At 39.1% G+C, this 72,089-nt stretch overlaps 1 protein-coding gene and 3 long non-coding RNA genes across 4 annotated transcripts; 2 read left to right on the top strand and 2 right to left on the bottom strand.

Annotated features, from left to right (window-relative positions):
- Positions 1–19,815: 19,815 nt before the first annotated feature.
- LOC123599030 lies at positions 19,816–28,830 on the bottom strand. The gene is made up of 4 exons (XR_006712942.1): positions 28,245–28,830; positions 22,199–22,299; positions 21,683–21,792; positions 19,816–19,999 (listed from the first exon to the last, which is right to left on the bottom strand). It is a non-coding gene; the product is annotated as an uncharacterized LOC123599030 (long non-coding RNA).
- Positions 28,831–28,960: 130 nt separating this feature from the next.
- OBI1 (ORC ubiquitin ligase 1) lies at positions 28,961–70,036 on the top strand. The gene is made up of 6 exons (XM_045480081.1): positions 28,961–29,137; positions 41,284–41,419; positions 42,499–42,590; positions 45,125–45,373; positions 48,711–48,799; positions 67,283–70,036. Exons 1-6 carry the CDS (start codon positions 29,066–29,068, stop codon positions 68,796–68,798), a joined length of 2,154 nt encoding a protein of 717 aa, XP_045336037.1. The 5' UTR covers positions 28,961–29,065; the 3' UTR covers positions 68,799–70,036.
- LOC123599034 lies at positions 50,191–52,236 on the top strand. The gene is made up of 2 exons (XR_006712944.1): positions 50,191–50,873; positions 52,036–52,236. It is a non-coding gene; the product is annotated as an uncharacterized LOC123599034 (long non-coding RNA).
- A 769-nt stretch (positions 70,037–70,805) lies between the features above and the next one.
- On the bottom strand, positions 70,806–71,345 carry LOC123599025. The gene is made up of 2 exons (XR_006712939.1): positions 71,236–71,345; positions 70,806–70,997 (listed from the first exon to the last, which is right to left on the bottom strand). It is a non-coding gene; the product is annotated as an uncharacterized LOC123599025 (long non-coding RNA).
- Between the last annotated feature and the right edge of the window lie 744 nt (positions 71,346–72,089).

Here is a 72,089-nt window from a genome sequence, read left to right as displayed (position 1 = left end):
CCTGGATTCAAATCCAGATTTTCAGGATCCAGATCTTTGCCTTTACCCGTTCTATTCTAATGCAAACCCCTTTGTCTGAAAGAAGATTGGAAGATACCCCAATCACTCCTCCACCCTTCACCCCTTGCTCAGTAAAGCAGATTCTGTAATTTCCAGAATGCCGAGAGGTTCTCTCTCTAGGTACAAGGGATGCTTTTGGAGATGGTCAAATGGCTTACTTGCTTCTCCACCTCCAGTTTTTCTAACTCCCTTACAAAACTTCAGTTCCAAGCGGACAGGAATCAGAAAGCGTTCAATTGGCCACAGGATTCCTAAAAATAGTGGAACCAGCAGGTCTAGATAGACTGGGAGTGGGCAGAGGAGTGTCCCTTGTCCCTGAGAAGCAGAAGACAGGAATGGTTGCTCTGAGGGACTCCTAATCCAAGAGAAGAGAATAAAAAGAGGAATATTTGTTCCTCAGGAGTTCTGGCAAATGATGCAAATAGTAGAAGCATCTGATAACCGAGGGGCTTCGTTTTCTCTGGAGCCTCTGCTGAAAGTAGAGTTTTCAGCAGCTAAAGTCTGGATTGATTTTTTATGGTCTGGATATACTGTGGAAGAGTGCAAAATTACCACAGAGAGATGCCAAGTTAATGGCTGCTGCCAGAAAGAATTCCAAGACATGCTTAGGAAGCTAAACTGATGGTTCAAAGCCCCATCCTGGTATGCAGGCGCTGAGAATGTCAGAGTCAAAGATCCATAGTATCCCACGGAAATCAGGAATCAGTCATTGCTGGGAATAACTCGTTGTAACCTAGATAGAGAAAGCATCCTCACTGTTACAAGTTTATTTTAAGAGCTAGTGATAAAGATCATTCTAAATGGTAAAACACTAGACCCCCGATAATTAGAGACAAAAACAAGAGATGCTCACTATCACTGCTATCTTAACCAGTGTTCTGGAAATCTTAGCCAGTGCAAAAAGACAAGAATAAGAAACAACGTGTGCATACATATTATAAAAGTAAGGAATGGGAAAGAGAAAATTGTCTTTTTTTGAAGATAAGATGACCAGAAGGAATCTTTATACATCAATAGAATAACTATTAAACCTATTAAAGTATTTCAGTGAATTAATATATTTCAATATATAATAATTTAAACCTCTGTATGCTGCAAACTACAATAAAATGACAAACTGGGGGAAACACAGAAAAAGTATTACAAGCCTTATTGCATGGAAAGCTTTTATAAACAACATAAACAAGAGCATGTCGATAGCATAGGCAAAGTCAACAAACATAAACAGTTCAATTGAGTACTTAAGAATCTCCTAAAAAGAGGAGCGCCTGGTGACTCAGTCGATTAAGCAGCTGACTTCAGCTCAGGTCAAGATCTCAACATTCATGAGTTCAAGCCCTGTGTCAGGCTCTGGAGCATGCTTTAGATTCTGTGTCTCCCTCTTTCTCTGCCCCCCCCCCTTCGCTCGCTCTCTCTCTCTCTCTCAAAAATAAACACTTTAAAAAATTTTAAAAAATCTCCTAAAAAGAAATTAAAATTTTAAAATGGAAGACAGCAATACCAATTTGATAAAAGTATTTTAAAAGATAATAACATTTGCCAAAACCCATAGAACGTACAACACTAAGAATAAACCCTAATGTAACGGAATTAGGGTGATAATGTGTGTCAGTATACAGTCATCCAGTTTAACAGCTGTACCACTATGGTGCAGTCTGTTGATGGGGAGGAAATTGTGCATGTGTGAGGACAAGAGGTACTATATGGAAACTCTGCTTTCTGTTCAGTTTTGGTATGAATCCAAAACTGCTCTAAAAAACAGCTTATTAATTTCGAAAAAGAGAGAATGACCAAAACACTCTTGTACACGGCTATTTAAAAGTAATGTGGGGGGCACCTGGGTGGCTCAGTCAGTGAAGTGTGCAACTCTTGATTTTGGTTCAGGTCATGATCTCGCAGTTGGTGAGACTGAGCCCCCGTATCGGGCTCTGCACTGACAGCGGGCGCCTGCCTGGGATTCTCTCTCTCCTTCTCTCTCTCTGCCCCTCCCCTCCACTTGCTTTCATTCTCTCTCTCAAAATAAATAAATAAACATAAAAAAAATAAAAGTAATTTAGGGGCGCTTGGGTGGCTCAGTCAGTTGAGCGACCGACTCTTGATTTCAGCTCAGGTCATGATCTTGCTGTTTGTGGGATTGAGCCCACATCTGGCTCTGTGTTGACAGCTTGGAGCCTGCTTGGGATTCTGTCTCTCCCCGTCTCCCTCCCCCACCCCTACTCTCTCTGTTTCTCAAAATAAATAAATAAACATTTAAAAACATTATTTTAAAAAATTTGGCATTAAGAATGTTAAAGATATTGACACACAAAGAGTCTATAATTTTGCTTCTAGAAATGAATTTAATTTGTTTAGAATTAGCGAAGATTTATATATGCAGACGTTTGGTCCTACTTCATAAGGATAACAACAAACAGCAAACAAGCAAAACAGAACCTAAGTGTCAATAAGGATTCCAGATTAAAGGAAGCACACAGTTGCTGAGGCAAAGGAGGCCTGGAGCATTTAACAATTTTAAATGCTAAAGATAAAATGTCACATAAACAAAGGAAGATGTACATAGTATACTTACAAGGTTTTACTGTTAACTCTGTAAAAATACAAATACATAAATGCTTCTTCAAAGCTATATGGAAGCTTGATAATACATTAGCAATATTATCTGTGGGTGGTGAAATTTTGGGTAATTTTTATTTACCTTTTTCTTTTTCTATTTGCTGGATGTTCTTCAACAAGCATATCTTATATATAGAATTTAAATAAAATAAATATTATTTAAGAAAATAATTACTCAAGGCTAGCTCAATACTCAAAAACCAATCAATATAATTACAGTCTTTTAAAAAAGCACCTATGGGGGTGCCTGCGTGGCTCAGTCAAACATCCAACTCTTGATTTTGGCTCAGGTCAAGATCTCACAGTTCGTGAGTTCAAGCCCCACATCGGGCTCTGCGTTGACAGCGTGGAGCCTGCTTGGGATTCTCTCTCACCCTCTCTGTCTGCCCCTCCCCTGTTTGTTCTCTCTCTCTCTCTCTCTCCCTCAATAACTAAACATTAAAAAATAACTATGTGCTAGTATCATGCAGAAAATGTATCTGCAGAAATTCAGGATCTCTTCACGATAAAAACTCTCAGCAAACTATGTATAAAAGGGAACTTCCTCTTCTTGATAGGAGACATTTACAAAAAAACAAAAAAGCAAAACAAACAAATAAACAAACAAAAACTGCAACAAACATCACATTCAGGGTGAAAGACTGAATACTTTCCCCTCAATTCAGGAGGAAGGCAACTTAAGATTTCTACCGTATTTGTTAACAAGATGTAGTCTCATACCTCGCTCCTCCACCTGTGGTCCAGGGACAACTAGCATGGGCAGCAGCCGGGAGCATGGTAGGAGTGCAGAGTTTCAGGCCATGTCTGAGACCCCTGTGCCCGAGCCTGCCGTTTCACAAGGTCTTGGTGCATATGCACACCACAGGTGGAGAGCCCTTGCTTTGGAACTAGACAGCCTTGAGTTTCAGTCTCATCTCCCTTACTATGTGGCTGTGGGCAAGTCAGTAGCCTTTCAAGGGTCTCTGATTCCTCATCTACAAAATATAAAAAATGATGCCTCCTTTGCCAAGTGCTCATAAACATAAAGACAAGGGACTTGGTAAAACCATGCTCCAAAATGTGCTAATGCTAAGAACTATTCTTCTAAGAAGCCTGAGACATATCTGCCCTTTTCTTTATAATAATCATAGCTTGCTAGTGAGTAACAAAGTAAGTGCAAAGGCGTAAAGGTACAGAGAGAAAGCGAACATTCCCAAAAATTATAGAGGAAAAGCGAAAGCAAGACCTCAGGTCTCCTGCGTGCCAGACAATCACATACCGCGTTTCACTCTGCTGGGCCCGTATCACAAAGCTCGTATTCCTTCCTACCCTGAAACTGTTTCCTGAATTGCTGAGTTCTACATTCCTGGACACACTATCACAGCCATAGGTCACATTAGTCTATGCGTATGTAGACACAGTATTGCTGTCATTCCTAAAGGCCAAAGTGAGACCTAGGTAGGACATCTCCCTCCTCGATCTACTTTGTCTTTACAAACTTTAAAAAGGAGATTCTTTATTTCAGTCTCATAGATGGCTATTGGTTTGCAAATTGCTCCCTTTCTGGGCCCCCCTACACAGAGGGCAAGGAGAGACTGAAAAATGAGGCAGACCATTCTAGACTGGTAGGTGGTCGTTTACATGAGCAAGCGAACTTACCTTTGGGGCTTGTCTTGGGCGGCTGCAAGATGAGTAGATCTCCACAGCCTCCTGCCAGAATCTTAAAAGTTTACATAGAGGCCTGAATGGGTCAGTCCCATCCAGAATGGGGTCATGTCACGTAAACAGTTCAGAAAGTCTCAACAACACCTTACTCTCTCGAGGCTGTCCTCAAAACAGCTCCTGGTGTGGAAACAGTGGGCGGGACATATATTCTAAGGATGGGGAGGAGGTGAGGAGCCTCCGATTGCCCCCTGTCCACCTCCAGGTCAACCTGCGGTCATGTCCTCTCGGTAACCTCCTCCAACAATAGCTCTGAAAAGAAATGCACAAATATTTCATCACAATGAAAAAGGCAAAGTGGCAAATGGGAAAGACCTGTCCTAGAACTCATTTCAGCTGTAAATAGAAATGAGAGGATCAAAAAAAAAAAAAAAAAATGAATTCCATCGTTCATATTGATCAACAGCTAAGAATTAATGAGGCTAAGGAGTTGGAACAGGACTTCTTACTCTTAATTCCAGTATTTCAGGAACCTTGCAGTCATCATGTGCTCTGTATATCTGATTTATGACCTTCCTGCTGCTATTTTAGCCAATGTCCCTTTTTTGTCCTTAATGAGGACATAGGATATTTGGTCACCAGTCATCTCTGCACAAAGTTCTCACGTCCTTATTCAATAATACCTCACCTTTGTCCTCCACAGCTTTGCTAAATTTTTATCTCATGAATAAGCCATTTATCCTGTTGCCTTTCACTCAAATAAGACACTAAATGCATCCCTTTCTCTTTGTATTTGCCTTAAATCCCTTTCATCCTTTGTCGAGACTTTGCTCTGGGGTTTATGAAAATGGTGTTTCTAGAAAGAGCCATATAGCTCTCAGCTGCCACTCTGATCTCTTGTCGCTCTTCACAACATTGGGGGATGGCCTCCTGTAGGGCCTCCTACCAGATGCTGAGCACTGCCAACAGGTGCCAGGACCCTCGCCACCACTCAGTGCTCAGTGCTGCCCCACACCTATCCCCGACCCATGCCCTTCAGACACCATCTATAGTGACGGGGCACCACAGTGAGTTTTTATAGAACTGCATTTATTTCCATGGAAACAGTTGCTCTGTGTACTGAGATTACGTCTTTCTTACTTCCATTTTTTCAAATATTTTGTCTTTTTGTTGGAATAGTGTAATAACTTCTCCCCCACCTCCCTGCCACTAAACGGTCTTTGCAAAACTAAAATGCTGACAATTCTCAGTCAGTTTCTTTATCTTTGTTACTGTTTCCTTTTCACCGCTCTGTGAAATCTCAGCATCTAAGTGTAGCAGTTAAGAGCACACACCTTGACCTCGGTGGCCAGAGGTGGACAGGGTAAGATTCCCTACTCTGCTGTCAACTGAGGAAGTAACAAGAGACAGGTTGTCAAACCTCTCTAAGCTTTTGGTATATTCATATCACAGTGGAGATGACAGAACCTACTTTGCCAAAAAAGAAATAAATAAGATAATATATGCCAAGTGCATCACATAGTACTTGGCACAGAGTAATGAATCAATAAATAGTAATTCTGATTATTATTATACTTCCTTGAGAGTTATTTGGCCAAACATATAAGACAAGCTGCCATCTGTTGTCAAGGTCCCACTTTGTTTTCAGGAGAGGAAGGCCAGCATCCAGTCAATTTCAAGATTTCGTCTTTAGTTGCAGGTCAGTCCTACAAGACAGGCTTTTCAGATTGAAGGAGGGCCAGTGCATTCATCATGTTTTTAATTTTCTATATTTCCTAATTCTTCGGCATTTTGGGGGCCCTGTGGACCAGGGGAGGGACTGCTCCTCTAGGGGTGGCTAATTCCTAGAGATAGCAAAACAATTTGCCTGGGAGTTTGCTTTCGTAAGCAAAACAAAACCCATTACCCCAATTGCCTCCTTAAACAAACTCTCAAACGCCATGCCAGTATTTCCCCTATCCTGTATCACCTCAGGGCCAGGTATCAGGCAATTAGAAACCACCCATTTAATCCAGAGCTCACTGAAATTATTCAAACTATTCAGTCCTAAACTGTTTACCCTGTCCTGCCTCGCCTTTCTTGCAGAAACTCAGTAAAGGCTGGTGGCCATGTTTCCCCATTGTCCCTTGTGCCTCCTGACCTACCGGGTATGGATTACTTCCCATAGGGCCTTCCCATATGGCCCTACGGGCCATGCCTATTTCTAGGGACCTATGAGTTAGTTCCTTGATGGCGGTTGCCTCCTGATCTTTTGGCATCACCATCACCTGATTAAAACGAACCTAGGGTACATTTTAATGCAGCCAGCAAATCAAACCTGTCCCAGATGGGTTTTTGGGTTTTTTTTTGGCTGAATACCCCCTTAAGTTTCCATAAACCAAATGTCATCATCAGAAAACAAATGTATTCCTTAACGATAAACCCCTCCCCACTTCCACTCCAAATCTACTTGGTACGAGACACGAATGTCCAGAATTACTAGAGAATTGATTGGGCTTCCCAAAGATAACTTCCAGGATTGAATATCATCTACCTGGAGAGTTGGGCGAAGTTTACACCCACTTTTGAAGTGCTGTGAGAGGGTATCCACTTCAGAGAATTTTTGAAACCCTGGCCTCAATTATCTTACAATTATCCCTTTATTTTCCTGCAGTTAGTCAATAACAATGCAGAACAAACAGCATACAAAGAGTTAAGAGGAAGCCTGGCCAGTGCTTTAAATATAGGTCACAATGGAGCAAAAAATCATGTTTTGTTTTGTTTTTTTCCTGGGGGGAAACTCTTTTCTTATTAATTTATTTTGTGTGTTTTGGTGATGTTCAAGGTTCCTTTCAGTTTTTAAGTTATATGATTTGATGTCTATTACCATCATTTTATTTTCTCACTACTTATCATAGTTTGGTGAATTACCATTAGGAGGTATGAACTTACAGATGGCACTCAGCAAAATACGTGTATTTGTTATGGACAAGAAATAACTTTGTGAAGTTCAAAAACTTAGGGCTTCGTTTCTTCCTATATCACTGGCTCCCCTAGAAGAGGTCTTTCTGACCAAAATAAAATTTCGTTGCAACCACCTAAGAAATTGCTTACCCTCCAGAGTCTCCCCAATGCCCCACAGCCATCGAGGATGGTAAAATGGAGAACAGAACTCTAGTCACTCTGAATTCTTCTCTTTCTTGATTCATTCTGGACATTGACCAGAATAACCTGCTAGGAGACCCCAATAAAAAGACTGCCTTTACAAACACCTTGCCTTTCCCTTCATTTATAATTGAGGTTGCACTTGTCAATAAAGCTTTCCAAAGGCCATTCACCACAATACTCTCAGACAAGTATTTACATTCTTTCCTCCTCCCCTAGCAAAAGCAAGACGACTTTTGTTACCTTAAAAAATGAATAGGAGTGGAAGCAGACCTTAGCTTTTCGATCCTGCTATGGTTTTAAAAGATACCTGCTCTAACAGAAATACATCGTAGACAATGAGAACTTGTCCCATTTTTTTCCTCCTACTGTAGCTCTTGTGATGTGGTCTAAAAGAATTTCTAAATTGGGGTTCTGAAGTCCTTTTGCTCCTGGCTTCCCCTGCTGTGGCTATTCTGTTGAGCATTTCATGTTTTTGTTTGTTTGTTTGTTTGTTTGTTTGTAACAAAATGAGAAATTCCTGGACTTGGGCTCCCTCCCTGTCCCCCCCCGCCCCCCCCCCCCACATCCATTGTTCTTCTTGGATTCCTGAGCTGATGTTGGCATTTTATGAAAATGATCCTTTGTGGACTTCTGTTTTAGAAGGTAGTGTGAGGCAACTACACTAGCGAATGCGTTCCTGGTCCTCATCTTGGTGGTCACCATCACTGTTTCCCACCGCATGCACAATCGCCAAATACCGAAAGTAGCTCTTTTCCATACTTGCAATATTTACTTTATTTTTCCGCAGAACTTATGCAAATAAAGATTAATTGCACCCAGACTACGTAGATCATTTTTTAATTAGCAGAGTTCACTGTGCTTAGAGAATATGATGATTAAAGAGGACAGCAAAACGGCCAATCCGTCATAAAATTTATAAGTTCCTCACCCCCAAAATTTCAACTTCAGATGCCTTTATTCATTGGAACAATTCAGCCTTGCAGTAAAAGACAAGAAGGCAACTAATGTGAGCTAAAGCCCCCATATTTGCATTAGCATCAGTCAATGGAAGAAAACAACATAACCTATTTTTAATTACATTCAAGGTGTTCATCCTATTAATCTGAAAATTAAACATGCGAAAATGAATTCCACGGATGAAATATTACTTTCTAGCGTATTAGAAAAGGAAATAAAATCACTCTGGATATAAAGCAACGTGCGATGGGTGAACCTTCTTACAAACTTGCATGGTGGTTTCCCGGGAAACCAAAACTCTGCAGATGTACAAACTAAAATGCAGATGTGTGCATTTGAAAGAACTATATCCAGCTTTCATTCCTAATGAAGCCAATTCATTTTCAGAGTTATACATAGAATACCATGTCCCTCTTAATTGGAATGAAAATCTGATCTCCTAACCGTGAAGGTTGATGTTATTCGGAAATTAACATTTATTCAATCAAATTTGATTTTTAAACCCAAGTAATATATGATCTTCATAGACTGGCAACTAGTGAGCCACTAGGTAACCTTGTTCTCTGGTATCTCACCAGGGGCCCTGCTGAATCATCGCCTTACAGGTTGTGCGCCAACTCTGGAACAGACACAAATGTATATTTCCTTTCCAAATGCCCCACTTCTGCCAGGAAACTAACAGATGCACCAACAAATGTTGCAAGTCTGCCTATTAAACATGAAGCTCATTGAATTTCTATTGCATTTCTCCAGCACAAGTGCATTTGGAGCAAAGAAAGAAATTAAAATGAAGTCAGGTGTCATTCAAGAAAATTACAGTCCCACGGAGGATAGTTTTGAGTTGCAGCTTTGAGTTGCCATGCTGTGCCTTTCACAGCTGCCTACAGTTCTTGTCATTAATAATCAGTAAATAAGATCTGCAGGTGGGCCTGGAAGGCACCCCGAGCCAAGAAGATGGCAGTTAGGGCTTCTGTCTCTAAGATGGGTGGCCAGGCTCATTTGCACAACCCAGCTTATGTTTCCACACAAAAGTGCAACCCTACTTAGCATAGCTTCAGGGAAGCTGCCACAATATAGGGAATGCTAATTACTGTAACCAACTGGCAACGATGCATCCAAAATTAAATGGCCTGTGACTGAGCAGATGAACAATTTTTATGGCCCAAAGATCAGGGAACAGGGATAGTTTGTTAAATTAACTGACAGCCTCTTTGGTCTAAGTAGGTGAGTTGAAGTCATTTGAAAGCCATGTTTGCGTGCAGTTACATACCAGAGTCTCTCCTGCGTAAGTACAGTTCCCCCTGCAGTTTTATGTGGGAGTATGGCTACATTTAGTACATAAAATTCAAAAAGTTCCCCAGTTCAGTTCATAAATGACCAGGAGAAGCTATTCTGAATCCCTGTGGGATTGATTTTTCACACACAAAGATTCGATCTTTTAATATTCACCTGAAACTAATTCAAATAGTTGCGTAGAGAGTTTTTTAGTAAACCTACAGAACCCTGCATGAACAAAAGCTTTTAACTTCTAATTTCCAACATTGATCACACTTAGAAACCAAGCCATTTCACTAGCATATCACAAGTTGCTACTATTGTAAGTTCATTCCCATCTGTGAATGCAAATCTAAAAGTCTTCCTGAAAGACAAATAATATAGAGTTGAGAGCATAGCGTCTAAAATTTCCAAAGCATTGCTTTTAGCAAACATTTTTCATATCACAATATGAAAGCCAGAATTTCTCAGCTTCTGCACTATATCGACATTCTGAACTGGATAATTCCTGGGGTTGGGGAAGGGTGTGGGGTGGGGTGGGGGGGCAAGAGACTGTACTGTGCATTGTAAGATGTTTATCAGCATCCCCAGCCTCTACCGACTAGATGCCAGTAGCAACACTAACCACCCCCACATTGTGACAATCAAAAATATCTTCAGATGCTGCCAAATAAACTCTGGAGAATAAAATCACCCTCCCCCCAGTGGAGAATTACGGGCCAACAGTTCAACAAACATTTATGGCATGTCTATGATTTATACCAGACTGTGTATGAGGGGTGGGAGATGGGTAACAGGTTGAGAAATAACCTGTGTCAAAACATGACACAGTTATGACCTGGAGGGGTGGAGTTTAACCAGGGAGACCGCCACATGAACAGAATATTTCCACAGTATATGATAGGGTGAAAATAGAGGTGTGGACAGGTTGCTCTGGAAATATAGCAGAAAAGCAGCGTAACTCTTAAGGGTTCAGATCAGATTTCCTAGAGGAGACTCTGAGCTGAGGCCTGAAGAACATTATAAAGTTGGCCAAATAAAGATAAAGCATTCCAGAGGGCACTCACTTTCTGAACAAAGACACAGAGATGTGAAACAGTAGGATACATGCAAGGTACTATATCCAATTCTAAGCAGTTCTATTCATTGATATTACAGTTTTAAAAGCATATAGGAAGGAAGGAAGGAAGGAAGGAAGGAAGGAAGGAAGGAAGGAAGGAAGGAAAACAGAAAGAAAGAAAAAGAATGCTGAGAGGTAAGAGTAGGGTATATCATGTTTTTTGGTGTCATAAAAAGGTCCATTCTAATCATCAATTCAACAAATATGAATTCACTGTCAACTATGAATTTAAAGATATACACAAGATTCCTTGCCACCTAGATGCTCACCATCTGGTGAGATAGGAGAAGTACAGGTATGATTCAGATATGTTCTAAATGGCAGATTAGAACATAGCTCTGTGTGTGTGTGTGTGTGTGTGTGTGTGTGTGTGTGTGTGTGACTCTAGCCTCTAGAATCTTCTCTTTGTATTGAATTTCACCAGGAAACATTAGAATTGCTAGATTTCTATGACAGCCTTATGGAGGAACATGAAGAAGCTGAAGACATATAGCCTACAAGAAACTTAAATTTGGTTGGAAAGATAAAACTCATGAAAAGATAGTAAATCATACAAATCATGAAAAATGATACAGATACAGATCTGTACAGAGATAGAGATTCTTATAATAGCAGAGGAGGCAGAAATAATGATCGACTTCCATGGTCAAGCAAAAACTTGAGAAAGGTGTGGGATTTATTCTGATCTTAAAATATGAGTTGTATTAAAAGAGCAGAGAGGGGAAAAACATTTCAGACGTTGGGGAAAATATGGCAAGTGCACTGAAACAGATCCTGTGCCTGGCACTATAAGAACAGTGAGAAGACTTAATCTGGGCAAGGCAATGACCTCCTGTCAGAAAGAAGAGTTGAAAGTATATAGTAGCAAGATGTGGAGGATGGGGGGGGGGGGTAGGGTGGGACTACAGTCAGGTGGGACTTGGCATTTAAGTCTATCCTTGGAAAATGGATAGAATGTTGATAAGCGTTAAGAGAAAATACATACACAGTCATGAGGAAGTGGGAAAGTACAGTGTATATCCAATATATGGAAAGCTCTATTATTGGCTTTGGATGGTCTTACATCGTGGATAAATGGGATGTCATACTTGTCTGAAGCTTTTTGTATTTCATGATAAACACCATTTCTTTTTTAGCATTACAAGGTTTGTATTTTGTTAGGAAAGAAAATAAAAAGCCATTCTTTGACACGTATTATACCTCTGCAACCAAATGCCAAACCTCTAGGAAATGACTTCTGCCATTTTCCACTCCTTCTGACTTCAATAAAATGACATCCACTTTTCTCAGCCCCACAGAATAGGCAGTAAATAATGCCTCCCAACCACAGATGCCTCTGCCCCACACCCCTTAGGGACTCTGTTGCCTGCAGCCAATAGACTTAGGTGCATTCCTGCCTAGAGCAGGTAATAATCCAGTCCTGCTAGTTAGCATCCTGCAACTTAACCCCTTCTGCTCCAGGGGTCGGTGTGGGATTCTCATCCTGCTTTCCTACACCTTCTGTAGAAGTACACAATTTTGATTATAAAAAGCATGAAATTGGTTATAAAGTCTGCCTTCCTGTGATCCTTTTGCCCCAGCACAAAGGCCAGCATTCACATTGTATAACTGATCAAACACACAAGAAAAGCCATTTCTCCCTAATTTCTAAAGTGTGGATGTACAGAAGAATCACAGGGAGACCCGCAGACTAGATGTTCTGATTCAGTAAGTATGGGTTGGAAACAATTATCTGTTCTGGTATAGGAACACATTTTTAGAAACAGTTTTTAGAGGAGCATGAAATACAGTTTTTAAAGAATATTCCAGATATTTTTCTGGAAATTAAGACTAGCTGTTCTTAGCCTTGACTTTCTATCCCTCTAAATAAATAAATAAACTTATTAACAAGAAGCAACTTTGCCTCTGAAGGGTTTGGAGAATGACTCAAATATCAAGAGTAGTCAATACTTTGAAGTCACTTGAAGTGGCCTTCAAGGAAATCTACCACCCTAAGTCACAAGACTCAGACTCAAATCTTCCCTTCCTACATAAGTCACATTTTGCACCAGATCCAAATGTCCAAGAAGACAATTGTCAAGGAATCTGCTTTTAGTGAATTTAAGAGAAACTCCCTCAAAATCCTTTGGAATGGGTTGAGTGCCATTCTTGGGCAAACTGAAGATCTGATGAGAGTTCCCACAAAACCTTCACCTTCCATGGTCCTCTTTCACTCAATTCCTGTACTCTTTGCCACAAAAACTATGGAATCACAAACATATAAGGGGGAATGCCTGAACTAAACTCAGGTGCAACTTGACCCAGCATGGCCCTGTTCAAACATCAGCCACGGTGAGCCAACAGAATCTGCCTTGTTTTTGGATCGGAAAGAATCAGAGAGATGGGGGAAGAAGAAAGCAAAAACTTCATCAAAATTAAAAAGCTTCTGCTCTTAAAAGATACTGTTAAGAAAATAAAAAGAGAAGCCAAAAACTGGGAAAAAATATTTGCAAACTATAGGTCTGATCACAGACTTGTATCTAAAATATACGAGGAATCTTTAGAACTAAAAAGAAGGCAAGCATCCAATTTTTAAAGCAGGCAAAAGATTTGAGCAGACACCTCATCGAAGAAGGTATATGATGGCAAGTAAGCACATGAGAAGATCCTTTAGGGAAATGCGAATTAACACAATGATAGCCTATACACCTATTAGAATGACTAACCCTTTAAAGCCTAACCAACCATACCAATCGTTGGAAAGGATGTGGACCAACTGGAATTTCCATACACTGCTGGTAGGAATGTAAAATGATGAATCAGCCCGACAACATCCTGGCAATTTCGTAAACACAAACACACTAACACATTAAAGTCTGTCAGTTGCAGGAGGCTTGCTGTGTAGACAACAATGACATATAAGACCTAAGAAACTCAAAATGGAGGTTCCTGGTCTCCTTTTGAAGCAAGAAAGATAATCTGCTGGCATTTTTCCTCCCTGGGCAAGTGAAATACAGTAAGTCAACCAGCAGAAAGAGGCCTCCTAATGTGTGTCTCAGGTTTGGCCTGGAAGGTCTGATGCCCAGTGCTTCGCGTTGCAGGTTTCGTGTCACTTCTCCGGGTGCTGAGCACGCCTGTCGCTGGCAGTAGCTTGCCAGCAGGGGCTGTTGGCTGCAGCTGTTTCCCAGCTGTTCCTAGCAGAGCTACATTGCTTCAGGCTGAGCTTCTGAGTCTTGTCCGGCCACCTGGTCTAATCTTGTCCATCCATCCTCTATAAATCTAGTGATGACTGTTTAAGTTTTGATGCGATTGGGAATACCATAAAGCCTCACATTCTCCTTAAGAGTCAAATTCCTGTCTCGGGGCCTCAACTTGCCCTAGGATTAGGTCATGCAGCCCCAGAGGCATCTCTGGCCCCTGACTCTACTTCCTTGGTTGATTCCAGAGCTTTCTGAACCCTCGGATTCACTCTGGGGGGCCCTTCTGTTTATTCATTTTGCTCTTCAAAGGGCGTATGTCTTTTTATTCCTAAAACAACCATGGTCCTGATGAGAATGAATGCTAGAAGGATGAATGCTCATCCTCATCCACCAAGACCTCTCCCTAGCAGATCTGGCCATTCTTCGAAGTCCAGACCAAGTTATCCCTGCTCTAGGAAAATCCTTCAGTATTCCAGTCTATATAGATCCACCTCTCTTATTCCTGGCACCATGGAGCATGCATAACACTCTGCCTTTGTATTCCATAATCCAATCCATTTTATACACTGTTGATGGTTTGGATCTCCTGAAGCACAACTCTGATCATACACTCCCTTGCTCAAAATGTCCTTTGGCTCCTAAGAGCTTACAAAGCAAAGTCCAGTTCCTGGGGACCTTCACCAGTGGCCTCAAGCCCGTCTCACCGGCCTTTCTACTGCTACCCTTACACAGCTTATGCTCCGGCTAAACTGAATTCTGAGTTGTTTCTTAATCCTTTCCTATTTCCATAACTTACCTTAGGCTATCACTTAAAATACCCCCCCCACACACACACACACACTCCATATGTTCATATATGACAAGCTTAAATGGTGTTTTTCTATGTAATCTTTTTTTATGCCCACTTAAAATAATTTATCCCACCAACCAATTCCCATTGCCACATATTTTAATCTTCCTTAAGACTCTTGCCATTTTATTCCTTTTTAGAAGTTTTTATGTATAAGTGTTTCCCCTACTGCTGAACTACAAGTGCTACAAAGTAGAGTCCGTATTCCATTTATCTTTGTTCACAGTATCTTGAATATACTAAAAGATTAATAATTCTTTCCAAGACAAGCTCAGTTTTACCTTCCAAATAGAGACAGAGCTGGGCCAGAATTTGTGAGAAGACAGGATTTTTTAAAGCTTATTCATTTATTTTGAGAGAGAGAGAGAGAGAGAGAGAGCAGGGGAGGGGCAGACAGAGGAAGAGAGAGAGAATCCCAAGCAGGCTCTGCACTGAGAGCATGGAGCCTCATGTGGGGCTTGAACTCACAAACCATGAGATCATGACCTGAGCTGAAATCAAGAGTTGGACACTTAACTGACTGAGCCACCCAGGCACCCCCAAGAAGAGAGGAATTTGAATCTTTGTCCCAATGTTTGTCCCTTCTGTGTCCTAGGGCAAGCCACTTCACCTCAGTTTTCACAAATGTAAAACTGAAATAATAGCATCTTTCCAATCTTTCTAATTATTAATCCGAAGCTTAATAATAAACTTTCAAACTACATAATCCTACAGAAGGTTTACATTCCTCAAAGTCAGCATCTACAAATGTTTCTGGAGTACATATATTTTTATAGACTGTATCTAAAGGTTTTAGGCACAAAGAACCATTACAAAAGTAGAGTAACTCAGTGATACCTCATCTAGTACCCATACAGTCAGAGAAGCTTGGGAACTTGCCCCAAAGACACATCGTGAGGATGTCTGACTCTCAGTCTTAGGCTGTTCCCATTGAGCATGCACAGTAGACACTCAGAAACCCTCGCTGAGCCAAATAGATTCTGTGACATTTTGGCTTGGAGTTCAAAAGGCACTCTAGCTTGAGGTTCCCAAGTTCTCAAAACCTTTTTGGAGGCTACAGCAAATGTAGACTCTAAGAAGGCGGGAACTCTGTGTCTATTTTACTCTTTGCTAGGCCCAAACCTAGACTGGTGCCTGGCAGATAGTATGTGTTAACATATGCACTTGCTAAATGAACGAATGAACCACAGTTTTCTCAAAAGTAAAACAGTAACAATCTCACAGGGTTGTACGAATTAAATGAGCAGAAGCACTTAAAGCTCTTAAGACTGACTGAAATCCAGTAAGTGGAATCCAGTAAGCAGCTGGCCATTATTACTATCCTGAAAACAAACCTCTTATCGTTCCTTCAAATTGGAGCTAGTTTAGAGGAGAGGGCTCCAAAAGGATGGGTTCCCTGACTTGAACACCCTACCTTGGTTATTATGGTCTGCAAACTTAGAATTAGAAAGCACATTCTGCCAAATGTTGATTGTTCCGAGGCGTGTCTTTGGTATTATCACCAAAGATCAAACTTGGAACTAAAGAGATAAACAGAGCTACAGAGCATAAGCTAGAGAACAGAATAGTAAACCAGACAGTGACCAGGGCTCACTGATGCCATATACTAACATTATATCTTGATTTTTTTGTAAACCAAAAAAAATCCCACCTTTTTCCTGCCAAATGTCTCAAAAAGGTAATGTAGAAGAAAACATATATATATAAGACAGTAATAGTGCATCTAGGTTATATTCTTTTCATATTAGTGGGATGTTTTATCAAATGCCACATTTACACTCACAGCTAAAGATCAGTTATGAAATCAAATGTGCATGTTAATGGACTTTTTTTGCAAAATTTACACACAGCAAATTAAAACATAGTTAATTAGCTATCAGGTCAAAGGAGGGTAACAATGTATAGCACAGAAGGATAACCAATGTTCAAATAATATAATAAAACATAATTAACACTAATATGGACCTTGACATAATTTAATAATACAGCCTTGAGGATCCCAGAGGCATGGCAAGATCCTGCAGAGTCACAGAATCATCATTAAGAATTCCAATTATATTTGTGTAGTATTGATACTGGTTATCTGAGATCTCTGGTCGTTTGAATTCTGCATAACAGATATTTGCTTTATAGTTGCATATGAAGGCAGTATGTGAAGAGGAAGTATGTCGATACACATACAGCAGGAACACAGTGTGTATACATTTCCTTCCTGCCTTGCTTTTCTTTTCCAAAATATTACCTCCATTTGTTCTCTAAAAAGCACAGCATACTCTATTTTCACCAGTTTACAAAAGGGCTTGGGGCACCTGGGTGGCTCAGTTGGTTAAATGCCCAACTCCTGATTTCAGCTCAGGTCATGATCTCACAGTCATGAGATTGAGCCGCATGTTGTGCTCTGCGCTGAGCGTGAAGCCTGCTTGGGATTCTCTCTCTCCCTCTCTCTCTCTGCCCAGTATGCTCTCTCTCTCTCTCTCTCTCTCTCTCTCAAAATAAATAAACATTAAAAATATAATAAAAAATTAATGAAAAGGGCTTTAGTCAGTAATTGAATTTTTTTTCCCATTTAGCACATGTTTTGACTCCTACAGACTTATACTTTTATTTAACATTTATTTGTTTTTGAGAGAGAGAGAGAGAGAAAGAGAGAGCATGCGGGGGAGGGGCAGAGACAGTGGGAATGAAGGATCCCAAGCGGGCCCTGCACTGACAGCAGAGAGCCCAATGCAGAGCTTGAACTCAGGAACCATGAGAGCATGACCTGAGCTGGTCGGACACCTACACGACTGAGCCACCCAGGCGTCCTCCAGATTTATACTTTCATACTCATGAAAATTTATTTTTAGGGGAGCTTGGCTAGCTCAGTCGGTGGAGCATGTGAGTCTTAATCTCAGGGTTGTGAGTTCGAGCCCCACTTTGGATGTAGAGATTGCTTAAAAATGAAATCTTTGGGGCGCCTGGGTGGCGCAGTTGGTTAAGCGTCCGACTTCAGCCAGTTCACGATCTCGCGGTCCGTGAGTTTGAGCCCTGCGTCGGGCTCTGGGCTGATGGCTCAGAGCCTGGAGCCTGTTTCCGATTCTGTGTCTCCCTCTCTCTCTGCCCCTCCCCCGTTCATGCTCTGTCTCTCTCTGTCCCAAAAATAAATAAAATAAACGTTGAAAAAAAAAATGAAATCTTTGAAGTAAATAAAAATTTATTTTTACATAATGGTGTTATATCCCTTGTAGATCCACCCAAATAATGACTAACATAACAAAGTAATGACAGAGCTATTCAAGCATCATTGAATACAAATTTTATTTTCAACTGTATCCTGTTTTCATTCAATAAGACTGCATCTTCTGGTAATTACCTGTCCATTGTCCACCTATTGCATTGGTTTCCTATATTTATATAAACATTTTAAAACTGAGTTCTCTTATTCCCTCAATCTTTTAGCTATAGAATTTAAATCAAGAGACAAGAGCCCTCCATGGAAAAGTTTGCATATTGAAGTATCCCAAGATGTATTCTTCTTTTCCAAATAAATTCTGCAAAGCCAGTCACAACAAAAAAAACCTGACTTTAACCAGCTTTTCCTACAACCTAGTCATTTATGACAAATACAAACCTAACAGTTTAGAACGTGCTAATTCTTCTGGACAGTGAATATCCATTTTAAGATCCCAACACTGAATCTTAAACAAACTTCTCAAGTTCAGTAATTGCCTCCATCCCACCTCCCACCTTGCTGTCCAAGTAGAAATTCCGGAATATTCCTGATTTCCTTTCCCTACTGCATAGCCAAAGTTGTGCATGCATCCTGGTAACAGAAGTCTCTCTGTCACCCAGCCATTTCCTCTGCACACACAGTTCCCACTGTTCTGAGGGCCCGTGCTGTCTCCTCTGGCTACTGGACATTCCAACTATCCTTTCCCAGGAATGCAAAAGCTTACCTGATCCCTACCCTGAAAGAGACTTTCTTCTCACGGTCTCCACGGCACTGTGTAGACGCCACACCTGCCCCCAGAATAAGTGCTCTATAAGTGGTAGCTGTTATGGCTATATTATCTTACTATATTTTGATTGAGTTTTAAAGGTACTTTTAGTACCAGAGTGATTAAGCTCCTTGAAGGCAGACACCATGTCTCTCTCAGTTCAATATCCTTCAGGCCTAACACATATTTTCCAGAACATAGCGCATCCTTGACAAATTATTGTTGAATAAACAGCCATTGGAATACAAGTCAGAAAATCTATTTATGGCATTTAATACCTATGTGGTTTTGTTACCTCTCTGAACCTCAATTTTCTAACTATACAACAGGAAGAATGGCAAGCTATTTACCAATACGTCCACCAGAAAGATCTGCGTGACTGAACCACCATTCTCACTGAGTTACCGTTAGCCGCTCTGCTAGGGTTATGTGTCTGAGAAAGAAATTGCAATAAAAGACCCTTTCCTTTTGCTTCTCTGCAGTTTTTGTAAAGTCACAGCAATGAGGTTTAGACTATTCCTTGAAACCATATAACGTGTAACTTTATGCTTCGGTGAAGGAGTAAGAAGAACGGGCAACGGGGGCAAAGAAGCCTCTTTTGGAAGAGGACTAGAAGATTCTTTTGCCCCAAGTCTTACCTTTATCAGCTGACTCAAAATTTGACTTTTAACATCATCTCAAAAAGAATATAGGGGCACCTGGGTGGCTCAGTCGGTTAAACATTGACTTCGGCTCAGGTCATGATCTCACAGTTTGTGACTTTGAGCCCCGTTTCGGGCTCTGTGCTGTCAGCTCAGAGCCTGGAGCCTACTTCGGATTCTGTGTCTCCTCCTCTCTGTGCCCTTCCCCCACTCGCACTCTCTATCTCTCTCTCAAAAAAAAATAAAACATTTTAAAAAATTAAAAAAAAAGAATAGAAATACTCCATCATAGAGGCACACTGATGATATTAAAAGGAGACATCCAACACTCAGCCCAAATATATACATTAAGATACTAGTTCTCGAACATTTTAATACATGCCTCGGTAAGAAATCTACTTTACATCACCACCCAGAACAAATAATACTTTTACCATTACCACATGCAATGTAGCATGTATTTATGTTCCATTGCGTGCAACTGGAAGGTTCTTAAAGTGTTGGTTGCAATCAGGACAGATGGAGGTGAAGGAGAAGGCCTGGGGAAAGTGGAGAAAGTCAGGATAAATTAGGAGACTGCATCAGCTAGAAGGGGACAGTCACAAATCCCACATAAAAATTTTCAGTTACTTCACCTTGGCTGGAGGGACAGGGGATGAAGGAGTTTTTTCCACTTTGGTTGCCCTGTTCTTCACCCACTAATTGATTTCATGGCCCGCTGATGGGGATGTGACCCATGGATTGAAAACAAACAAAAACAAACCCAAACTTGTACAAGACAGTACTACCTGTAGTGCCAGGAGTTCGTAGTCTATGATAAATCCTATAATTATTTTGGTCAATGTGAAAGTAATTACACTGCCTTGTATTTTGGGCTAAAGGAATGAATCTGTTAAATGTAAATATTCAGCATACACCACACAATTTGTGACACTCGGCATTTTTTCAGTTTTTAATATACCGAAGAATCTAAAAATAAATAAAACACAAAAATTAAAGTGGCCCAGCCTCTTGACCTCTGAATGGTCCTTCTTATTCCCAACGACTTTAAACAAAGAAACGAGGTCACACTCTGCCAGTTATACTCGCACATTTGTCATACCTGCTAGAGGAAGGTAGACAGTCTCCAAGGCCCGCAGGAGCAGAGGTTGGCTGCAGCTAATTAGTAATAATGGCATATTTATGAACAAATGGGTCACCAAAGGAGGAAAGTGGGGGAGACAACGAGGCACAGAGACCCACTGGCAGCATATGTGTATACACACACACACACACACACACACACACACACGCACACACACACACACACTCACTTCTCTCATTTTCTTTAAAGGTAGGCATGTTGGGGGCAGACTGGGTTCTCTGGGAAGAAGACTCTGAAACAGCTGAATGTGCAAAAGGTTTGTTAGGAAGTGCCCTTGCGGTCAACACCTGTGGACGAGAAGCGAAGGAAGTAGGATTGGGCAAAGGAAGGATCCAGGCTGGGGTGCGGGCCCACCCACACCTGACAGATTTCACAGGGGGCTCTAGAGCTGAATGACCCAACAGAGCTGTCCTTCATTGGCCGGACCTTTACATCCCTACCTCCCTCGGCTGCCAGATGTGGGCCAGCCTAGGAAGGATATGACGTTGGTAGAGATGGTTCTCTGCAGCTGAGGCAGACCCTGAAGGACTGAGAACTGAAGGACGTTTGCTGACAATACCCTCAACTGCTGCAGCACCAAGATTCCCCTAAAGGGAGAACAGAGTGCTTTATGTCTGTGTCTGTCACACATGTTGTCCCAAGGAAAAGCTAACCCGTGCCATGTGTACAGACACAGACACCACACACCGAGTCTCACACAGCGTGCCCAACGTTGTATAGGTGAGGATGGGCTAGGATGTGTAGCTGTTAAAAAAGAAACGCTCCAACATCGCGGTGGCTTATGACAACAGACTTCCCAGCTCATGTTCCAAGTCTACTGGACTTGGCCTGAGGCTCTGCCCTCTGTTGTCTTCCCTGTGACCCGGGCATAGGGAGCGATTGCCAGTACCCAGAGCGAGGGGGAGAGGAGTGAGGAAGAAAGCACGGGCTCTTAGAGCTTCGGGTTGAAAGAGATCTATGTCGCTTCTGCTCACATTTCATTGGCCCCACTCTGGTGGAACTCTACAATCTAATCCTCGTCCAGGAAGTGGAGCGGAAGCCGATTTTGGTGAACGGTCATACGATTTATCACAGTTACCTCCATCTCAGGGAACACTCGAGGAAGACTGAGAACGATGCCACACCACAAATCGCCGTTTCAGTTCGTGAAGTACAGAAATGGTTTGTGTTATCATTAAAAGTCTGTATCTGCAGAAAGAGAGGTAGGAGATTGGTGTGAGGCTCTTCAGGACAGCGGCCACGAGAGCTGTAGCTTTCAACACATTTCTATGAAATTGAATTGAATTTTGGTTTTCCTTTGAATTTAGTTCATTGTAAAGATAACCTGGGTGGCACATCTACTAAAATACGTGGCATAATGATGCATGCTTTGAAGGAATTTTCTTCAAGTGTTAAATCTTTTATAATTACAAAACTAATATTTTTCATAGATTAGAAAAAGCACAAGAAAAAATTATGAGAGTCTAAATAAGTGTAAGTAGGAAAACATATAAATCAATATAAGTAAGAAAAAAAAGTGACTTCGTCAGCTCAGGTTGCCCTAACAAAATACCACAGATGGGGTGGCTTAAGTGGCGGACATTTATTTTCTCACAGTTCAGAGACTGAAAGTCCCAGATCAGAATGCCACAGGTGGTCGGTTTCTGAGGAGAGTTCTCCTCCTGGCTTGCAGACGGCCTTGGTCTTCATGTGTCCCTAAGTGGGGGAGGGGAGTGGAGAGAAAGAGAGAAATGAAAATTCAGAAAGAAATAAAAACAGGGAGATGGGAAAGAGAGAGAGAGAGAAAGAGAAGGAGAGATCTTTCTCTTCTTACAAGGCCACAGTCCAATGGGATTATGGTCCACCTTCATGATCTCTGTTAGCCTTAATTACCTACTGAAGACCCTATTTCCAGATACAGTCACATTGAGAGTGTAGGCTTCATCATATAAATTCTGGGAAGACACAATTCAGCCCTTAGCAAAATACAAACAAATCATATTCCTCAAAGTTATTGTAACAGGAAAGACTAGGTTATGATATAGTAACACAACTTAGTCACTTATAATAATAAAGGTTCAGTTTTCTTTCAGGCTATTTGCCGATCAAGAGTCAAAGCTCGTTCCATGTTGCTTTCGGTATATGTTCCATCTTACATGCTATTGGTCACCACGGCAGAGGGAAAGAGAGCTCTCAGCAACCTCAAACAGACAACGAAATGCTCCAGCCAAGAAGTAACCACATTGCCTCTACTTGTATCTTATTTGCTAAACTAGACCCAGGCTCCCACCACAGACAGGAGGGCAAGGCCTAGCAGACCAACCATGAGCCCTGAAGGTAGGGAGTTGGACATCATTTTAAATAGTGTTCACAGATACTGTTACAAGTTGAGTTGTGCACCCCCCCATTCATATTTGGAAGTCTTAAGCCCATTATGTCAGAATGTGACCTTCTTTGGAAAGAAGGTCATCACAGATATAACTAACTAAGCAAGATGAGGTGGTAATGAAGTAGGGCGGGCCCTTAATCCATGCTGCCAACCTTATAAAAAGGGGAAATTAGAACGCAGACATGCACATAGGGAGAAAGCCACATAAAGATGAAGGTAGGCATCTTAGTGATGCTTCTACAAGCAAGGAACACCAAAGAATGCCAGAAAACCGCCAGAAGCTGGGAGCCAGGCATGGAACAGATTCGTCTTCATCGCCCTCGGAAGGCAGCAAGCCTGTGACACCTTGATCTCAGACTTCCAGCCAGTCTTTCAGCTTTTTAGCTTTAGCATTTGTCATTGTGCTTGAGCCATAGTAGGTGTTCAATAGGGGCTTGGAGAATACATTCATGAGGTACAAAACTGGTTGATATAGATTAGAGGTGATACAGAATTTGAAAGGCAAGAGGGTTATGAGGAGGCTCGGGCATGCAAGAAAAGCCTCATGAAAGAGACAAAAGTTGAGACTTGTCGTAGTGAGTGGTGTGGGGAGAAAAAGAAGTAAAAATCATAGATCAGAGAGGTGAAGATGGTGATATGGGGAAATAGAGCCATATCTTAAATAACACTTGTAATAAATGACTCAGCTGCTAAAACAATGACGGGGAGTGTTGAGTGTGTAAAGGAGGTGTTGATGCTTTACCTAAAGCAACTTGGCAAGGCTGCAGCCAGCCGCTGATGACTCCATGGCCAAGTGCAGGATGCCTTTGTAAGAGAGGTGTCCTCAGATGGAGTGCCATTATTTATAGGGCTTAAGTAAATAACTTGAAAACAAGGGCCTGGCTTTAAGTTCTTATGGGAGGATCTTTCCTTGGAAGTTCTGCTAACCCCTAAACAAAGGGCAAAAAGAAAAAGAAGTGCTCTGCGGGCAATTTAAAGACAAAAGCAGTCAGGATCTTAAGAACTGGGTTCCCGATTCTGCTACTGTGGCAAAACCCACTGCTTTTCCGTCTCCTGGTTCCTGTTAAAATCTGATACAATATTCCCAGAGATAACATTTCCCTTTATTTATTCTCTAGCATTCAACAAACATTTGTGAAGTACCACTTAGCCTTAGGTGGAACTAAAATATTCTTTTAAAAATTACCTAATTTAAAACAATCACCCAATTTGCAACATTTTAAAATATTTAAAACGATAACTTGCTGTGTCACAATGCCAGAGGCTAACTGACAATAAGCACATCCGGAAGAGAAATTACTGTAGAAATAGGCATTTTTATGGTAGAATAGAAGAGCTGGGCTCAGTGGTTCCATTTATAAAGTGGCTCATTAATAGCACAGTGGCTGGCATGTCAATGGTAGTCAGTGAAGTGGTTGTTGGATGAATAAAAGTAGGCAGGCATTCACAGCTGTACACCCAGCTTTTAGACCAGTGCCTGGCATATAAAAAAAAATTAGGGGTGCCTGGGTGGCTCAGTCGGTTAAGCGTCCGACTTCGGCTCAGGTCATGATCTCACAGCTTGTGGATTTGGGCCCCACATCGGGGTCTGTGCTGACGGCTAGGAGCCTGGAGCCTGCTTCTGATTCTGTCTCCCTCTCTCTCTCTGACCCTCCCCCGCTCACACACACACACACACACACACACACTCTCTCTCTCTCTCTCTCTCTCAAAATTAAATAAACATTTTTAAAAAGCCATTTAAAATTTTCAAATATTAATGGAACACCAGATAACTAGTTTTAATTAATTTATTTATTCATTCATTTATTTATTCATTTCGCAATCACTTATATTGTGATTTACATACAAACTTGATATGCAAATTCAGCATTAAAACCTCAACTGCTACTCAAGAGGCAAAGATTTGGCTCCAAGCCAATGCAGTAGAACCTTCCCACTAGAATGAAAGCTCCATGAGGCAGAACATTGTCTGAATTAGTTGTTCCTTAATGTTTTTAATAGAAGTACATTAAATGAATGCAGGCTAACTTTTAGTAGTCTTTTCTTTAAAAAAACAAAAACAAAAACAAAAACCTTGCAAGAAAAACCCAAGTTCTTTTGCTATAGTTGTAACAAGCATCTTTCATGCCACTATCTTAAGACATTTTAGTTCAGAATTTGCAGTCTGTGAGAAGGCAGTACCGTTCTTGACGTCCATGGTCAAGACGTCAAGGTGCTGGGCCAGCACCTATGCTTAAATTAATCTAACTTTTATGAGTTTCCTCAGTGTTAACCACAATCCAAGTGGGGGAGTATAAATTTAAAACAAACAACAACAAAAAAGATTGTCTTTCAGGAATGAAAAATAAATATAATCTGAAATCAATATTTATGAAGTTGTGATTAATTGACTGATGACCAAATGATTACAAAATGTCTGTCTGAAACATCTACTCAAATTTATTAGCTTTGACCAAAAAAAATTAAAAAACAATCTGAACTGGGTCAATGAAAGAATAATGCATGCCTAATCAATTTTTAATAGCACTTAAGATTTTATATTTTTTTAAACTTGCTTTTAAATAATTTATCATAAAAATGAATCTGATTTAAACAAGGGGTAAAAGGTGTTCCATAGCTATTTGATGGTTTTCTTAGCAAAGAAATTCAATTATAACTGACTTTTTATTACTGAACTACTTTATTAATAATAATACATCTTGCACTTACACTAAGGCATGGGGCCAACAATCTCAGAGAATCCAAGTGAGATCTAGGATTTAGTTCCAAATCTACCATTTCCTGGTGGTTTATCTCTCTAGGTCTCAATATCTTCATCTCTGAAAGGAGAAACCTGCTAAAAAAAAAAAAAAAAAAAAAAAAAAAAACCTCTAGATTCTTTCTAGTTGTAAAAGTTTATAATTCTAAGAATTTAGGGGGCTTTAGCCCATCTCAGATGTTATATCTGACAGAATTCCTTGGGTCACAGGACTCTCCATAAGGCTACTAGGAAGTCCAGAAAGAGATTAAGCAGGAAGTCAATGAGCCAAGTAATCTTTGTTTTTCTATTAGAGTAATAGCGTTAATTTAACAAAATTGGCCAAATAACATCTATTTAGAACATGATTTGTCAACAAAAGGAAATGCTGTTCATAGAGCAGAAGGAAAGGATAGTTCCTAGCCTTAAACCATTTGCATTATCAAAAGCAAAGCCTGGGAATTGGCATGCCATCAGTTTGGGCCTAGAGGGAGTTGTAATCAACCTGCATTGCTAACAGTATTATTTAGATATGTACGTGTGTGTACCTATCCACCAAACATTAGTTAAAAAAAAAAAAAAGCAGGTATGTTATGGTATGATCCTATTTGTGGTTATACACATATACATGACTTAAAATGTTTGGATATGTTCTAGAATTTAACAGCAATTACCACACAGGATAGAAAAGTGAGGCGTTAGTACCGAAGAAATTTGGCTTATTATTTTATTTTATTATTATTTCAATGTTTATTTATTTTTGAGAGAGAGAGAGTGAGCAGGGGAGGGGCAGAGAGAGAAAGAGAGAGAGAGAGAGAGAGAGAGACAGAGGATCTGAAGCGGGCTCTGCGCTGTCAGTACAGATCCCAATGTGGGGCTTGCACTCAGAAACCATGAAATCATGACCTGAGCTGAAGTCAGATGGTTAACTGACTGAGCCACCCAGGGCACCCCTGCTTATTATTTTATATATTTAAAAATGGCTTTTCTTAAGATGAGCCTTATTATTTTTATAATTAGCAACAAGCTAATTTTTTAAATTATAATTTAATTTTTAATTTTAAATTAAGTTTATAATTAGCAAAAATCAAATTTTTAAAAAGTCTTCCATTTTGAAGTGAAAAACAAGTAAAGGCAATTTTTACAGCAGCCTGTGTCTGTAGCTAAAGAAAATATTACCTTTTGTGGAACAGTCACCGAGTACCAGATACTAGATATCATACACAATCTCTGACCTCAAGAAACAGTCTATTGTGGGGGCAAACATATAACCAAATATAATACAACGTGATCAACACAGAAATAACTACGTGGACAAAGCACTAAGCACCAAGAAGCCGTGACAATGATAGTGAATGTGGAAAGAGATGTTGGGAAGAGTCTAGGTTTTGACATTTTACCTAAAAGGTAGGGTATGATTTTTTAAACTCAGCTTTGTGACTGAGTATTAACACCAATCATTGAGGTGATTAACAAGAAATGAATTTGCCCCAAGAACTAAAAAAACAACCACAAAAAAAATGTCTTCCACATGTCTCCCTGCTGCAGTTTCTAGGGATGGATGTGAAAGGCAAAACATTCTCAGTCCTACATCCCACTCAAAGGGTGGGAATGACAGGTCCTAACATACCATAGTAGCTATCAGTGAGGTGAGAATAGGAAGAACACAGCAGGCTGGGGACAAGGTGAAACTTGAATGACAGTGGGTATCGACCTGGAGCTGTCTCATTCTGAAGCCTAACATCTACACTCTTGGCCAGGAATGATGCATTAGGAAAACATGTGAATTCCAGACTCCATAAAAATATGACTTCAAAAAGCCAAAAAAATAGACAAACCAAGTGACTTTATGCCAGGCGTTTTGAAAAAGTGGCCAATAACCAGGCAGTTTTCCCTAGTTCTCCAATTCCAAACGCATGATGGCCTCCAATTCCCAGGAAATGAAGTTATTGAGATGTTTCAAAGAATTTTCACTGTCACCTGAGCAGATTTTGAACTGGACTTAGGCTTCTCCAGGCTGGTCCAGTCTCATTATTGTCTGTTTCTTTGAGACATGATAGTAAACATACACTGACCTCTTTTAATGCGCGCACACACACAAACACTTTACCAAGAAGGAAGCTAAGAAGCAGAAAGGTCAAATAAATTATCCGAAGCCAGTAGAGCCAGAAAGTTGTTGGGACAGTGATTTCTACCGTCCTGTACAGATCCAGAAACCCTTTCCTTTGACCACATGCTGCTTCTAATTATACTGTCTCTGTGTCGTTTTCCCAAAGATCAGTAGAAGTAGTTCCATTGGTTTTGTTTTTAATCTCTCTACTCACAAACTGTTATTTGTTTGCATAAATTAATCACATTGGCCCTCACTTAAAGTAAGTTGCAATTAAATTCCAAATCTGTTACATTCAAGATTCATGAAGGAACTTTTAGAGTTTTTCTTTTTCACTAGTAGGAAATGCTAACTTAGAACCTCACACATTCTCCTTCCGAGTTCTACAGCCCAATGTTACCTAGCTTATCCAAACCACGCACCTGAAATGAAGGCTTCACAGGCTTGTTCAAGTGCTTTCCAGAGGATGGACGGCTGGCACTGTTCGCAGCTTTCTCACTTGGACGTGTAAATCAGAGTTCGTGGCTCTGACCCTTTAGTCTCCGTTAGAAACCACAGAAGGGCCAACGAAAAGCAAGCCTTCAGGGAAACCTGCGATTAAATGTATCCAAATCGTCTCAGAAAGAGATCAAGAGACAATCACTGTTTGTTGTTTTTAAGGAACATCGCATCATTTCAGAATAGAAAAAGATCTGAGAGCGGCAGAAAGGTTTTTTTGTTTTTTGTTTTTTTTGAAAATTAAAATGTATACATAACATTTTATCTCTTCCTGTTTTGACTGCGCCGTGCGTTTGCAGACTGTGTGGGGTTTAATTTTTAGGCAGAAAACTTCCACCCACCCTCCGGGAAAGAGTAAGGCATTTAAAATCGCTTTCCCCATCTTCCTCTCTGCTCTGCACTGTTACTCTTTCATTTAAACTTTCAAGATCCTCCATCGATGCCCACAGTAAACCGCCTTCCTCCTCATTCTCAAGAATCTTGCAGCTTCCGAACCCGGGGCCTTTTTTTTTTTTTGAATGAAAGTAAGAAAGGGAGGAAAGGAAGGAAGCTCCGGAGGGAGGGAGGGAGGAAGGAAGGAAACGAAAAGCCGTGGCGGCCGCACGTTTCAAAAGCGCGTTTTCGTTTCCTCTCCCGGCGGGCTGTGGCCCTGCCAGGCTGCCGTAGCCGGCCTCGCGCGGCCCCAGTCGCGGCTAGGAGCCGCCGTCGGCGGGACTTCCGTGTTGGCGGGATTCTGAACGCTGCCATGGCTCAGACCGTGCAGAACGTTACATTGTCGCTCACTCTGCCCATCACGTGCCACATTTGCTTGGGGAAGGTAATGGGTGATTCTGGGCACTTCTCGAAACAGGGTCTGGTATGAAGTCGCCCGCCGGAGCCGAGGGCGGTCTCCGTGTGTGGCGGGGACGGGGAGATGGGTGCAGACGCTTACTCGCGTTCTCCCCAGGCGCTGGGAGGCCGCGTCCTGGGGGACGAAGGGAACGCGTCGTGGTTGCTGGGTTCATCCTCTGCGCCTTTTGGAGGGGGATGACAGCGGCCTGGGGTCTGAAGGAAGGGCGGCCAGGCGGCTCTGTTAGCTCCGCCGGCCTCACCCGGCCCGCCGACTCCGACGTCGAAGGAGGCCTCGTCAGTAAGGAATCGCAACAGTATTTTACGCCCCTTTGCCACCTGTGTGGCGTGTATGAAGCCCGTTAAAGCACGTTTCCTGGGAGTCTTGCCCAAGATTCCTTCGTCCCCTACACAAGTGGAATGTTCTTGTCCTTGGGCCTGCTCGCTGTGCTAATTGGAGAGTCTTTTCCATTTCCAACATCCTTTCCTTTGCTTAACCCTGCCTTTAGAATGTCCTTTGCTCTGGGTTCAAAATTTAGAAGGTAAATAGTACCCACTCCTGAGTGGTATTTAGAATGAGAGGCATGGTCTTTTGGAACCATCCAGCGATGAGATGGAATCCCCGCTCTTTGTGTTGCAAGAGGTGTCTGTCTAACGTGTTTGTGAAGCTAGATAAAGTAGTTCTGAATTAGAAACGGAATTTTGAAGAGTCTGATGCATTCGTCTCTTCTTTCATTTCCGTTTGTGCCTCCCATTTGGTTTTTAAAAGAGCGTTTCTTTAACGCATAGATCAAGAAAGAAGATCCTTTGTATGAGCAGTCAGACTTTTCTCCCACCCCGAATTGTTTTTACATTTGTGATGTGTCTGTTTACCCTGGAGTGCAGACTGAAACTACAGTCTCCTGCATGGAATTGAGACCTAGAAACTTCATAGAGCAAACACTGGAGTGCCAGCCAGTATGATCATCTGCCTTAGGTGTTTGGGGTTCTGTGTGAATTTACTGAGTTCAAGCAGTAGTAGGAAGTCAGGCTTGGAAGCAACTGATAACTCTTGGTATCAGCCAGAATGAAATGCCAAGGAAATAGCAAATGTGCTGTGAGAGCATACAGGGGATGGCTTGATCAATTCTGACTGGAGAGATCAAGGATGGTGGCGTAGAGGGTGGTATTTGAGCTGGTATTTGCTGCCACTGCCTACATACAGAGCTGGGAGGAGGGGGAGATGATGTTTATATTTGCTAGTCTACATTTGGTTCTGACATGAAGTTGCCACAAGTACGGGTTAAGTTCTGAGTGCATTTACTCTCAACAGTAGCATTAAAAGCTGATAAAAATATCTTGGGAAATAATTTTCCTTTGGTCTTAGTTGTACACATTATGTCTAGTTTCCATTAGTTAATAGGCTCTTTTGCAGTTGTGTTGACAATGTGTTCTGCCTGGTTGATTTTCCATACCTGTGCTTTTTGTGTTTAACAAAAAAGGATACCTAGTAGAATACAGTGATTTGCAGTTTACAGAATGCTCTTGTATGCATTTAATTACTTCATTTACTCATTTCACCAGTGCTGTGAAATAGAGAGGGCTGGTTGCCCCATTTTTTTTTGACATAAGAAAGCTAAGGCTTAGAGTCTCTGGCTTGAACCTCTGTTATCATTTGTCTCTTCAGTGAATTACTTCCTAAAAACTCACGTGAGCTCATCTGTGATAGCAGACACTCTTGTAGTGTACCTCCTCCCCTCCATCCCTTTCTCTTTTTTTCCTGTATTGCTTAGCTGTGTTCTAAAATGAAATCTAATAAAAGATTAATGGTTTGTAAACAGGCATCTTCTTCTGTCTACTGTGGAAGCATAAATGTATTGAAGGCCTGAGTTCTGTGTTCAGACTATGAGTTTTAGCTTCTTCCATTTACTAGTTCTGTGACCTTACACAAGTTACTTAACCTGTCTCAGAACAGTTTCCTTATCTGTGAGATGGGAATGGTAATAGAAGCAACACTCTTTCTTGCATTCTGGGCACAATTAAATGAAGTAATTCAATTGTAGTGTTTAGCATAAGGTCTGGGGCATAATAATATTCAATAAATATTAAACTTTAGTGTGGGCACTGAGACAGGCCCTCAAATGAGGAAACCAGCCTTTCTAGTAACTGTTCTTCCCAGTTGCTTCCTGAGGAAGCGCACTCATTCTATGAAGATTTGCTTTCCCAATGGAGTGGGACCTGTTTGTTCTAGAAATTGCCACAGTACATCCAGGTTTTAACTGGTTCCATATAACTGCTGCCTTTTGTACAGTTAAAGGAAATCTGATCTGTTTGGGCCACTTAACCCTCACCACATAACAGTAATTGTGGAGTACTGGAGATAGCATGACCTGGGGTAGTACCATGTTTCCAATGCCGCGTCCACCTCCCTGACACACACCTCTGGCCACCTCTGACATCTGCCTTAAGGTCCTTTTTGACTAGCCCTCTCTCAGATAACCATTCTTTTGCTGCCCTCATTATTTGTCCAAAAATCTCACCATTAGCAAGATTCTTTTCTTTTGATTGTTCAACAGAATTAGGAGCCATTATCCCTGAGAGGTCACTGTTAAAAAAAAAAAAAGAAAAGGAAAGAAAAAAAAAGTGCATATTACCTTAAAGGAAGAGTTGGGGGGTGGGAGAGACCTTAAATCTGAATAGATAATATAGATGCTAACAGGGATGGGGAAGAATAGAGACGTAAGAGTAGTGGAGATAGCCTAAGTATGCACACTGTCAATACTTTGTCTTTTGGATACAAATGTACTTAAAATTGGACAGTTTAGACATTTTGCATTTTCTGCCTTTCTCTGCCTTAGCCTTAAAGGTGGATTCTTTCTGCTTAATAATGTTTAGCAACCTTGCCAATATCTCAAGAGCTCTATGTGTTTGAAGAAGTTAGATACACATCCTGTGGGATGAGTTATGTTTAATATATTTTCTTGCCTATTCCTCCTTAATTTTTTCCTTTTGCCTAGAACTAGTGGGCCAACAAGCAGAAATACAGGTTCAGGATATCAGTTAAGTGACATTTAGGTCCTGGTACCAGATTGCTACAGACCAGTTTATCTCTAGATAATTCCAGTCATTTTTCTCATCAATTAGGATTCCAATTGCAAAATCAAATTATTGTTGCATGTTTTTGACTAAGTCTGCATTTTTCCGTGAGTAACATGTCTCCCAATGTAGACTATAGTTAGTTTAATGAAAGGTGAAGGAGGTTCTGAAGTGAAGTGACAAGCAACTAGACTTCTGGTGCTCTTCAACGTTAGTATATCATATTCAGTTATTCGTCACTTGAGTATAAGTCCAGTTTGAGACTTCAATATAAAAAAACTAGAGTAGTTTGAAATTTAGAAAGGAGTTGAAATTGAGGTTCGAATATGTGGAATGGAATTGTGTTGGAATGAATGGACATAATAGCAAATCTTTAAATACAGACTATTTTTCATTTGGAAGGGAATCAAGCTTTGTGTAGCTCTACAGTATTAAGATTTGTACTTATGTAAGGACAAGCCCTGTGGCTGAAATAATCCAAAATGAAATCACCTTCCTTAGGATATGGGGTATCTGTCTCTTGCAGTGTCCAAAGTAGGGTAGACTGTTTCAAGCTAGGAATACTACAGGAAGAATCCCTTCTTTGAGGGAGGCCTTGCTTTCCACCCATATTGTTGATTAAAAATGTTGACAAGGTAAGGCTAGGTAAGAAGCCTTATGCAACTAAATTAATTAATCAGTGTTCATCAGGGGCTGTTGATTGGCCAGCATGTTATTGACCTCAGTACATTGAGCCCACGTTTGATTCCTGATTGACTCTTCAGTTCCCAAGAGTGGATTGTACATAATTGTCACAAGTAATTTACTTTGACAAAAGCCATATGGACTACATTTTTTTCCTTTCCAAATTAAGTTTGAAGAATGCAGACACTTTCAAAAAACACAGTATTATGTTTTTATGTACTTAGGGCATAATTTAAAAATTACTAAAAAAAAAAGTATTGATGTATCCTAATAATTTTAAGATCGGTATGTAAGAGCTGACATATTTACTAAAGAAATATGATTCTTGAAAGCATTCTAGGTAGTGATGAAGGTGGGGGAGGCAAGATATATTATTTTTTCTTTTACCTAGAAAGAAATGGAGACCTAAACCAATAGGTATTAAGCAACTTAGTTCTCAGGATCACATAGTTTTAAAGTTCTAGGACCTAAGTTTTGGCCCAGAGCCAAAGATTTCTTGAAACAGAGCAAGAACAACCCAGAAATTTCATTTTGAAAAGTTTCCAAAATCCCCAAATTGAGGCAGAGGAGTTATTATTACCCATCATTTTTATACCTCAGCCTTCTTTTTCAGTCTTTCTAGGTCTTCCCTAGTGAAACCCATAAAATTTTGACATAGGTGCAAGAAAGAATATTATTTGAAGAAAAATGAACTCGAGTCTCTAGCAAAGATGATAAAAGGCACAGGAACTGACTTTAAGTGTAATTGCCAGCCAGTTAAGTTGCTTTTCCTTCCCATCACTTCTCTCAGTGGCCTTTTTCTACAGCCCCTATTGACCCCAAAGTCTTGTTCCAAATTTCTTGCTTCTTTCAGGCATGTGCTATTTCTTACTCCCAGATTATTGTTCACTAACTCTGTACTAAGGAAGAAAAAACTATTTCTTAGTTGAAAGAGCACTCACTTTGCAGTTGGATCACATTGAATGATGGTTAAATACTGTTTCTGCCACTTATAACCTGTGTTATTTTTTCCTTGAGTCTCAGTTTCCACAGCTGATAATGAATTTGATACTACCAACCCCATTAGGTTGTTAGGGAAATATGTGAATAGTTTACACCAGTGGTTCTGAAAGGGTTGGGAGTGGATTTCATCCTGCAGGGACATTTGGCAGTGCCTAGAAACGCCTCTGATTGTCTCCAGGGGTGTGCTACTTGCATCTACTGGGTAGAGCCCAGGGATGTTGCTAGCTAAACATCCTACAATATACAGGACAGATCCCTATATCAAAAAGTTCTTCAGTCCAGGGGCCCCTGGGTAGCTCAGTTGGTTGAGCATCAGACTCTTGGTTTTGGCTTGGGTCATGATCTCATGGTTTGGTTTGTGGGTTTGAGCCCCTGGTCCGGCTGACAGTGTGGTGCCTGCTTGGCCCTCTCTCCCTCTCTCTCTGCCCCTCCCTCACTTGCATGCACACTCTCAAAATAAATAAACTTAAAAAAAAAAAAAGTTCTTCAGTCCAGAATGTCAGTAGTGCTGAATTTGGGAAACCTTGTCCTAAACCAGTGTATAATAACTCCTAGTAAGTGAGTCCAGGATGATATGGATATTAATGAATAACCCATTTTGACATGACTTCTCTCAGGTACATCTATTTTTTAAGAAAGGAGCTTTGGTGGTAGAGTGTTCTCTTAAAATTGAAACATCTTCAAATAAAAGAAATGAAAACTGTGTAGTAGAATTACAGATTTAGGGTTAATCTTTTCTGCATCTAGGATTGCCCTCTCGGGCCATTTCAGTGATAAGAGCCCACTTTTCTTTTTTTAATTTTTTTAATGTTTATTTATTTTAGAGAGAGAGACAGACAGAGTGCAAGTAGGGGAGAAGCAGAGAGACGGAGACACAAAATCTGAAGCAGGCTCGATGCTCTGAACTGTCGGCACAGAGCCCGACGTGGGGCTCGAACTCACAAGCAGTGAGATCATGACCTGAGCTGAAGTCAGATGCTCAACCGACTGAGCCACCCAGGTGCTCCGAAGAGCCCACTTTTCATACCTTGCTTTCTCTTCCATTCCTCCTCCTCCTCACCACCCTCAGGGTGCATTATCCTAGACTATCATTTCAACATTCTTACTCTAGATGAGTTTGGAATTGTACATGTCACTTGCCATTGTTGTCTTGCATTTTTATTTCATAAGAATACTGTTTTACTGCCACAGATCTCATTTGAGAGTAAACTGGATGGAAAGTTTAATAATATAGGCAAATTATGACTATTTCTTTATCTCAGAAAGATTTTATTGAAGAAAATTATATGCATATTTTGATACTGTATATACCAGGATCTTGGTAGAGGAAGATGGGTGGACAGGAATTGTGGGAGGGCTAGATGCTTTGTATTTTGCTCTTATAGGTTACAGTCAAATAAATAACAAGTAATTTGTTTTAGTAGTTCTTTCTTATTTATAGGTTTCTATTCTCCTAAGGTAAATTTAAACCATTGTTTAGAAATAATCATCTGATAAGTACTTGGTCCAAAGAAGTGAATTAGTCAACGTTTCAAAACTCCAACCCAATGAGAGTGACAATACCAGGTATCAAACAGTGAAAATAATTCTCCTGTGGGTGGCATTGCCAGTGGCTCTTAGCAGACAGAGTCAAGTCGTCTGCCTGTGGTTGTTCTTCTATATAATTTGGTGTATTAAATGGAAAGGTTAAACTTTTGCTGTCTCACAGTTTGGCAGTGGCCATTGACCTTTTGCTTCTTGAGACACTTAAAGGAACGTTATCTCAGCCTTTCATTTTAATACATCAAAATTCACTTGTATTAATCTTAGAGTGTGCCAGGCATTATAGCAAGTGCTATAGGTGGATACAAAGATGAGCATGCCCCTCTCCTGCCCCCAAGGAGCCTGAAATCTAACAGGGAGAACAGAATGTAAACAATTTTATAAGTAAAGCACAATGCAGATAGAAGTGAACATTAAATCAATGCATAAGGAGTACCCTTAGGAAAATCAGACAAAGACCCGGTTAATTCTAAAAAGGATTAATGAAGGCCTTGCAGAAGAGGTAGCAGTTGATCTTCATCTTAAAAGCTGGAAGGGAGTCTATTTTCATTGGGGAAGCTGGAGGCCAGCAGGATATATCAAGCTAAGAAATGAGAGCACAATAAACAGGGAGCCTCCAATGTGCCTATTAATTTGGTGAACATCAAGTAGATCTGTGTGCTTGAAGTGCAGGTTATATCAAGTATTGAAATAGAAGATCAGTATCGAAATAGCAGACGAAATGGCTACTTAAGAACCAGACTATGTTGTTCTTTGAATGCTATACTTAAAACTGTGAACAGGGGAAAATCATTGCTGTTTTGCAGGAGAGCAGTGAAAGCTACTGATACTTATTTTAGAAAGGTAGCTCTGGCATCAGTATGAGAGGTGGACAGAACTGAATATTTGGAAGCCAGGAAGCTTGTGAGGAGGTAGGTCATTGCAGTAGATCCAAGGGTAAAGGAATGAGAACCTGAACTCATTGAGGTGAAGATGGAAAAGAAGGGATACATGATAGGTAAAAATAAAACAAAACAAAAAACATTTGGAGGTAGATTTGCCATATTTTGACATTCTGGGATGACTTTTTTCACATTATAACTGAAAAAAAATTTTTTTAATGTTTATTTTGAGAGAGAGAGAGAGAGAGACAGAGTGCGAGCGGGGAGGGCAGAGAGAGAGGGAGACACAGAATCCAAAGCAGGCCCCAGGCTCTGAGCTGTCAGCACACAACTTGACGCGGGGCTCGAACCCACAAACCATGAGATTGTGACCTGAGCCGAAGTCGGACACTTAACCGACTGAGCCACCCAGGCGCCCCTTCACATCATAACTTTTTGAAACCTGGCTGTATCTTACAAGTGATGGCATATTACAGTTGTATTTGGCAGCATTTTCCATTCTGTTTTCTTAGTGGCACATAAAATATTGGTGCATCTTAAAGTCTCTGGCTTCTTAGACTTGATACATGATACCAGAATTTGGTGAAAGATTGGATGGTGAGGATAAGTGAGTCAGAGATAGCTCTGAGTGCTTTAGCCCAAGTAATGAGGCAGTACTGCCATGAACTTAGATGAGGAATGCAGCAGGAGGAGCAAATGTGTGGAGGAGGCCAAGTCGGTTTTGAACATGCTGTGGTTGAGGCAGCTACAAGATCCTTCCATGGTGTTAGCTCCTAAGCATACGGAGACAGTAATGTTATTACCTTTTCTTTTCTTTTCTTTTCTTTTTTCTTTCTTTCTCTCTCTTTTTTTGTAGGATTGTTTTGTGGTATTCTCTGTATTTACATCTTTACATTTCTAAATCTTAATGCCTGAATGAAAAGTATACTGAGTTAAACCACTGTTTTCAGAGGCAGAAGCTCATTGTCACTAAAGGGATTGCCCAAGATCAAACAGCTCAAATGGCAGAGCTGGAGTTGGCCCCAGGTTTATCTCTCAAAGCCTAAGCTCTGCCACTTACTGAGGTCCAGTTACAGAGGGTTCTCAGGAGTTGTCATAGGAAAGATGTTAACATCATGTGATACATGAGATTAAGAGAGGAAATAGAACTATGCCAGATAAGATGGCCCAGGAAAAAACATTAGAGAAAGCAGCTCTACCACCTCCGGTATTTTGATTAGAAGCAACTTACCCTCTGATCCTCTTTTCATTGTGACTCCTCTCCAGCATTACTTCAGCCTTATCAAGACCAGTTCATTGGCTCTATGAACATCACTTTTTCACCGTCATCATTACCATTCATACACTCATGTCCCTTGTTAGCCATGGACATTTATGGTCATCATTCCCTTGTCTCTCTCTTTCTCCTTGGCAAAAATCCAACTCTGAGTAAACTGTACTACTCATTTGCTTCCTGCCTGAAACTGAACAGGTAAAAATTGGTAAGAAAAATACACATTTATGTTCAATTGGTCTTAGTTTATAGTCAAAACCACAGATCTCAAATAGGAACTCAACAATGTTTGGCAATCCTGCCAAAATTACTAGTAAGTTTACTTTTTCACTTTTCAAAATAACTGCTTTTATCCTATTTTCTCAAGTTGATATCCCTACCCAACTTCTCACTCTCAATTGGCAACCTCACCTCGTATTTAATGATGAAATATAGGCATTTAGATATGAGTTCTCTCATTTCCATCAGCAGATCTTCCAACCTTTGCATTTGTTCTCACACCCTCAGTCTTCCCTTTTGTTACAATGAAAGACAGATCCTCAATCCCATAAAAGCCAAACCTCTGCTTTGGATTTCATTACCTCTTGACTTCTTAGGGACTTTGCTGCCTATGGCTCTGATCCCTGCTTTTCTTTCTTCATCATTAATATTCCCTCCTTACCATAACATTCCCATTGGCATTTCTTATCATGGTCTTATTTTTATGCTCACTCCTTTACAGCAAAACATGAAAGAATTGCCTATATTCTGTCATCACTTCACCTTCTCTGTCTCTCAGACTTCAATCAAGTTTCCACCCCTATCATTCACTGAAACAGTGCTTGTCAGTAACACATCACAATGACTTCCATGTAATTAAATCCCATAGTCATTTCTCTGTCCATATCAAGCTCATTTTCTTCTTATTTGACATGCTTGGCTACTGTCTTCCTCTTGAAAAACTTTTCTTGGCTTCTGTAAGACTAGTTCCCTTTGCTGTTGCTCCTTTTTTTCCTTCCTCTGCTTCCTGGAATGCCTTGTCTCCAGCTACTCTGCCCATGGAAGGGATCTCCTCCAGTCCTGTAGCTTTAATTTTTTATGTCAGTGATTCTCAGACTCTGCCTTGTCCATTTAAAAGTCACCCTGGCATCACAGATTTAATATAGCCAAAACAGAGTTCTTGATTTCCACCACCTATAAAACTCCTCTTCCTCCACTTTTCTCACCTTAGTTAATGATAGCACCAACCATTGTGATGTCCAAAACATTTTTTTAGATTGGAGAGGTATTTAACTTTAGTTGTGGGAGCAGTTACAGAGAAAATACTGATTGCTTTTATGGGGTGCCTGGGTGGCACAGTCGGTTGAGCATTTGACTCTTGATTTGGTCCCAGGATTGTGGGATGGAGCCCCGCATCAGGCTGCGCACTGAGTGTGGCGTCTGCTTAAAATTCTCTTTCCCACTCTCCCCACCCCCCCTCTTTCTCTGTCTCTCTCTGTCCCCCTCCCTCCCTGTACCCCTCTCCCCTGCTCATGTTCTATCTCTACAATAAAAAAAAAAATACTGATGGCCTTTAAATGAGCTTCTAATGAGGGAAGCCTGTAGTGAGTAGGAGACCATCTTGAATCTCCTTAAGTGTGCACAGTTTTATGTTTTGACCATTGGCTTTCATCCATTTTAGATGAGTTCATGACTTAAAAAAAAAAAAAAAAGAAAAAAAAAAGACATTAAATCGCTGCTTTAAAAAGCCCAAGAAGATAAGTTTTCTTTCATTAGCTGAGTTTCTTAATTTAGGGGTATATGTACTTCTAGGAGTATTGCAGGAATGTGGTATGTGTGTATGTGTGTGTGTGTTGCAGGAAGCTACAGGCTAGATAAGGCAGTATCTTTTTGGTATGTAGTTTGAGAAATTTTTTCTTCTTAAAACATTTCATGACTTAAAGATGAAATTAAAACACCCAAAAATATAATGGTCTGGACTCGGACGCATCACTTGACTTTTTAGGAGAAAACAGAACCTGCAAAGGAAGTTCCAACTTGTCTGCCTCTTGAGACTCTGACCAAGAATACGTCCTAGATAAACATTCACTCCTTGCTCTGTAGGTAGGCTCACTTTAGAAGAAGAGTTTGAGAAGCTGTCCTTCATGGTCTCATTCATTCATTCAGATCAGTCCTGTCCAATCATTTGAACTGAATGAATTAGAATTGGTTTCTCTAAAAGGAAGTCTAAATGCATGCTGGATTCTCTTCTCTTATTTAGTTTTCGTATGTTAGTGTTCATAATCCAGGGAGCATCTAAACGTTTGGAAAGCCAGACAAAGACCAGAGAGTGAGTGAGTCCGTCCTTCCTTATTTCCTTCCTTCCTTCCTTCCTTCTTTCCTTTTTTTAGGTTTATTTTTTTATTTTGAGAGAGAGAGTGTGTGTGAGCTGGGGAGGGGCAGAGAGAAAAGAAAAGAGAGAATCCCAAGTAGGCTTCATGCTGTCAGCGCACAGCCCGATGTGGGGCTTGAACTCAATCGTGAGATCGTGGCCTGAGCCGAAACCAAGAGTCTGACACTTAACCAGCTGAGCCACCCAGGCACCCCAACCAGAGTTCTTCACAGTGAGACTGAAAATGATTAGCTGCCTATCTTGAACTGCCGTACAGCTGTGATTTCTTTGAGGGCGGAGACCCCTTTCAAATGAACGAATACTCATAGTGTCTTTCTGAGGCAGATATAGGACAGTACAAGTGTTTCCTCTGCAGAAAGTGTTTTGTGGTGGTTCTGTCTCTTCCTTATCTCTCTACTTCCTCTGCTTTCTCTTGATCTTCTGGTCTCTAGTGCAGGACTCTCAAATGGTATTTTTATGATTAGAACAGGAAAATATTGAAAATGCTGTAAAGTGTTTTGAGTCCCACAGTAACATTTCTTTGTAAATCAAGTGAAAGCCTAAGCATTTCGGTGTTATTTTGGTTTCTATTTTAAAATTTTTGCTGGTTGAAGAATATTAAGTCATTATTCCCTCTGGCAAGTTCCCTACCTAATTAATGTTAAATACTGTCTTAATAGCAGTTACTTAATCTAACACATTTTTTTGAGTACCTACTGTGTATTAGGCTGCCTTCTAGGCATCAGGGATTTAGGCATGAATGAGATGAAGGAAGTTCTTGCTCTCATGCAGCTTCCTTTCTAATGGAAGAGATAGACAATAAATACGTAAACAAACTAGTATCAGGTAGAAAACTGAAGTAATTTCTCTCTTCTATTTTCTGTCTTAGAAAACAACTACACACAGTCAAAACACATAGTTAATCCTGACTGAGGCACCTAATTGCTTCACACTTTGGGTACCTCATTTGTGATGTATGTTTCCTGTGTTTACTTCACAGGATTATTTAAAACAAAACAAAAACAGAGAAAGTGCATGTGAAAGCCCTTTGTAAAATATAAGACGACATAAATGTGAAGTATTAGTATTTGTGCTTGTTTAAATGGAGTCAGAGATTTGTGTGTTTAGTGTATGTCCGTATTTCCATCAGCACTGTTTGCTGTTTAAATTATAAACCAATGTTTTTTCATAAATCCTAGATAATTTCCTTTTAAAACACCTACTCTGCTGTATTCTAGAGAAGCAATTTTTTTGCTCTAAACTAAACCTATTGGGATTCTAGTTATGACTGTTGCCCTGTACTAAAAGTAATGTTTCTGTTTTCAAAGGTACGCCAGCCTGTCATATGCATCAACAACCATGTATTTTGTTCAATTTGTATCGATTTGTGGTTGAAGAATAATAGCCAGTGTCCAGCTTGCAGAGTCCCCATCACTCCTGAAAATCCTTGCAAAGAGATTATCGGTAAGGGCCTATTTTATAAACATATAGAAACAGATTTGAAACAATCTCTAAATAGTGTATATTTGGAGGAAGACGAAAATAGACAGTTTTCACTGATGTCATTTTGCCATTATCGAAGTACTAGTAGGACTTGGAACTAAGAAATCTGAAGAAGAATCAGAGATTGTTCCAAGGTTACTTTCTTGGGTACCTGGGTAAAATCTGGTAGAGGAGTATTTTTCTGCTGTGAACTTTGTTGATGAAAATAATTTGAATGTATTTCCCCAGCTTCTCTTCACGTCCCTCTCCTGCCTTTATTCATTCTTATATAAGTGATACTTCATAAATTCTCTCAAGTAAAATAGTTCAGGCATCCTTGTATTTGGATAGAATGTCCTAAAAAACATCTGTAAAATGCCTTTGCTATCATGATACTAAGAAGTACAAAGAAAATAACCATAGCATAAGTAAAGAACTCTCAGGAAGAATTCATTTTGAGTGTACTTGTATTGAGTTATGCGCATACAGTTAATGCTGTTATTCATAATCGATTGTAACTGGGTTATTAGATTCAGTAAAAAGACACATTAATCTTTTTATTTGTGTTACCAGTAACTAGGTATGTTTGAATACATTGGTTATAATAATATTTATATCCTATATGATTATATATGATGTATATAGGTAAACATTTGATAATTGTATGAAATTTAAATTGGTAATATGGATAATATATTACATAATTATTGGTTAAATATAAATATAACCATTGGCTTTATATTATTTAACATTTGTCTTGTATTCAAATTTTGCAGTAGTACAAATGTGACAACAAAATATAGCCTTTGCTTTCATTGAATTTAATAAGATACACAGGTAAGTAAACACACATGATATTTTATTGAAGGTATTTCTTGTGGCATTATTTGATATTTATCTTTTCTCAAGATCAAGATAGAGAAAAGGCCTAAGTGGCAGCCCCAAGTATGAAGAAATTAAGCTGGAGAACCATATAAAACAATAAGAAAAAAGTTTATCTTTGTTTTCATACTGTTTAAATCACAAAGAAAGTTACATTTTTTTTTTTTTTTGTCCTGTAGGAGGGACAAGTGAAAGTGAACCTATGCTAAGCCATACAGTCAGGAAGCACCTTCGGAAAACTAGACTTGAGTTACTCCACAAAGAATATGAGGTAAATAATACTTACAATTTAAAATGAGGACAGCATTGAATTCAAGGTAAAACTGAGCTATCTCAGTCTCTGGACTTCTTAGAGTAAACATCCAATGAAATCTTATTTTATCTTATTATTTTTTAATGTTTATTTCTGAGAGAGAGAGAGAGAGAGAGACAGAGCACAAGCAGGGGAGGGGCAGAGAGAGAGGAAGACACAGAATCTGAAGCAGGCTCTAGGCTCCGAGCTGTCAGCACAGAGCCCAACGTGGAGCTAGAACCCACAAACTGTGAGATCATGACCTGAGCTGAAGTCACTTAACTGAGCCACCCAGGTGCCCGAAATCTTATTTTAGATGCCAATTTAAATATATCTTATTTGAGGGGCGCCTGACTGCCTCAGTCAGTAAGGCATGCGACTCTTGATCTCAGGGTTGTAAGTTCAAGCCCCATGTTGGGTAGGGAGCCTACCAAAAAAAAAATACCTTATTTGATGAACTTTTTTTCTTTTTTCCTTTTCTATTTCAAATAGAAGACAGCAACAAATACAAGCATTTCTTTTTTCCTTTCTTTAATTTCAAATTTGTCAACAGACATCATTTTATAAGTATTTGCTCCCTTAAGAAGTTGGGAAACAAAAGAAACTCACTTGTTAAAGTCAGTCTTCCAGCCCCCACAAGGCATTATGAATGCTCTGGTAAACAGTGACTATAACCTTCATTCCATTTGGTTTGTCTATTAACTCACTGATAATTTATGCTCATTTGTTTTGGTAAAGTAAATATACTTATGTCAGCTACCAGCAAAGAGATTTTGGTGTGAAATATGCTATTTTCTATTTTTTTTTTTTTTTTTTGCATGTTAACCATGATTTTTTTAAAATAAAAATTGCATGTATTTAAGGGGCACAGCATGATGTTTTGATATACATATCCATTGTGAATGATTGCATTAGTCAAGTTAATAAACATAGCCATCTCATCATATGCTTTTTTATTTTTGTGCTGTGAACATCTGAAATATGCCCTGCTAGCAAATTTCTAGTATTCAGTACTACAATATTCTGATATTCAGCCTACAGTATTAACTGTAGTTCTCATGCTGTACGTTAGATCTCTAGACTTACTCATCCTACAACTTTGTATATATTGACCCATCTTGTTTCTTCCACCTCCCCATCTGCCCTACCTCCCTACCCTAGATAACCACTGTTTAACTGTCTGCTTGTATGTATTCAGCATTTTTAGATACCACATATAAGTAGGATCATGCGGTAGTTTTCTTTCTGAAGGTGATTTGACATGGGAATGGAAATTTTCCAAATTAGTTTCATGCTTATGGCATATGTATGTTTTTGAATAGTAACCATTAAGCCCAGTTGTTATTTTATGTTGACTAAGGAGGGGATATTATTAATCTCTTATTTTGACACAGAATATTTTTTTAAATTATTGTTATTTTTTTTAATGTTTATTAAAAAAAATTTTTTTTTAACATTTATTTATTTTTGAGAGACAGAGCACGAGCAGGAGAGGGGCAGAGAGAGAGAGGGAGACACAGAATCCAAAGCAGGCTCTAGGCTCTGCGCTGTCAGCACAGAGCCCGATGTAGGGCTCAAACCCGTGAACCATGAGATCATGACCTGAGCCGAAGTCGGATGCTTAACCTACTGAGCCACCCAGGCGCCCCTTGACACAAAATATTTTGAAGTATATGCATGGAAACTGCTTCAGTTGCCTCAAAAACTTTTGAAATAAAGTGGGGCATAAATAAATGACTGTATAAATGTTGATTCATACATGTTTTCCTATTCTTATTTGTTTATTCATTAATATATTAATTCCAACAAATAAAGTGATTTTCTTATAATGCAATAGTACTATCTATATTAATTCTAAAATGTATTCTTAAATACTTAATATTTATCATACTTAGGTCCTAATCAGATTAATCCTTTAAGAGTTCTGGCTTATTGAGCTACTTGCCAGTTTATTTTCTAACAACAGAATTTCTAACAGTCTTAGTTTAAGATGAAATATCTATTATAGATTAATAAATGGTATCACAAAAAAGAGTTCTAGATCAAATGTTTAGTAACTGGGTTTAAGATAATAAGCAGTTCCAGATGGGGAAAACTAATACTTGAAATAGTCATGGTGGTAATGGAAGAACCAGAATGTAGAAAAGTTAAAAGTGAAACTAAAAATGACACAAATTATTCTGAAATGGAAAGTGGAAGGAAATGGGTTCCTTGTTGAATTCATGTGACTTGTCTTGTTTTCTGGATATCTTCAATAAAATCAAAGATTTGACATTTTATTTTTTTAACCAGAAACTATCACTGAATTAAAATGAAAGCAGTGGAAATGCCAGTTTTATTTTGAGAATTTCAACTGTACGTGACTTTCTGCCTACAGAGCTATTCTGATGCGTAACTAATCTGTGTATCTACAGAATTTTGAGTATAAAATTTAAAAACACATTGATCTCCATTTAGCATACATATGTGTTCAGTATCTGTGTCTATCTAATGGATGTGCACTTCTTTATCAGGATGAAATAGATTGTCTGCAGAAAGAGGTAGAAGACCTTAAGAGTAAAAATCTCAGCTTGGAGTCACAAATCAAGACTATTCTGGATCCTTTAACCTTGATGCAAAGCAGCCAAACTGAAGACAAACATCCAATTGCAGACAATCCAAGTAAAATTGACCCAGAAACTGTAGCAGAGTGGAAGAAAAAACTTAGAACAGCGAATGAAATCTATGAAAAAGTGAAAGATGACGTGGATAAGTTAAAGGAAGTAAGTTGTGGTTTTTAAGAATTCTATTACAGTTGTTTTTAAAATTCTGTATTATAAGTACCTTCAAAAGTATAAATAGCCATATTATCTTGACTCATTAGAAGATTGTGGGAGAAGGACAAAAATCTCTGGATGAGCATTTATAAGCAATAGGAAAACTCTTTCCTCCTTAAATGTCATTAGCTGCCAAGAAATATCAGGCGGTTCCATTTGTGACTATAATTGGAGACTCTGTAGTGCTTCTATATGAGTTTGCATCTTCTTGTAGACAAGTGACATCAGTTTAAAGGATGTGTTTCTATTTCCCCTCTTCGTGGTTTGGCTTAATTTTTCTTAAGCTTATGTCAGTGACTGGCCTGTATGCATAAAAACAAACATGTATCCATTTCCCTACCTATAAAAAGAAAAGTTTGGACTATATATTTTCTAGTACTACCATCCTCTGATTTTCAAGATTGTTAGTAGTTAGGCTTAATGACTAATTCCAAGGAAGCTGTGAGTAGCTGCTTTAGAATACTCCATGCAGAGGAGTATTAAAGCTTATGATATGGGTTCATTTTTCTTCAAGTATTCTTCCGTTCATCCAACGAGATAAAGCACAGGTGAAAAAGGCAAACCTCTAGGAAAGGAGATGAGATCCATGCCATTAGTACAAGAGGTTATAATTGAGTGCTGTAGAGTTTTGTTGGCCAAAGGGACCAGCCTTTGACTTTGATTTCAAGTATATCCACAGTGGAGTTTTGTTGGGCTGAATGGAGATGGTTTTGTGGTATCCATGTCTACAACCACCCGTTTAACCTATCTGCATTCCCTTAAAATATTGTTACTGTGCCGAATTACTGAATCCTGCCTCCTTGAAATCATTAATGAGCTCCATATGATATTTTTAAAAAGTACCATCACCTACTACCCTCAGATCCTCAGCGAAGTTAAGTAGCATTGAAGTCTGCAACTTCGTGTAAATACTAAACCATCTTCACATACCCACGTATAAAATAAATGTTGTTTGGGCTCAACAAAGGCCAAAATGAGAGAAAGAAAGGAACTTAGTGCTTTTAGAGAAAAAATAAACTACAGATACAATGGTACTGAGTTTGTTACAAATTTAGGGAAAGTGTGTAGTTTCTTTAGATATTGAAGGGCAACATTAGCCTGTTGGTTTGTGTAAGAAGAGGATATGAAAAGGAAAGACAGCTGGAAAGTTATAGTATTTATCAATCTACCATGTCCCTTTTAACTTCCCTTTATCTTCTTGAGCCATAATTAGGTTCTACATGGTCTCCTTTATAGTTATTAAGTTTCATTTAAATTTTCATTTCAATAAATGCTTCTTTGAAGATGAAGATCTATATGAAAACATTAGTCATAAGAGTGGCGTAGAGAGTCTATATGAAAAAAAGAGTTCCATAAAACACAGTTTTTCTTTGTTCTTTTAAAGGTCACATGTTAAATTCAATACCCAAAGCTACATTGAAATCTCAGAATTATTTGGGATATTTAATAAGCTAATTTTGGATGCCTAGTGGTGGTATTAGAGAGTATGAGGCAATAAACTGGGACACAAATGAATTAAAACACATGGAAGCAAAATTTGGATATGAAGTACAAAATAAAAACATACTATAAATCAAATATAGGAGTAAATTTTGGATGTGAAACACAAAATAATAACATTCTATAAATCAAATATAGGAGTACAGAAGATTCAGTCTACTTAGAATGAGTGACATGGACTTGTTTTCTGATGTTTCCAGGACTAAGTGAGTTTTGAAACCATTATGAGGCCAGTATCATTACCCAGTCAGTGTTGCAAATGTAAAATAGCCAAAGTCCTCATTACTCTTCTGGTGCAACAAATAGGCAGAACTTTGCCCTTTGTAATCTTCACTCACCTGAACCTCCTGAACTTGAAAATACCTCTGATAGTTGAAGAACCAGCCAGCCCATAATGAGAATATTAGCCACAAGACTGGGGAAAGACCTTGAAATGTAGCGATACAGATGAAGGAATGGGGGAAAGAAATCAAATGAGCTTCAGTTTTAAGCTTGTCATCATCATCAAAAAGCATTCACTAGGTGCCTCCTCTTATGCAGCTATCCTTGAGAGCTTCATTCTCTGTGTTTGAGGAAGTAAATGACTTTCCTTATGTCTTCAGAGGGGGCAGTAGTGTTTGTCAGTCACTTAAAGAATTAACCCTCCACGGTTCTGGTTGGTTTGTGACAGTGAAGGGAAGGAGCTGCTCAGAGTCCAGAGAGAACCTCAGTGAACCTAAGTAAAAGAGCTAGGCTTTGTACCTAGAAGAATGTTTTTTGCCCTTCTTACCTCGTCATCCTCTTGGGGCATTTGTGTGTGGATCGACAAGTAAATATAGTCAGAAGTTCTAGAAATTATCCAAAAGCATGGGTCAAATTTTTGAAATCTGGTTTAAACCTTTTTGTTGACAGTAGTTTTTGTGATCCATTTACCTTAAAATGTTTTAAATGTTAATGTTCTGGTCAAAGATTTTTCTCTTGCCAAGTTAGTGAGATTAGTTTCTAGGCTAGGGAGTGTTATTCTTCTTTGGAATTAAAAAATGCTATAACTGAGGAATTTAAATAGCTTTGAAAAAGACTCTAAAATTGAGCCACACTAGTTTTTCGCCTGTCCAAAATCAATATTCAACTTCTAAATTTTCTAGCAATTGATGTTTTGTCAGACAATTTTTAGGTAGTAGACAATTCAAAAAAAGAAAATAATAGTGGGATTTTTTTAATCAAGAGAAGCCATAGAATTTATTAGAAAATATTGACCCAATTTTGAGAGTCCCAGAAATTGTGAGTCAGGGCATTCGGGAAAGCCTTTAGAAGAAAGAAAGCAAGTGGTTTAATTATATTAGATTTGTTATCACTAAAAAGCTATTTTTAAAGAGCAACCAAAAATCAATCTCATAGCTCATAATTCATGAGAATTAACTCTTAGCATTAGTTTTGCAAATAATTGCATGTGGTATAGTGTTACCATGCTTAGAGTATTCAGTTATGTGAAAAAGGGAAAAAAAAAAAAACCCATATTTGCCATTAGTATAGTCCCTTAATGACTCTAAGCTAACTAACATAGCTCTGTTTATTTCCCTGGATAGGAGAATTGGAGAGTGCTTGGGGAATATGGATTAAAAATGCTTGGTTGTGTTCACAGATTCACAAGTCATTCCCAGTGGTGATTTTAAGTTTCTGAAGGCCATGTTCTAGTATTCAGTTTTCTGATATCACTCTAAAAAATACAGATGGCTCATGACATAATTTTTACAAAGCAGTAGTCTTAGCTCGTGCTTAAATATTTTCAACTCTTTTTTTAAAGGCAAATAAAAAATTGAAATTGGAAAATGGTGGCCTGGTGAGGGAGAATTTACGACTGAAGGCTGAAGTTGATAACAGATCACCCCAGAAGTAAGTATTTTGCTTATAGAGCAGTGTTTCAGATTGTGCCAGTATTTAGGTGCTATGATTGTATGTGCTTTTCATTTGACTCTTTTCAACGAAACCTGTAGGTTTGAATAGAATGTCTTGCCTCTAAAAGTCAAGTGTATGCTTATGTTATTGGTGAAATCTTTGTATCAGGGCGAATTTTGGAGAAGGGATTTCATTCTTACCTGATGAGCAAGAAGATTGTTTTATGTGACCTAAGACTGGAGAACTTTCACTTGGTTTTACATATAACTTTAATAGTACTAACAGAGAATAGGGGGATTAACATAATGCCCTTTAGATGTTCTCTAAAGCAATCTTAATAGTAGTTAACATGTGTATAATGCTTTCGGTTTGCCAGGTACAACAACCTGCGATATCCTATTAGTGTTCTCCATTTACAGATGAGGAAACAGAGGCTTAGAGAGATGAAGTTAATTTATCTAAATCTGCACAGCTATAGCTAGTAAGTGGTGGAAATAGGATTTGAACCCAGGTAGTCCAGCCCTGGAGTACATCCTCTATTACATTACACTGAGAACCATTACACTATTACATTAACCATTATAGTGAAAAGCCTATCTGAAATAGAATTTAAGGCATCATTTGTTGAATTTTAGATTAATTTTAATTATAAAGTTAAGTAAATTTATTCTTTCTTTGTGATGGGATAGTATTCATTCTATTCTGAGTAAGAGAGTACAAATAGTGACCTGCTTAACAGTTTGTTTAAAATTATAAGATACAATTGAGAGTTGAGAATTAAAGATGGAGAAAGGATGGAAGGTAGCACTTGAAGTTTTTCTCCTTCAGGGGAAAAAAAAAAAAACACAGTAAGCAGGGAATATGGCCCTCCATCCCTCCCTGAGGAGTGGCATATCAGAACTCCACACTTTTCTGTTTTAACCACTAGACTTCATTTCTTCCCAGTGGAAAAGGCAAGGCAGACATAAGCCAGCAGTGGAAATTTATCCTACCAGAAGTTGCTGTCTGCTTATCATATGAAAAGGAGAAAACATTGCCTTTAGTCAAACCAAGTGTGGTATCAGAAAATGGTAGAAGTAAACGATGATTACTCAAAGCAGAGATAACTAAGTGATAGAGAAAGAAGCATAGCTTTTACTTTTATTTATTTTATTTATTTTTTTTTTTTTATTTTTTTTTCAACGTTTATTTATTTTTGGGACAGAGAGAGACAGAGCATGAACGGGGGAGGGGCAGAGAGAGAGGGAGACACAGAATCGGAAACAGGCTCCAGGCTCTGAGCCATCAGCCCAGAGCCCGACGCGGGGCTCGAACTCACGGACGGCGAGATCGTGACCTGGCTGAAGTCGGACGCTTAACCGACTGCGCCACCCAGGCGCCCCAGCTTTTACTTTTAAATAGTTCCTTCCCCTGTGCATTCCAACCTCATTTTTCTTTCACTTCAGATAATGTTCTGCTTTGACAAATTAGTGAAATAAGCTTAGGAAATGTTGCTGTTATGTGGTGGTTTGAAACTCTGCTCCTCTCATTTGTTGGCACCTCGCCTTGCCAGTCATAGTAATGCTTGTCCATTAGCTGTATTTCCCACAGCATGCTGAATGGAACTAAAGCTGTTTTGTTTGTAGCTTTTATTTCTTGAAAAGTTGCCCACCAGATTTCAGATTTAATGCCAGCCACCAGGATGTGTTTTTAAATATCCATGGCTCCAGCCTGATAAACTACGGAAGAATCTCGCCTGACGAAACCTGGCCTCTGTCTGTGCTAACAAACAACCACACTTCTAAATCCCATATAACTTCAGGATTTGCTCTAACTTCCACTCTTTCCCTTCAGGGGAAGGGAACAGTTTCACTTAAAAAACAATTTGAACTGACCCCTATTCTAGATCAATTTGCAATGCATTGAGGTATTAAATGCATTGCACTTGATTTATAGCCCTGTTTACTCTGCATCACCAAACCCTAGTGGGATTCAGAGAGAAGCTGACCACAGCTGAAAATACCCAGATCTGGCTCACCTGAGGAGAGCTCCTATTTGTATTGAAAAAATATGAAATTTCAAGAGTTTAAAAGTAAGTGCAAACAAATAAAACCATCTGTTCCATTTTGTTCCCTTGACTAGAAGTGCTTTGACCAATTATTTTTCTTTGGTCTACTTGGTTAGGTGTCAAGGTATGCTTTTTAAACACATAGCTTTAGTTTCTGGTGTATCCTTCAAGTTGCACAGACATATTCTACAAATCATGCAGAAGAGAGAGCTTTAAAATTTAGACCCTAGAGAGGAAAGAATTTAGGAAAGTGAATTTGTCAGCTTGGGTGGTCATATCAAAATACTATAGATGGGGTGGCTTAAACATTGAATATTTTCTCACAGTTTTGGAGGCTAGAAACCCCAGATCAAGGGGTTTTAATCAACCCCAGTTTTAATTTCTGGCAAGAGCTCTCTTCTTAACTTGCAGACAACCACTTTCTATGTCTTCACATATCTGAAAGAAAGAGAGTTTTTGGTCTCTCTTCCTCTTCTTGTAAGGACACCAAGTCTAATAAGGTGTCCTTAGTCTGATACCCTATCAGACTAAGGCCTCATCCTTATGATCTCATTTAACCTTAATTTCCTCCTAAAGACTCTATCCCTATATATCACCACATTGAGGGTTAGGGCTTCAGTATATGAATTTATTTGACTGTGGGTAGAGAATACAGTTCAATCCATGGCAGAAAGTATTTCTTTTTAAGACACTCAAATCATGTTATTGCCCCCAAATTAGACTGACATCTGGTGTGAACAAGGGGGACTTAAACATTTACATTGGTCTCAAGTATATAGTGCCATATAAAAGTGATGCATTTTATAATACTTTAAAGTGCTATATAGCCTTCTAAAATGAAAATCTGGATTATCATTTATCTCCTGTGTTACTGTTTTTCTGTTCTGTCTGTTACCATCCAGTGTATCCACTCTTAAAGTGTACCTGGATATTTTTCTTTTCTCTTCTTTAACCTCCAAGCCTTTTTGAGCAGTATGGTAGATATTCTACTAAGCGTGATCTTCCAGGTTTCAATAATACCCATGCTGTTACTTGTCAAAAATTCATTGCCCTAATATCTAAACTGATGGTCCAGAAAAATGTGATATTTTTCTTTGACTTTATATGGCCACTTCCTAAATTTTTCTTATCTTCCGAAATAGTTTGGAGAATTCACCTGGGGAAAACCTTTTATTTTCCCTTTCAGCTTTCTTTAACATGGACTTCTAAGAGAATCAGATTGATGTTCAGAACTCCAGAGATGGTGATGTGTCCCTTTAATTTACAAGGCTGATAATCTGAAGAAAACTTGCTCTCCCAGCCAACCCACAAGTACTGAGTGTTTGTGTACTTAACACTGTACAAGGTGCTTTACACAAAATAAATACTTTTCCTGACCCCTAAATTAGGTTAGGCTCCCTTGTCGTAATTTCTCTTAAGACTTCGTACTTTCCCTTTGTAGCACATATCATAATTGCTAATAATTAATATTTTGTATAACTATTTGTTTCATGGCTTTCTTTTGTTTGAGGCAGGACTGTAGATGTGTTCGCTATTGTAGCCACTACATTTTATAGAGTTCTTACTCATATTCTGCTCCTAATACATATTTGTTGAGTCAGTAGATGAAAAACATAACTCTTAAGACTATGAGGAAACGATGAATCCAGAATGTGGTACATTCAGGAGGAAAAACGGTTAGGTTTCTTCATTAAATCATTGGCAATATGGGGGTGGTGCTTGGGGGACTCAGTTGGTTAAGCGTCCTACTTCGGCTTAGGTCATGGTGTCATAGTTTATGAGTTCTAGCCCTGTGTCGGTCTCTCTGCTCTCAGCATGGAGTCTGCTTCAGATCTTCTGTCCCCCTGTCTCAGTGCCCCTCCCCCACTCACACTTTCTCTCTTTCTCTCTCAAAAACAAATAAACTTAAAAAAAATCATTGGCAAAATAAGAAGGGGAGGTCTGCCTCACATAATAATTAGATGCAGTATATGGATCTTGTTTGGATATTGATTAATAACAAGACATTTTTGAGGCAGTTGGGTAAATGTGAGTATGAACTAGATATTCAGTAATACCAAGGGGTTGCTGTTAATTTTGTTTAGGTATTGTGGTTACTTAAGAAAATGTCCGTATTTTCTTTTAGAAAAGCACTCTAGGAGTGCCTTGGTGGCTCAGTCGGTTAAGCAGCCTACACTTGATCTCAGCTCAGGTCTTGAACTTAGGGGTCGTGACTTCAAGCCCCGTGTTGGGCTCCATGCTGGGCATGGAGCTTTCTTAAATTAAAAAAAAAAAGGAAGAAAAGCACACTAAAATACGGACTATAGAATATTTTAATAGCAGAAAAAAGGGATGTACAAATAAGGGGAGTGAGGCAAAATCTTGATAACTGTTGAATGTAAGTGATGAGTATGTGGGGATTGGTTATATTATTCTGTCTACTTCTGTGAATGCCTGAACATTGTTACAATAAAAAAAATAAGTAAATAAAACCAATGAAACCTGGTCCCTGCCTCTAGGAAGCTCATAATCTAATAAAGGCAAGAAACAAAAATACGTGAAATGAATAAAGACTGAACATACTAAACCAAATAGCAAAGACAGCAATATGAGTTCAAAAAATATGAGACAGCAGTGGGTGAGTCTTTATCAGAGAGACAGGACTTGAGCCTAGCTTTGAAGGATGGAGAGTTCCGTGAGGAGGAAGGCATTCTGAGCTAGAGGAAACAGCTTGAGCTGTTAGGAATATTAAGTAGTCCCTTTAGCTCCAGTCCCTTGTCTCCAGTAGTGGCTGCAATTACGCTCAAGAAGCATGGTGGCTTCATTCTCAAACTTACCAGAGCAGAAGGTGTAGAGGTATGTAATTTGCACATCTTGTCATTGCGACTGTCATCACCCCCACTTAAATAGCTGGTTAGCATGACTCCACTATATCCATCACCTCTCTGCTTTAAACAGAAAGGACTGTTCTTAGTCTCCTAATTAGTGGGGAACACCAAGAGTGTCACACCTCTACATGGTAAGAAATAACAAGAATGAGAAGAAGCTGAAGGGAAAACCTTAGTGTTACATTTCTCATGTTCCTAAATTCCTTGGCTTCAGTTACTGTCCCTAAACCGTGCCCAGAAATGGAGAGTTGTCCTTGATAGAGTTAGGAGTTCCTTAGTGTTTTTTGTTTTTGTTTTTTTTTTAGCTTGAAGAGATATGAAAAATTGACTTGTAAAGCATTTGAAAGTTTCATGCCCTCTCTCTGAGATCTCTCTGTTCAGTTGTGCCTTTTTTTTTCCCCCCCTCTAGGCACACTAGGCAGAGGTTGTGCCCACTAGTATGAGGCTTTAGTGGAACACCAGTTCTTGCCCTCAGCTCCTAACTTACTTTAAAACTCCATAGGTCATTAATATAAAACTTGGTTATAATTGGATTAATGGCTTTCCTTTCTATAAATATGTATTCAGGAATGTTATGTGTTCTTGTCATTGTGTCTTTAGTGAGATCTATGGATTTGATAAAGTTTCCCTGCATGCAGCTCTTTTACTGCATAGCAACCCCAAGGCTTGTCATTATGGACCAATCTTCCGCCATGCCCCTGCTCCTCCTGAGGGAAGATAAAGGCTCCAGACACTCTCTGGATAGTGAGCAGTATTTCCTGTTATTAGTATAAGAAAAAAAATGCTCTGAAGAGGAAAGAATAGATTTCACAGATGATGACCTGGGCTTTCTTCCCATTTTGCTGTATTTGTGTTCCTTGAGTCATCTCATTTACACCTATGGCTTTAATAATCATCTACCTGTATGTTAGAGATTATAAAATAAAACCTAATCTTTGTTTGGCCTCAACTTTTTTCCTTAGCTGTACATTCGTATTCCCATCTGTCTATTTTGTACCTTCACCCAAGATCCTATACCTTAAATTCACCAGAAAGCATAGTGTTTAGTTCTGGAGACAGATTACGTGGCTTCAGATTTCCCTGTTTCCACTCTGCCCCTCCTTTCCCTACCCAATTCATTTTCACCATACTTGAAATTGTCTTTTTATAAAATATAAATCAAATTATATAAGTCTCCTACCTAAAACTGTCCAGTTTTTTCCTGAAATACAATCCGTTTCTTCACAAACTAGTCAATGTTTGCCTGTTCCGCTTCTCATTCTCATTCCCATTCCCCCAGCTCATCCTACTCTAGCCATTTTGGCCTTTTTGTGTTTCTGAAACATGCTGGACTTTTTCTCTCTGCTTAGAATGTTCTGTTTTCAGATCTTTATATGGCTGACTCATTCTGTCATCAGATTCAGAGAGGCCTTTCCTGATCATTCATTCTAAAGAAGCATTCTGCTTTCGTACCTTCTACTTCCTTACCCTGTCTTATTGGGATACCATAGTAATACAGTCATGGCATGGTGAAGCAGGATAGCATGTGATTATGAGCACAGGCTCCAGAACCAGACTCCCTAGGATTGAACTCTGGTTTTGTCTACTTACTAGCTTTGTGATTTGGGGGAAGATAGTTAACCTTTTTGTAGTTCCGTTTTTTGTCTTCTGTGAAATGAGGCCAATAGTAGTACTGATCTTATAGGTTGTAGTAAGGGTTAAATGAATTAAAACTTGAAATGCCCTTGTAACAGAGCCCACAGCTAATGCTGAACCAAGGTTATAGAATTTTTGTCTTCCTAGCCCTTATCAGTCTGAATTTATCTTGTTTGTTTACTTGCTTGGTCTGTTTGTTGTCTGTCTCCTCCATTCTAAACTCTAAGCTCTGCTGCCTATTTCCTTCACTTGCAAACGCCAGCACCTAAAAGGTGCCTGATAAATATTTGTTGAATAATTAAATGAATAGATAAATAACGTTCAATAAATTACTTAATCCCCTGGAGCCATCATTTTCTTTATGTAAAATGTGGGTGATGTGTTCTTGGGAGGATTAACAGAAATAATTTTATGGCCTTGAAACAATATGTAGCACCAAGAACTAATAGAGGTATGTGTCTAGATAATTGTATCCGTTATCCATTCACTCAAAAGATTGTTTATCCTCTTACTTTCTTCCTATCCTCTTTAACGGCTTTACTACTTATCTGGTAGCCTAAGATAAAAACTTCAGCCCTCTATGTTTCTCTACCCTGTCTCCTCATCCTACGCCTAATTGTTCAGTATATTCTTTCTAGACTACCTCTTAAATGTCTATGTAATCCATCTCCTCATCCTGCTAGTTTAGATCCACCTGATTTCTTGCTTAGCCTATTTTAAACAACATTCCAACTGATTGCTCTTCTTTCCACTCTCAACTCTCAATCATCTGCCTTTTTGTTGCCAGAATTTGAGAATATGAATTTGATCACCTCACTCCCTTGCGTAATAACCTTTGATGATTCCCCATTGTCCTCAAATTTCTTAGTAAGTATGTGAGGCTCTTTACAATATGACTTGAGCTTTGGCCTTTTTCTGTCCTCTCCAGCCTTTGTCCATGCTGAATTACTCACGGGGCCCAGATTCACCATGGTGTGACATAGCCTTGCAGCTTTGCTCATGCCTTTTCCTTTACCTTCACTGGTCCTCCCCTTTAGTCTCTCCTTTTTCATTCTGCCTGGTTAATTCCTCCCCAGTTGTCACTCTGTCTCTGAAGCCCTCCATGATTTCTAACATAGGGGAAATACTTTCCTCTTATTTCCATTCTTCTTATATTATTAGGGATCACATGGTATACTGAGCAGTTCCATGACTGGCATGCTGTTAATCTACCACCTAGCTTCTTTTTTTTTTTTTTTTTTAATGTTTATTTATTTTGGGGAGACAGATAGATAGAGTGGGAGAGGGACAGAGAAAGAGGGAGACACAGAATCTGAAGAAGACTCCAGGCTCTGAGCTGTAGGCACAGAGCCCGATGTAGGCGTAGAGCCCACAAAGTGCGGGATCACGACCTGGGCCAAAGTCAGACACTCAACCGACTGAGTCACCCAGGTGCCCCTCTACCGCCTAGCTTCTTAAAGCTAAAACATATTTTTAAAAATGCACGCATATATGTATCTGTGTAACATACATGTATGTGAAGATGTGTCTTTGTGTGTGTGTGTATGTGTGTGTGTATGTCCTTCTGTGGAGCCTGGCAGATGGAAGGAGTCCTTATACTGTAATATTCCATCTGCATCTTGGAGGGAACTAACCAGGGAATTAAGATTTTGAGCTTTCTTGAAGCTTAAAGTACAAAGAGTTTATAAGGATAGGAAATCCAAGATTCTTGGCATTTTCTCCAAATGAGGAGAGCAGAAGGATTTCCTGAAGTTCTCCAAAGTTGTACTAGAGATTGGGAGTAAGAAAGGGGAAAGGAGGAGGCCATGTTGCTGGGCTCCTGAACAAGATTTGTTTGAGTCTCTGTACTTGAACTGAGCACATCCAACCTGTCTCCATGCTGACTCTGAGCTGAGGCTCCTTTTTGGTTCACAGTTCTGCTCTTCCTAAACTGTCTCCAGACATGCCAGTACCACTCAGATTTCTCCTGCCTTTCGGCTTCCTCAGCAACACCTCTGGTCTTATTGGCCTTGGCTATTGTCCCTTCTTGACCTATTCTGGCCTTTTTTGCTTCTCATGATTCTGCTCTGACAAACACCATGATTCCTGGTATTTGACCCTAGCCTGATCTGATGACTGATTCTGCTATGCCCTTTGGTTTTCCCGGAAGGGGAGCTTGTAGACTGTCATGGGAGCCTGATGATACCCTGGGGCCAGACTGTGACAGCCAGGTGTGCTCAGGCCCCTCAGCCGCCTGAGGGGCCCTTCTCTGGGTACTCAGCTAATTGGGGATGGACAGTTACTGCAGTTTTCTGTCAACTTGTCTTTATTGTATTGATAAGATATTTTAGGAGCCTGCAATGCATGCTAATGACTAAGCAGTACGGTTGTCAGGAAGATTGTGAAATGCTTGAGAACAAGGAGAACGTCTTCTGCTCCTTTTGTTTTCCTTTCTCATGGCCCTTCAGCATACTTTAGTCCTCAGTAACTGTCGTCAGAATGAATAATAATTACAAGGCGGCTGGATCACAGTTTTTTGTGTTGTTTTATTTTGTTATAGATTGTTCCTCCTGGTGAGAGAATGATTTAACTATTTAACTGTAGTGAAAAATGTATAGGTAGTTACTAGTCCAGAGATTTTTAATTATGCTTTTTTCATGTAACAATAGTTGTTCTCTTATACTATTGAAATTTTGCTGTTGTTAAGGTTATTATATTTTAAGAAAAGATACAAGTCCTTTATTCCTTTTAGAACTGTAACAAGCTAGGAAATAGCATGTCATAGGTTGTTTCCTTCCACAAAAGATTGGGATCCCCATTGATGTCCCATAAACTTCAAGGCTGATCTTTTCCTTTGGGGCAGAAAATTGGGGCATTTCTGTGTGGAATTGAAATGAAATATATTTGCTAAATAAAATGGAATTTACTCCACAGTAAAAAGAGTAGTTTTATCCAACACAGGCAGTTAAATATATATGGGTCAGCCCTTTCTAAAGACTACAAAAGGGACTCTGTTCCTCTTCAATTTACGTGTGCAGCCCAACACTAGGATTGTTTGTGTTAAGAATTTCTAGGTATCTCAGCAAGAATTTTCAGCATCATGATTTTTAACTACAAATGCATGGTTAGTTTAATAAACATGCACACACGAAACTTCCTTTAAAATTGTGTTAATAATATGAGCTGTTATTTCAAAACTCTGCTCTCTGTTTGAAAGCTTACAAAGCAGACTGTGCCTTAATCTTTAAACAGTACTTTTGGGAGGTAAAGGGAAGAAGGATGGCTGCACAGGCCTTATTTCTTTATCTGGTTCCACTTTCCATGTCACCTCTTTAAGGGGGAAATTGTGACTTCTTTATTCTTGCAAATGTTGAAGCACTTTCTATTCTGTGCTAAAACTAAGATGCAGCATAATATAGTTTGTACTTTTTTTTTTTTTAATGCCTCGATATTAGACCCTGAGACCAGTACCTATGTGATGTTTGGGCCCTAAAATTTTGCATTTAAAATTTTGCTCATTTCACATAAGTAGCGCTGTTTCCTTACAGTTGAAGATGCCTGCTGATTATGCATGAGGTAGAAAGATGATCATGTATACTTTCTGTAGTTAGCACACTTAAAGATGGAGCTTTCAAATTTGTGGTTCTGGTTCAGACTTAGTCTTCATATCTCAGGTTAAAATAGCCACCCTCTTTTGGGAACCTGAGTATCTCAGTCGGTTAAGTGTCTGACTCTTGGTTTCGCCTCAGATCATGATCTCAAGGTTCGTGAAATTGAGCCCTGCATTGGGCTCTGCGCTGACAGCGCAGAGCCTGTTTGGGGTTGTTTGTCTCTGTCTCTCTTTTTGTCTCTCAAAATAAATAAATAAACTTAAAAAAAAAATAGCCACTGTCTTTGGGTTGGCATTTGCCAGGGTGATGTCTGTGCTATAGTTTCCTGAAAGGCCACTTTAACGAATGATCTTTGGAAGTTACAAAAATATTCTTGAGCTTGTATCTAGAACATAGTTGGTGTTTGATAAATATTTATAAATTTTGTGCATACATATCTGCATGACTTCCTGTATCTTTCTGTATTTCCTCACCATGTTTTATTAGAAAATGCATGTATTAATAAATATTACAGCAATGTTCTTAACTGTACGTACAAACTGTGTGCTCAGCAAACCTAGCTTGTGTTTTACATTACTATATAACATAAACAGGTGCTTATATTACTTAAGAAGGAATCTCATGTTCAAGCACTTCATGTGATTTCAGACATGGTATTTGGACTCAGACTTGAATTCAAATCCTATCCTTGAACAAGAGACAGTCTTTTTAAGCTTCTCATTTCTTATCTTTAAAATCAAAATAACATCATTTTTCACAAGGTTGACATAACAATTCAATTAAAAAGATAGGGGCTTCTGGGTGGCTCAGTTGGTTAAGTGCCAGACTCTTGATTTTGACTCAGGTCATGATCTCACAATTCATGAGATCGAGCCCCACATCAGGCTCTGTACCGAGAGCAGAGAACCTGCTTGGGAATCTCTCTCTCTCTCTCTCTCTCTCTCTCTCTCTCTCTTTCTCTTTCTCTTTCTCTTTCTCTCTGCCCCTCTACTTCATGTTCTCTCTACCTCTCTTTTTTTCTCAAAATAAATAAATAAACATTAAAAAAAAAGATCTTCTATAACAAGCATATAGCAATGTGCTTGATGCAAGTAAACATTTAATAAATAGTGGCTGCTGCTGTTATTTTAGTCACCATCATTGTCAGTAGTCATCAGGCTACTGTTAAAGAATTACTATAATTACATTTACTCTTGGTAAATTCCATCATAAAAGTTCACTTCATTTATTTATTTATTTGATGATGGGCTGTTTCTTTCTTTCTTTATTTGATGATGGTCCAGAAAGCAGAAATGTTGTCTTGAGTTTTCTGGAGGGAAGAATGCTTCCTGTTCTCTCAGTCTGCCTCATATTTTTAATGTATTTTTGTGGGACCAGCTTGTGTGTCTAGGATTGGCCATAGACCATACTTTTATGATGAATAAATTCTCTAAAAATATAGCATTTTCATAACGGAGTATTTAACTTTAAAAAGAAAACTCTTGAAGAAATACTGGCAAGTCACACAGCTCAGCAGCAGATAAAAATGCATAGGCCACTTCCCAGAGCTTCCCTAGTAGTTTATTGTATTTAAAAAAAAATTTTTTTTAATGTTTATTTATTTTTGAGAGAGACAGAGTACGAGTGGGGGAGGGACAGAGAGAGAGGGAGACACAGAATCCAAAGCAGGCTCCAGGCTCTGAGCTGTTAGCACAGAGCCCGGCACAGGGCTCGAACCACAAACCATGAAATCATGATCTGAGCTGAAGTCAGACACTTAACCGACTGAGCCACCCAGGCGCCCCTTCCCTAGTAGTTTAAATTTTTTTTTTTTAATGTTTATTTATTATTGAGAGAAACAGAGACAGAGTGTGAGCATGGGAGGGGCAGAGAGAAAGGGAGACAGAATCCAGAGCAGCCTCCAGCCTCTGAGCTTGCTGTCAGTACAGAGCCTGACACGGGGCTTGAACTCACAAACTGCGAGATCATGACCTGAGCCGAAGTCGGACATTTAACCAACTGAGCCACCCAGGCGCCCCCCACCATCCCTAGTAGTTTAAAGACAGAATGCTCGCCACCGTCCTCCTGACACATACACGAGAGCTAGATAGATATGGGTGAACACAGAGATGACCCTTTGGAAGCAGGTGAGAGAAAGGCCCCTACCACCATATACAGTTTTGAGCTTCTTACAGTCCTGGTCTTCTCTGCCCTCTTTCCTTGAAATATGCACCTTTACCCACCCTGCACACATAAGCACAAGGCAGAACACAGTACTTGGGCCTCTCCCTGTTCTTCCCACTCCTGTCAAAACTCATGTTCCTGAAGAGCTCATGTTACAAGCTACTCACTTAAGTTATGTGTAATCAAAGACAGGAGTTTGCAAATTTAAGGAATCTCTCACTGGTGAATTTTGCTTTAGAAGAAAATACTTAGGAATGGGAAAGAAATAATGGGATGTTCTTCCCTTCCAAACCCTACCTCTCCTCTGTTTAAAATAAGATATTTTTCTAATATCTAAAACTCAGAATGAGAAGATATGCAATTGGCAGTTATATAGACAGGCAACTCTACAATAAAATTCCCCCTGTGAATGGGTTATTCTTTTTTAGGGTAAGTAAATGGTAGTTATTTTAAAAAAAATTTCGAGACTGGGGCGCCTGGGTGGCTCAGTCGGTTGAGTGTTCGACTTCAGCTCAGGTCACGATCTCACAGTTTGTGAGTTCGAGCCCCACATCGGGCTCTGTGCTGACAGCTCGGAGCCTGGAGCCTGCTTCAGATTCTGTGTCTCCTTCTGTCTCTGCCGCTCCCTCACTTGTGCTCTGTCTCTCTCTATCAAAAATAAATAAATCAAAAAAAAAAATTTCAAGACTCATAAGTTTACTTGATTTTCTTACATATCAACTGTTCCTTTAGTATAGGTGATCCTCACTTTACACAGTTGTGTATGACCACAAAAAGGCTATTCAGGTTAAAACCATGAAAAGCAATCTTAATCATCAATGAGTAAACCAAGTTGCTTTATAAACTTTGATAATTTTTGTCAAAACATTAAATCTCTTGTTATCAGTTATAAATGTATATGGAAATAAATAGTAAAACTAATTAGTGTGTTAATATTTACACGGTACAATTTAAAACATTAGAAACATTGCAAATTAAGGTATTTCTTTGTAAAAAAAAAACCTGTGGAGAATAATCTGAATAGTGCTTGTCTTTGTGTCATAACTTACGATGTGAAGCCAGTATCTTTTCTGATGCCTTGACGAATTGCCATACTCCTAAGTTTGCATCAGCTCCCAACATTTTATCCTTAATGCTTTCAATGTCGTGAAATATCTCCATATTGCCTTAATGTGAAGTTTTTTACCAGCCTGTCACTTCCTCTAGACATCTTTATTCTTTTCATCACAACTACTTTTCTTATTTATGTCAATAAGTTTGCCGCTCCCAAGTTCCTCTGGCATTGCTAGGGTCTCTCAAATAGTGACAGTTTCAACATTTCTGTGGTCAGATCTTCAGTAACTATATTTACAAATGGATCCAGTTTTACTTCTAGCATTGATCACTTTACATTTCTTTGGTTCACCGTTTTTGTTGGCCACAGTTCTGTCTTTTGATTTTTCATCCTTGTAAAATGTATGTGGCAGCACTACATGTTTTACTGTCTGTCTGTGAACTGAATAACAGATGCAGACTGACCAATCACTTTCAGACTTTGAAAGAAGTGACCTGATTGGTCACTGATGCACATCTGTTATTTATGTAGTGTTTTGTGAACTGAAAAGCGAGTAGTGAGATTTTTATTTTATGCAGTTTCATGCAGTTAGTCACAGCTAATATAATGTGGTAAGTGTGAACCACATTGTTAAGTGACTGGGGTTACTTAACTGAACTGTGGCAACTGAAATTTACGCATATAAGAACCATGTACAGCAAGGATATCTATGCTGGAAAACTGTCACGTAAGCCAGATTATAAAAGCTGATCCAGATCCAAAGGTTGCTTTCACTTTCTTTTACAGTTACTACCTCAGCGAGCAAGTAAGGGAAAGATGTGAAATCAAAGATACATGGGAGGCAGGCAGATTCACCTCCCTGGTGTCGCCCTGTGTCCTGAAGATGTTTCTGAAGTTTAGTGGTCTCAGCAACCCACTGGGCTTGATGCATTTATCCCTTTTGTGGGGATGCCATTGAGAACTAGAGACGCAAAGTTAATTGCTCAAGTTTTCACAAATAGTTAATGGCAGCATAGCACTAGAGGTTAGGTCTTTTGGTACTTTGAGCACATCTTACTACTCCTGTGTGATGGGCTATGAGAGAATGCGGACTGAGGAACTTTTCATTGTTAAAGACGCTCTACTCTATAATACCTCAGAGGTCAAACCAATAGGACTTTCATCTCTCTTACTGCTAATAGGGACAGGAACAATCTTGCACCTCTGTAGCTTTTTGGACAAGGAGCCCTAATCCAGAATGTATATATCAGTCAGCATTGCAAGCTGAAAAATCCTTTACGCTTCTCCTAGATTCTAGCAGAACATACTTCTGGTAGATCAGTTGCAGCTCCCACACTGCTTTACGAGGTTTTCTCTGACATAATGAAGCCTTTGGCCATCACTGCTACTTTGAAAATCAAAGCCTTTTGGTCTCTAATGGAATGTTTATAAAAATACTCCATTTTGAAATTTGCTCAGGAAAAGGAAGTATGGTAAATGATGTTAGAATTCCCTCCGGCTTGCCTTGGCATTGATTCATTTAATGTTATGTACTCTGGAAATATCTGGAATTAGTGTGAATCAGAGTATTAAAACCCAAAGTTAAATAAGCCATTATCTTCATTGTCTTCTTTTATGGAAGTATCGCATCAGATATGCAGTCCTAATTGTTATTTCTATATGACTTGATTAATTTCTCTTTGCCAAATTTAATATAGATACCTTTGTAAGCTAAAAATTCCTAGTAACGATGTCAAAGTCTTATATGTTTCCATTCTTTTGCTAAGGTTGAAGTGCAAGTTTTTTTTTGTTTTTTTTTTTTTCGTTTTTTGTTTTGGAAGGAGGAGTATAAGATGGCAAACCTGTAGTAAAAAACAAAACAAAAAACCCACAAAACTGTACTGTGTATATGTTGTCCTCTGTTGCTTTCTTTGGTGTCAGTGAAAAAAAAAAAAAGAAAAACAGTCCAAAGTATGAAACATTCAATTTAGTAATATAACAACTGATAATACTTACATGTAATAGAGGCCCATAGACCTTCGGCCCATCCTGTCCTGCGGTGTTGGCTCTGCCTTGCTGTGTCAGGCATTGATGCATCTTAAAGTAAGAAAATAACATTTATTCAAGAAGTATTTAATGAGGACTACCGTATACCAGGAGTTGTTCTAGGGGGCTAGCAGTAAACATAAGATGGCCAAACTCCCTGCTTTCCTGGAGCTTATACTTTAATTGGAGAGAGAGAGAGAGAGACAAAAACAAATTACATTGATTGATTAATTAATTGATCAGTTCCATGGCTTTCACTGTACATTTCTGTTAGTTTGCCCACCAGTACAAGCCTCTTATTAGCATGGTAAAAAGGTCTGATCACTCAGAGTATTATAGACTTGTAAAGTATTGAAATGGAACTTTGGGGAATTGAGGGCAGTGACCTTTTAGAAAACCGCCAGCTCCATCAGTGACTTCTGCTTGCTTGTCCCTGTCATATGTGCTCCATTGCTGGCCTTTGTTGTTAGTTCTCATGGCACTTCAGCTTTCTCTCTGAAGTAACACAATACATGGTTAGGGCTGTCCTTTTGACTTCAACTCAGAACCATTTATTAACTTGCTTCTTTTCAAAACATAATTTAAAAATAAACATAGGGGCAAATGTAGCGTCTTAAAGTGACATTATATTTGAAATTCCAGGCTGAAACCTAGAATAAGAAACTATAAATATTTTGGGAAACATTTCTTATTTGTCACTTGTCTTTCCTTATGTAAGCCTCTGAGTTCCCAAGGACATCCTTTGGTAATAGCTGACTTACTATCTAGTAACATTATTCGATTTTAAATCGTTTGATTTTTTTCATTTGAGTTTACCTTTATTGTAAAAATTGCACTTAAGAAAAAAATTTTTGATAAGCTAATTTTAAGGCTGTCACTTTTGCCGTTCGCATTAAAAAAACATGATACACAATTTTTCCATTTAAAAATATGTGGGTTATTTGATTATGCCACAGTGGTTACAGTCAAGAACTCACTAACATTTTTGCTGATGTCCTTAAGATCTTTGTTCACTCTTTAAAATTCTCTCACAGAAACTACAGCTCTTTCAACTATAGCATTTACAAACCAAACATTTGTCTCTAACAAAGAAAGAAAAACTACTAGCATTCATTTAACCAGATATTCATAGTAGTAAACTTTGTCTTTAAAATAGGGAGGCTTATTATTGTATTTGGTTTTGTTTTTGTTATACCTGTGGTTTTTGCTTTGTTTTTTAGAAGGGAGTGTGCTCTTTCCGGGAGTTCAGTTAGTTGCAATGAGTAGATCAATATTCAGTACCGTGTCTTTTAAGGCCCTTTCTAACTCTGAGATTTTATGAATCTATATTTACCTTTGCCCCACTTTTTACTCTTAGTGACCAGCCAGAGCAGGGATTGTGTCGGAGTGAACTACAGCATGAATTGGGCTGTATGTAGGAGAAGGTGTTGGGCATTGAGTGAGAGGCATACAACATGTAGTGGTTGACTCTAAAAGGTAGTTGCTATGGATTTCCTCTCCTTTATGTTTTTTTTTTTTTTAATGCCTAGTACATTTTCTTACTTGTAATACTTTTATAATTAGGGGGAAAAGGAAGAAAAAGATAAACCCATAGGTAGAAACAATTTTTAGAAGTTACCTTGTTGGGGCACCTGGGTGGCTCAGTTGGTTAAGTGTCTGACTCGATTTTGGCTCAGGTTATGATCTCACAGTTCATGGATTCAAGCCCCCACATAGGGCTCTGTGCTAACAGCCTGGAGCCTGCTTGGGATTCTCTCTCCCTCTCTCTCCGGCCTTCCCCAACTTGCTCGCATGCAGATGCACTCTCTGTCGCTCACTCAGAATAAGTAAGTAAACTGAAAAGAAGAAGAAGAAGAAGAAGAAGAAGAAGAAGAAGAAGAAGAAGAAGAAGTAGTAGTAGTTACCTTCTCAAATACTTCCCTCCAGACATTCCCTCCAGACGTGAATTCTTCAAGATGGATCAATATTTAAGTCATCAAAAAGATGATTAAAAGGAGGCTTTTTAAAAGAACTTCTGTGGCAAGAAATATTTTTCACGGGGTTAGAATGTAAGGCTTACGTTTATTGGCTTGTAAGAAGCCGTTTTCTTGAAAGATGGAATTTTCTTTGGTGTTCAGATGGAATTTAAGGTAGACATTTTATATCCATTGGAGCTGGGACAGTCTTATTGATCTTTGTATCCCCCACTCTGGATAATACCATGAGCCTATACTAGGTGCTCAGAAGTGTTTTCTGAGCTGAACCCAGTACCCATTCTTAAGGGAATAATGAAAACAAGATAATGCTGAGTAAAAGAAGTGAATTTTTGATGTGTTCTTTTTCATTTACTCTCCAAAATGTTCCTTTCCAGGAAATGTAAAAATGTTTTTATGCGTAATATATTGGAACCACAGGTACTGACTTTGTATTTCAAAGTTGGAAGAAATGAGTTTGATGTCCCACACAGTTGTAAAATGCCAAAAATAAGTAGAAATGAAATGAATTAAAGCCCAGTGTTCAGAAGGCCAAGTAAAAGCTTCAGATCAAGGGTGGCTATAATTGAAAGGGCCCAAATAAGTATTTAAAACCACCCCTGCTGGGACTGCTAAGATTTCTGAATTTCAAATTGGCATTTTATGTTTGACAAGGTGACATTGTACAAGAAATGTATTGTAAAACACTGCTGTACGATAGGAAAATGATTGAATGTAAATATTTCAAGATGTGGACCACTGTTCAAATGTTATCATAAATCTTTGCCATTGTTTTAGGGGATAACCCTGCATGCATATATGAGCTGAATTGATAGAGCTAGCTCTTGGAAGGGAAGTCAGCAGTGAGTTTCTGCCTCTCTGCCATTACTAGTCTTACTTGACCACAAAAGTATCCTACGAGATCTTTGCCAGTATTATCATATGCATATTATTACATACAGTGCAGAAACTCTTTTTTGAAGATACTACATCTGTCTGGTATTGCTTTTGAACTGTTCCATTGACTGGTCTGAAAGGTCACTGGTATGTGAAATTAGAATGGGCTGACATAGTTTGCACCCTTAACTTTGAAAAAGAAAGAAAAAAGCTTGAACTGTAAAGTTAACTGTCCTTCCATTCCTTGCAGGTTTGGAAGGTTTACAGTAGCTGCTCTTCAGTCCAAAGTAGAACAGCATGAACGTGAAACCAATCGCCTCAAGAAAGCCCTGGAACGAAGTGATAAATATATAGAGGAACTAGAATCTCAGATTGCACAGCTAAAAAATTCAAGCGAAGAGAAGGAAGCTATAAATTCCATTTGCCAGAGAGCACTTTCTACAGATGGCAAGGGGAGCCTAGGCGGTGAGGAGGATATGGCATCAAAGAATCAAGGTGATGGTGCCAGAAAGCAGCTTGGCTCATCCACCTCAAGTTCTCACCTGCCAAAGCCTTCCAGCAGTTCTGCCAGGCAAGAAAGCACCAGCAAAACAGAACCAAATTGTTCTAAGAACAAAGACCTGTATCAGAAACAGGTGGAAATAATGTTAGATGTGACAGATACAAGTATGGATACTTACTTGGAAAGAGAATGGGGTAATAAGCCAAGTGATTGTATACCCTACAAAGATGAAGAACTTTATGATCTTCCAGCTCCTTGTACTCCTTTGTCCCTTAGTTGCCTTCAGCTCAGTACTCCAGAAAATAGAGAGAGCTCTGTGGTCAAAGCAGTGGGTTCCAAAAAGCACTCAAACCATCTCAGAAAATTGGTGTTTGATGATTTTTGTGATTCTTCGAATGTTTGTACTAAAGATTCATCAGAAGATGATAGAAGTGAAAATGAAAAGAAGTCAGAATGTTTTACTTCCTCAAAGACAGGATTTTGGGATTGTTGTTCCACGAGCTATGCCCAGAGCTTGGATTTTGAAAGCTCAGAGGGAAACACAATAGCAAATTCTGTTGGAGAAATTTCTTTAAAATTAAGTGAGAAATCAGGCTCATGCATATCCAAGAGGTTGAATTCTATTCGCTGTTTTGAAATGAATCGGACAAGAACATCCAGTGAAGCATCAATGGACGCAGCTTACCTTGACAAAATATCTGAGTTGGATTCAATGATGTCGGAGTCAGACAACAGCAAGAGCCCTTGTAATAACGGTTTTAAGTCAGTAGATTTGGATGGGTTATCAAAGTCCTCTCAAGGCAGTGAATTTCTTGAGGAACCAGATAAGTTGGATGAAAGAACTAAGCCAAACCTTTCCAAAGGTTCTCTAACTACTGATCAGTTAGAAAATGGAAATGAATGGAAACCCACTTCTTTTTTTCTCCTCTCTCCATCTGACCAAGAAATGAATGAAGATTTTTCACTCCATACCAGTTCTAACCCAGGAACTAATGAAATCAAACCACCGAGCTGTTTGTTTCAGACTGAGTTTTCCCAGGGTGTTTTGTTAAGCAGTTCACACCGGCTATTTGAAGATCAGAGGTTTGGATCATCTTTGTTTAAGATGACCTCAGAGATGCATGGTCTTCATAACCACCTTCAGTCTCCTTGGTCTACTTCTTTTGTGCCTGAAAAGAGGAATAAAAATATCAATCAGTCAACGAAAAGAAAAATCCAGAGCAGTCTTTCCAATGCCAGCCCATCAAAAGCAACGAAAAGTTGACTCATTAGAAAGGTGTCATTTGTGTTTTCGTCCTGAGAGGAATATAAGTTTTTAAAGTTACTTTTTCCCTCATAAAAGTTCTGTACAATTTTGAATTGATAATCTGTAATCAAGTGCCAAGTCAGAATGGTGAATTAGCCTGTACCCAGAATACTTTTAAAGAATTTGTCCTTTTTCATTTTCATTTGGGGATCTTTTTAATCAGAAAAGGTAGGGAGAGGGTTTCTTTTAATGAATATTGTATGTATCTGGTTTGGGTGTATTTTGTTTTCTTGAGTCTTGATTTAGCTGTTAGATACAGTGGCCTGTAAATGAGCCTCAGTTGTCTTCAGAATGTGGATTTCTTAAATAAAACTTTTCATATTGTCTACACACTGCTTATAAGACACTTGAGTTTCTTTAAAGCTTTCCTTGGGTGGAAGTTATTTTGCCTGCCCCTTTTTATTTATGTTTAGTGATGGCCCAACTTTTAGGCAAGGCCATGGTGGAAAAATAGCACTCTAAGCTTAGTCCAGTATTCATTTGCTTTTTTTTTTTTTTTTTTTTTAGGTTTTATGTATGTTTGCGTTTTTAACATTGTGTTTTGTCCAGTTTTTGTGAAAACATTTTGCTAGTATGAAAGAATACGTTTTGTATATGAAAATATTTGTTTTATATCGGGTAGCTTTCATTTGCTCATCTTTTTGTGTGCGTCGAAAATCAGAAATTGAGCCTACTTTGGAAAGAAGGCACAGAACAGTTGGGTTTGGAGGATCCTAAACATGGTAGCTTTATTGTTCCAGATACACAGGTGCAGAACCGCCCTTTGCCAAGTTCTTGATCCACTTTTATCCTGGTGGAGCTTTTTTTGGAGTGATCAAGTTCTTGTTTGCATGTTACTATTCTTTGTGGAAACTGTATGCATGGTAGCGTTCTTGCTTGCACTGTTTTCCTTACTTAAGAAGAAAAAGTTTTAGTTGGCTAATAGAATATCTTTTATGTAGGATAAAAATTTTTTTCATGAAGAATGTTAAGGAGATGAGAATAGGTGAGCTAAGCACAATTTTTAATTTGGGCTCCGAAAAAGTATATTCTAAACATGTTTGGTATGCCTATATAGGCCTTTCAAAATGGTTTGTATGCTAATGACTTGTTTATCTAATGTGCACTGAACATTTTACATTAATACTGTACTGTTTTACATTAATACTGCATGCTTTTCTATGTGAATTGAATAAAGGATGTCATAAGCACTGTAATCCTTGATGGTGTCTCAGATATTGAATTAGCCTATAAAGACCAGTAAAACTTGTAATTTTTAATTGGTCATGATAATATAGGGGTTGACAAACTATGGAGCATGGACCAAATCTGGCCTATACCTGTTTTTTGTGGAAGGAAGTTCCGTGAACTATAAAAATGGTTTTTGCGCTTTTTGATGGTCTTTGAAAATCCAAAATACTTCCTAATACAGAAAAATGATATAAAATTCAAATTTCAGTGTTTCTAAATAAAGTCTTTATTAGAACATAGCTACACTCATTTGTTTACGTAATATCTGTAACTGCTTTTGCATTGCAGTGGCAGAGTTGAATAGTTGCCGCTGAGACCGTATGGTCCACAAAGCCTAAAATATTTACTGTTTGGCCTTTTACAGAAAAATTTGCTGACCCCTGTAATAATAGATTCTAAGGATTCAATAAAACCATAAAAGTATAACAAATCAGTTTTATGATTTGAAGAATCATGCCCTCCACTTTTGGAAATGATAAGGGCCCAAAAGAAAAGCTAATGTAAAGCATCATTTTTATTTTATCATGTATGTTTTCCAATAAGTATTTGTGTGGTATTTTTTCTTTTGATATGTTAATGGATACTCTTAGAGATATTAATAGTTTAGGTGTCTTTGACAATGTGGTAAATATATTTGAAATTTCACTAAATATAAAAACCTACAATTTTTCTCCGTAATCACAGAGTAAACTTGGGGGTAAGCCTCACTCTAATTCTGTCTGTAACTCTTCTTTACTATGAATGTGTCAGTTTTAAATTCATTAATCCAGTATAAACTGACAGTGTGCCATGGCAATCCAGAATGTGTAACCTGATTTACTAATGCTAATCAGGGTTAGTGTCTATATTGGACCAGAGTATTTCCCAGCTGCTTCAGAAACCTTGCTCCATCCTTCCTAAAACAATATTTCATGTATTAAATTAAACCTGTGACTTTTTGGGGCGCCTGGGTGGCGCAGTCGGTTAAGCGTCCGACTTCAGCCAGGTCACGATCTCGCGGTCCGTGAGTTCGAGCCCCGCGTCGGGCTCTGGGCTGATGGCTCAGAGCCTGGAGCCTGTTTCCAATTCTGTGTCTCCCTCTCTCTCTGCCCCTCCCCCGTTCATGCTCTGTCTCTCTCTGTCCCAAAAATAAATAAACGTTGAAAAAAAAAAATTAAAAAAAAACCTGTGACTTTTTCAGTTGAAGGTAATAACCTCCAGGATTTTATTTTTTTAATGTTTATTTTTGAGAGAGAGAGGGAGAGAAAATGAGGGGAGGGGGGAGGGTGGAGAGAGAGGGAGACAGAGGATCTGAAGCAGGCTTTGAGCTCTGTCAGCACAGAGCCCAATGTGGGGCTCAGACTCACAAACCACAAGATCATGACCTGAGCTGAAGTCAGAAACTTAACCAACTGGGCCACTCAGCCACCCCTGCAGGATTTTATTTTAATCACATATTCTCATTTGTACTCTTTTACCATAATCTGATATATCATAATAAGTACAGTGGTTTCGTATTTTCAAGTACATCTATTTGCACACTGTAAACACAAAACAAAAACTTCTATTGAAACCAAGTACTTTGCTAAATTTTATTTCCTAATAATCCTCTTTTCAAACTCTGTGAGTCAAGAACTCTTATCCCCACCTTACAAATAAGTGAATTGAAGATTAGTGATTACATGGCTGGAATGGGACAGAACCATGTCTTAGAGCTGGGCCTCTGACTCCAGACCTTGTACTCTTCCTCCCCCATGCATGAGAGTTCGCATTTGTAGGCCAAAGGATGAATGGAATTGAAATTTCCAAGGATTCTTTTTAAAGTACTACTTTAGAAGTATTAGCATGTTTCTTTTCAAGTAGCATTTAATTCCTGCCAGTGTTCCAGGGTCTAACTCCACTACTAAGGTAGAAGCTCAAGGATGGGAGTTGTGTGCCACTTTTAACTGTAGAAAGATTCACATTAACTCTGACATGTAGCCTCTCCCTACTGAGAGGCTATGTTAGAAAAAGATGCACTCTTGATAAGAGAAGCAGACA

This window comes from Leopardus geoffroyi, chromosome A1 (assembly GCF_018350155.1).
Source record: "Leopardus geoffroyi isolate Oge1 chromosome A1, O.geoffroyi_Oge1_pat1.0, whole genome shotgun sequence".
Lineage (NCBI taxonomy): Eukaryota > Metazoa > Chordata > Mammalia > Carnivora > Felidae > Leopardus > Leopardus geoffroyi.
This window is presented reverse-complemented; position numbering and strand designations above follow the sequence as displayed.

Excerpts from the sequence above, each read along its gene's own strand:
- OBI1 (XM_045480081.1), top strand. The coding sequence starts at position 29,066 with ATGGCTCAGACCGTGCAGAACGTTACATTGTCGCTCACTCTGCCCATC. Across the intron at positions 41,420-42,498 it reads TCCTTGCAAAGAGATTATCG|GAGGGACAAGTGAAAGTGAA; the intron begins GTAAGGGCCTAT and ends TTTGTCCTGTAG. Across the intron at positions 42,591-45,124 it reads TACTCCACAAAGAATATGAG|GATGAAATAGATTGTCTGCA; the intron begins GTAAATAATACT and ends CTTCTTTATCAG.